Below are 72,089 nucleotides of genomic sequence, written 5' to 3'. Positions count from 1 at the left end.
TGGTCTGTGGATAGTTCTTTCTAAGGTGTGCGCCTGGATGGACACACACGAGAGAATGAAGGGCCACCCATCTAATTAGTGGGGCTGTGCAGCATGACTCCACTAATTGGGTGCCTGGACCATGGAGAACACAAATGTGTAAGGTGAAGTGGTAGCCTTGGAGGGAATAGGGGGTAGGTGGGAGGGGGCAGTGGGGTGAGAAGAGGGGGTGGGGGGAATTTGGGACGTTCAGAGCTGTGGTGGCCAGAGAAAGAGGCAGCTTTCCCCAGCTCCAGGGCTGTGGCTTCCAGGGAAAGATGGCCTTCCTTCCCTGCCCTAGCTCAGGGGCTGCCACGGTGGGGGTAGGGGGAGGAGAGAGGGCACATCCATCACATTAGAAAGGTAAGATACTGATATATTAAAATACGAGTTGAGTGCTTTTTGTGTGTAGAACAAAAATTTTTTTAAAATCACTTATCCAAAGTGCTTTACGATAGCTAATGGTGTGAACAACATTTGGAAAGATCATTAAGTGGTCTGAGACCCTCAGCAATTTTCAAGTGGTCTGCAAAAATAAAGTTTGAGAACCACTGGCCTAGATGATGGATTTAAGACTAGTGATGATGAACTAATGAGGAAGTTAGGCATTTAAGTACCTTTGTGAATTTGTCCCTCAGCGCCCATGCCTCCTAGTGACAGGCTAGAACTTTGAACACGAGAGACCTGTCCAAAATGGGACTGTAAGCCATGAGTTTTAAATATCTCAAATGATGGGGAAGATAACTATTCTGGTAATTTTGGAAGGTTAGTCCACAATTCCATCATTAGGAAGTTTGCCCTGAAATCTGATTTTAAATTTCCTTATTTTCACCCATTTCTGCTCTTTGATATGTGGCAGCTCATAGTTATATTAAAGCACGACCACTGAAAGAATTGTAAATCTGATATGATATAAACAGTGTAAATTATGAACTGCACAAAGGAACAGCTAATATAATAGAGTGCATACACAGAACATAGGGCCACTTTTTGTTCACTTTGGCTCAAATCCTCTGACCCAAGTTTGGGTTGCAGAAAGCCCTACACGCTCCAAAAAGCGTGAGATTCCACATCACAGAAAGGGGCAGAATGCAAAAAGCATGTGTGCACACAGAACTGTTTGTCAGATATGCTGCTAAGCACAGTTTTAGTAGATCCCAGCAGGAATAGGGGTGGGCCACAGGAAAGATGGGTGGATCTATGACTATGCAATCTACCAGTCATTTTCACCTGCTATGAGTGTGGGGTTTGGTGTACATGAAACAGGGGCTGCTGCAGCCCTGAGGTTTTAGTAGCAACTCCAAAGCAGTTTTTGCTGCTACTCTTTTGGCCTGGGAGAGAGGATTCCTCCTGTCAAGTTTATTCACGTAGTATGCAGCAAGAATCAATACATATTTCTGTAATTTTAACCTACTCCAATTTGTAGTATTTGACTTGTGAAATTAAAGCGTATTAAGCATCATAAGAAATGGAAAAAATGTGGAGGTTTAAATCTTTAATCCTTTTCTAATTTTTGTAATTTAGAAAATATCTAATGCTTAGAAAGTGCATGGCAAACAGTGTTCTTTGTATTTTAAAAATGAAAACCTAATTAAAATCACCTGTCTCGAATATTTGCTGGAATTTAGCTACTAATTGAAAAAATGACCAATTTATTATAAAACAAATTATATTTAAGCTTCAGGAGATGCAGCCTTTATCTAAGCATATTTTTAATCTCCATCTGACGCATTAAATAGCAATCTGCAATGCAGATAAGACTAGTTGCATGCAAAACCTGAATGTTGTCATATCCTTCCTTCTGTAATAGTTCTGATACAATCCCCTCACACAGAATCATGAACTTCAGAGAATTTTTTAGAAAACTTGAGGTGAAGTATCTTTGTATGTGATGCTCCAGAAATTCCAGGGCCTTTGATCATTTTGGTTTACACAGTGTTTTCTCACTTGAAAGAGGATAGAGGCTTGGTCACATTGAATTAATCCATCAGCAAATGCAATCTGTGCAATTTAATTTGGAGAGAAGGGGGGAGAGGAAGGATGATGTTAATAAGCTTAACTTCTAGGCAGTGCAGCTTCATTTAAGAAAATATTCTTGGGAATCTGAATTAGCTAGCTCTTAGTTTAGAAATTCAAAAACCCAAGTCTTCATAGAAAATCATTAACCTTTATGTTGGGCACTTGGGGATACTTACTGTAAGTTAACCTGATAAATAAACACTGAACATAATAAGTTAGAACTATTAACAAGCAGAATTTTTGATATTCATTATCAAAGCAGATGTCTTGCATATGTGGAATATTTCTGAACTGTGTTCCTTGTCATCAGAAAAAGGTTCTAATGAAGATTACTGACACAGACCAGCAAATATTTCATTGTTACAGCATTGAGAAATTGAGAAATATGTTCATACCTGTTATGAAACACATTAGGGCAAGATCAGTCAGGAAGTTTATTTAATTGTTGACTTGAAAATGGGTGATTCACAAACTATCCAAATTCTTGGCATACTTATTTCACAACTATGGTAATCATGTTTGGAATGTTCAGAACACACATGCTAGTTATATTTGATTCAGAACCCGGTTACTGCTCTTAAATGAAGAAAATCTGAGTTTCTCCATTATATTTTTTCTCTCCCCTCCCCCCAAAAAAATCCACAGCTATTAACCAGAAAATATCAGGATGAATATCTAATATTCAAAGACTGAGTCTAAGATGTAACTTCAAGTATTAAGTAAACATTTGTATATCCCTAATTCTTTCCTGTTTTAAATGCAAATTAATCAGTGCACGGGTATTTGAAAATGTGCTACAGCATTCAACTGCAGTAATTAAAATATTCTAAAATACTATTACTGTAGAATAATAGAATGTTTTGCTTGCCTAATACATAGTATGTATGTAGTCTGTATTTTTGAATAGCTACACATAATACGCACACATCCCCACAACACCTCTGTGGGGTAGAAAGATCATCATCACTATTATGATTTTACTGATGAGGAAGCAGACATGCATTGGAATCTTAAGTGAATTGCCCTAGGATCACCAACTTGCTATAGGCTTTACAATGAGTCTCTAGGAGATCCATGATTAGCATTTGGCTCCTAGCCTCATGCAGAACCCACTAGATCATGTTGCTCTTCTAAATATTTCTAAACAAACCTGGTAATGTAACTTGTTCTGTGAATGTTATTGGACACATGGAATTACATCCTTAATTTATATTTAGAAGGATTGACCATTAGAAAATGCCTTTTGTATTCAAACACTCCTGTTTGAGAATAGGACATAACTTTTCTAAACCCATTTAGCCCATGCCTATATCTTTCTTTTTACTGCCACCAGCTGCTGATAGGTCTCCCAGACACAGCTGACAGCAATGTACCTAGCTGTGAGCAAGATATTACACAGTGGAACTTTGGCTTCAATAGAGCCAATTTATACCAGCTGAGGTTCTGGCCATGTGTAATATTTGCCTCTTAATTTACCTCAATGGAAATGCACTATTATTTATGATACATGTGCCCCACATATAAGGGCCAGATTTTGCCAATTTGCACCAGCTGAGGATCTGGTCCATTAATTTTTCAGTGCAAAAGAAGAAAAATTGAAGGGATACAAAGGACAAAGCAGTTGTCAAAACCAAAAATGTAATTCTGTGGGAGAAATAAGTGACATATACACAAGACAGTATGCTCTTTTTAACTTTAACTGCTGCTATTGATATTAATAGCATAAGATGTGTAATCTTAAACATTAATTGTTCTAATACAATACCTGTATTTCATATATTTTAACGCTAAACTTGAAAAGCTGTGGATTATTTATCTAACCTGTTTGATTATTCATGTGGTCTAGATCTGCCTGTTACATTATTTCAACTTTAAAATAATGTTCTGCTCATTAACTTAGCCAATGTTAAGGTTTCCTAGCAACACACTCTAGATAAACTGTACTTCTGCATCCTTGGGGTCCTAAAAATGATCTGCAAAGATGTATCTATACTAAGATTTGATTTTTTTCTTAAACAAAAGCCCCAAACCAAAACACAACACCCTGATATATCTACAACTGTTAAAGTATTTAATTATAATGCATTTTAAATTAAAATATTCACATGGTGGTATGGAAATGACTTCAAATTTGGATAGCAGGTCTTTGTTATTTACTAGTTATTTTTTTATATAGTGTCAGTGTTCATGATACTTTAGAAAGCAAGAGATTAATTTGATCTACCCATTTACCCTTAAAACAGCTAGCATCTTAAGTGAGCAATGCTGCTTCTTTCTCCTGAGTATTAGAAGAAATGATATACAGTAGCTTCACTGTGTGGTAGAACTAATATGCCTACTATCATTCTCCTAAGGTTGCTATGTAAATTCCAAATGCTTTCAGTTTTAATACTCTGAGATTAGGGAAATCACACAGGGCTCAATTCTGCCTCCTTTACACATGCGCACACACACTCAGTAGTACCTTACTTTGCAATTATTCCCATTTATTTGAATAGACCCTCCCAATATGGGTTGGCACAGAGTCCCTCCAATCTGGGGAGAATATTAGGAGGGGCATTCTGTGTCAGACAATTATTTAATTTGTCAGACCATTGTGTGGTAGGAGCATCAGTAGTCTTTCCTGCCCTGATGAATGAGGTCAATCAGTCTTTCTGTCCCATCCCTATGATGGCCCTTCCTTCAGATTAGAGTCAAGGGCATGACTTTGTTTCATTTTGTCATACTAATCTCCACATGATAGTGATGGGAGAGGGACAGAGGGAAGAGAAGGGGCAGTTGGCTATTGGTGATCTAATTTTTTTTATAATAGTCCCTGAATTTTTTTGTGAGGGGAGGGGGATTGTAAGTCACTGGTCATCTTAGGCCCCTCGCTTATCTCTTACTAGAACATAAACCGTGTCACATACTCATACAGATGCTGCAGTCGGCAGTGGAAGTTGAAGCCCAGAGCTTCATCACCAAAAATACAGGCCACTGTCACTTGTGTTAAAGGAGAGTTCCTTTAGCAGTTGGAAGGGAAGAGGCTGTATAGTCATTGGGCCAGCAGAGTTGTGATTATGCTCACTAGGCTTGTGTATTACAAGAATGTGTTCTGTTGTGCCAGTGACGTTCCTACAAGCCTAGGCTACATGTTTATGGGATTAAAATTTGACACATGACATTTGTTTACACCATAGCTTTGTTTAAGCTCCCCTTTGCGTAGGGAAGTGTATTTCCATTTATTTGACTGAGGCCTTCACTCTAAATTTAGACCATTCTCATGTTAAATGTCTCCTAACTATAGGGACGTGACCTGAATTTTAATCAGCTGATATAACTCTCTCACCATTAGCTTACAGTGAAATAATGTATTTGGAACATGGAATCCCAATAAAATTACTGATAATCAGAAGTCTTATCTGTGCCATTAAAGCATGAGACCAATACTTCATGCAGTGAAGAAGTACAGGAATAGAGGCAGTAATGACAGATGGTTTTATCTGCAGACAGGACAGAGACATGTCCTCAACAGAGGCACATGTAATAAGGATCTGCAGCTACATGTAAGGGATTAGAACTAGGGCCCAGCCTCCCTGTCACAAGTCTCCCAACCAGGCAGTTTTGCCTGAAATGGACATGTGTGCTGCTTAGAAATTGATCTCTTGTTTTTCTCCCACAGATGTTACGGGGAGGAGCAGGCAATCAGGGAATCTGAGACACAGTAGTACTTGTTGAAGCAAAAGACTAGGAAGGAAAGGGGAAAATACAGAAAAAGGCTTTACATTTTGCTTAGCGTGAAGCAAACTTAAAAATGTTTCCACGTGGCAAGCTGGTGTGATGACTCAACAGAAGCTAAACAGCAGTAATCAACAAGGATTTTTTTTTAGCAGGGACAACCTATTTCAGCATAAATCAAACCATGTAACCATAAGCAAAAAAATTACAAAAAGATTTCCTGACCCCAGGTTCACCTCACACCTCGATTTGGAGCCATGCTTTACCACAAGCATTCTCCACATTCTGCCCCTCCAGAAGCCATTCCTACAGCTCTTCCTTTTGAGCTCCAGGGGAATGATGGGAGAAGTGAAGCTGAGGTTCATCTCTTGTGCCCATGTGCTCCTTTATCAGAGGTACACAAATAGCAAAATAAGTGCTTTCATTCTATCCATAGGAACATAAGATTTTCCATACTAGATCAGACTAGTGGTCCATGTAGTCCTGTATTCTTGTTATAGGGGGGGCTGGAAGCCCAGACTACTAAGGTTGCCTAACACTTCCTATTAAAAGAACCTGTTAATTTTGCTTATAACTCTCTTCCAAGCTGTAACCATTTGGGTTATTTTTTTTTCTTGTTGGATGTCAGGCTAAATCTTTCTGGGAAATTTCAGTCAAAATGGTTCAGCATTTCCAAGAACAAGGCTAGGGAAAATACTAGCCCACGCACCCTCCCTCAACACTCATAGAAACCATGCATTGCACCTCATTCCCCCTCTTGCCCCCTGCCACGCACGTGGTACATACCTAGAACTCACTCTGAATTCCCATGTACTCCCCTCCCCATGCACACAGTGGCTACTCAGAGCTATGGCACTATAGAATTATGAATATAATTTAATAAAATGAAACTTAAAAATACTGGAACTCTAGGTTGAGGAAAGGAAAGCTGCTAAACTCCTGCCTCCAGAGCCAGGGTGGTTTGCGGTTCCTTTCTTCTGAACTAACTATCAAAATGTCTCTAGGCCACCCAAAAATGTCATAGATTCCAATGGGTAGCTAGGCCTGCATTTAGGCTCACCTAAACAGATTTCAAAAGCAATCTGGATAGCTCCTCCAGTTAGAGAGACTTTTCCAGAACAGTGGGGTGCTAGAGTAGGGCACATCTGGGGCATATGAAACTGCTCTGGCAGAGTTCCTAATCTCTGCCAGATCAAAGTGAAAGAGGGGTCCTGGACTGAGTCAATGGCTGGAGGAGTAGGAGTGCTAGCAGGGCTGGGTGTGGGAAAAGGGGACCAGAAGGCAAGGGCAGAGCTGATTGAGGGATGCCATCACTATCTGCAAAGCACTGTCCTACTGCATGAGTTACAGCCTTCCTGTTGTTGGAACCCATTTTCCAGCCACTCCACTCCTGCTCCATGATCCCCCTGCTTCAGCAAAAAGCTTCACCGCGTGGGCTTGTGGGTCTTGGAGACTGTGCTAGTGGAGCTTGCAAACTTCCTGTCAAGTGTCCACTTAGGTAGCTACACACACATGAATCACACATCTGTATTTGAAGTGACATAATTTAGTTTTCACACACAAGTGTTATTTTTGTTTACCACTACCATTACAAATAACACCTCTGGTTAGTATAAATGACAGATTAGAGAGGATATTTTTGTTCGTGTATTTACTTTGTCCATTTGAGAACAATTAAATACTGAGTTTCTCTGTTTCCTCTGTTTAGTCAGTTTTCTCAACAATTTGGGTGGATCTTGCATAACAGGGATAAGAGAAAATGATTGTAAAAACCACAACATTTGTAAGGGAGACTTACAGGTAGGCATAATATCTGAAACTGCTTTTAGCTCACTTTTCTTTAATAAAAAAAAGGCTACATGTGAAGTTGATGTGCCTTGCTTTAAGGGTTTGAGCCAAATGGCCGCTGAAATCAATGAGAACTAAACAGATCTCCAAGTGAAACTTAAAGACTTGACTTAAAATATTTTGCTGTATATGCAATTTTCAAACAGTGAAATCATTGTTAAATCAAAAACAGTTGTCTTCCAATCCAGAAACTATAATAGGGATGGACCCTGGAAAAAAAAAAAGAGGAAAAGAATCCCATATCCTTAATGGAAGGAAACATAGTATGATTAGAAGGAAAACAGAATTAGAAGGTAGATACTCTAAGCAGTGGCACCCATTCAAATATTTATTTGGGTGTGGGGGGAATTCCGGTCCTTGGGTGCCAAGTTGCAATGCCACTCACTGAAATTTGGCTCAGACACCCATCTCTGTCTGGAGGGGTGGCCAGGTCAGGTTTCAGTGTTGTTGCAACCACACAGCTGGAGTATCGATTTAGTATGGAAGACTGCTCAAACGTGTTTGGGCCATGCCCCCCCAGGTTGTGTGTTTATGGAACTTTGAGTTAAATATCCATCAGACATGGTACACACTAGTTTGATGGGGGAGATGTAATTTAATTTTCCTGGTCACTCTATTTGTAAAATTCCTTTTACTCAATTTAAAGTGTGGCTTTACATTGAAAAGCAACTGTGTAAAAATGTCTCTATACTTAACAGCCATGCTCCTTGTGTGGATATGGAGTCACAGCTGATTATTTTTAGCCCCAAGGTAAGGTTGGTTGGTTTGTGTATGGTTCCCCACCCCTTCCTTTCAGCACAACAAAGCAACAAAGCCAGGAGAGTGAGCTAGATTTTATTATCGATAGCCAACAGAATGGTTTGTTTAAAGGTCAGGTTTCTGAAGTGCTCAGTACTCATAACTGGGCCAGATTTTCAAAAGTGCCAAGCACCCACCTTTTGTCATCAGTGGGAGCTGATGGGTGCAAAACACATCTGAAAATCTGACCACTTATCTACATGCCTAAAGGGAGGCTGTTGGGTGCTGAGGGTATCTGTCAGTTACACCAGTGCAACTCCATTGTTGATACTGCATTTGTGGTGTCAAGTGAGACCATAGCATGAAGACAATGGGGTTGCATAGGAGTAAATGGAGCATAATTTTGCCTGCAGAATATATATATTAATAGAGGGAGATGGGGGGGAAGAAAACCCCCAACAGTTTCTCTTTCAGAGCTCATGTTGAGTTTGCAGTCGCAGCAGTTAGAAAAACAATATTTTTATTCATGCAGTGAGCAAGTGACAAATTAGACAAATATGGATCCCACATTGAGAATTTCACTTAATCACTTTTCCAGAATGGAAACATTCTAGTCTTATAGTATTTGCCAATAGGCAGGAATTTTGACTATTTACCACTTGCTATATTGCATGTATACTAAGTTTCTCTGAACTCTAAAGTTTGAGGTTTCTTAGGTTTCTAGATTATTGGGAGCACCGTAACAGTGCTTTAGTCCACCAATAACCCCACTGGGACAAGACCTCACATGGTCTAAAACTGAGGATCTGCCCATTGGCTTCTTTGGGACTATTTATAAAATAAGGTTCTATTCTACATGAGTTAAGTGATCATAACTGGCCCATAATTAGTAGTTGTTGCTGTCAGCCAGGAGATCTGTTCTTTCCAAGTATGTCTTTATTGAATGCTTTATAAACTCTCCCATTTTTTTTAATTAGAGACCCCTTTGGTTTCTTTCTGTTAGTTCTTTTTCTGAGATCCTTTTAAACTTCAAACCATTTTCAGTCCCTGAGTTGGTTTTAAAAGCCTCATGTCCAGAAAGTGCCAAAAATATACATCTCTTTTGAATGTGGCTTTATCTAGTTCAGACTAATTGGGTTTTTGTGTTATGTTAGGTGACTCTGTTTACACTTGCTTATAAATGTAAATTTTAATGAGTAATGGGTTTCTTCTAATAACTACTTTCTACATTAAGGTCTTTTCATTGTAATGATGGCTGACTCTGTTTACTGGCTTGTATATTTCATGGTTAGCTCATCTTAATGACTGTAGAAGTGGGGTATTAATCACAAGTGAATGGACAGACCTCTGTGGAGCCCTATTGAAGTCAATGATGGTTCACAGAATCGGTGATTATGTAGAATAGATGGCCCGAGCATCACATGCAAACGGTAGGGAGAAGCAGTGCCCATTATTCTAGCCCAGTGATTCTGAAACATTATTGGTTTGCATATCATCTAAAAAATTTGCTGCGAAGTGAATGGATGGGACATCTAGCTAGTTTACCATCAATGGTGCAGTTTGGGAACCCCTGAAATGTAGCCCATATACTGTCACAGATTGGAAGCACAGATTTCCCTTCCCAAACTTGCTTCCTTAGGATTTTATGTTCAAAAAGCCAAAGTAATCAGACTTCTTGCAGGTGCAGTGAATTTCATCCTAAACAAGTAAAGAAAAGAACTGAGAACCAAGCAAAACATGCAGATTGTCATGAAGTGAAGCTGTCAAAGTAGAATGAAAATCCTTCTCCTTTTTCAGCTGTAAGGACTAATGTTTCCCACTAGCATATTAAAACTGACATTCAAGAGTGTTACCTCTTGACATCAAATCAGAATACAGTGGTTCTACAGTGAATGTCAACAAAACCAGGCTAAATTAAATTGTACAAATGAAAGTGTCCTGTCTATCAGCCTTTTAGAAGTATGTCAAGGGCTATCCTTCAGAATCAGGTTTTTAAAGCTCCACCCATCTGTTACCACAATGATGGTGTGAATGAGATCCAGCTGTATTTAGTCTATTCAAAGCAGAAGTGTAGAAAGAGCATATTTTAAATGCAGTTTCACTCTGAAAGATGATTTTGTAATAGTTTGCAGGTTTGTTTCTCAGTTTCCATATCCTATTTGTTCAGCTTACAAGTAAAAAATGTTCAAACTTTGAGCTCTGCAAACTTGATCTACAAGTCAAGATGGGTTCTACAGGACTTCTGCATCATTACCAACAATAGAGATTCCAGATGCCATATTCTACCTTAGTTGCCCCTGTGCAGGCCCACTGTTTTCAAATTGTGTGCTCCACTACATCTGTGAAACCTTATTGTTACATCAGTGCAATTCCAGTAGTGCAAAATTTGATCAGGTAACTGGAACTTAATGAAAAAATGTGGTCTCCAATTATGTGAGCGAAAACAAAATCCAGCTATGAAGTGCTAACCGGAATAAAAACCCGCTACATCCATGCCTCAGAAGCACTCCTCTTTTTGAAGTACTCTACTCAGCTTGTAGTGAAGCAATAACTCACCAGTGAGACATCTCCTGCTGGTCATCTTGGGAATTAGCTCTTGTCCAGCCCAGAACACCCTCTGCAGGCTGGTGTCTCACCTGCCTTAGGGCCTCAACATCCCTCCTGGACCCCAGTGCCTCTTTACCTCAGGATTCTGGCCCCTGCAGGACCTCCTCACTTTGGGTCTTCCTTCCCAGGGGGTACCCCCACCTTGCCTCAGAGGCTACTGCCAGTCATCATCTAGCCCCAACTCAGTGGGGAAGACTACAGTCTGTAATGTCCACTCATTATTGGCAAGGGGTTAGGACCAACTGCTTCTGGCTACTCTAGGCTGCACTTCTGTAGCCCCAGTACCTTTGTAGACCTTCACCAAGGCCTGTAGCCTGGGGTTTTACAAGGCTAGAGCTCCCCAGCACTGCTCCAGTTCAGGTACCTTCCTCTCAAGCAGCTAGTTCTTCTCCCTCCAGGGCTGGAGAGAGACTTCTACAGCTCCTGGCCCATAGCCCTCTTATCAGGGCCAGCTGGGACCTGATTGGACTGGCTCCAGCTGTGGCTGCTTTTAACCCCTGTTCCCCTTGGAGTGGGGCAGCTGCTGATTACACAGCTGGACAGGAAAACTGAATAGCTTCCCCCAGGCCTGCTCACCATGATTTTGCTTTACACTTGCTGCCCAGCCAGTAGTTTGTGGTAGAGGTATGTGTTCTTCTACTCTCTAACTTCAAAAGAGGCAAGGAGGCTAGAAGAAAGAATCCAGAAAGAATCTGGAGGAAGCAGTTAGGCAAGAGGAGATTGTAAAAGCCTGGGAGAAACCACATCGGGATTCCCATTTTGAACTAATTGAGTACTAGGAAAAGTGTCAAACTTTTATTGCACACCCAGGAAAGCTTTTGTTGTTAAAATGAAGGGGGGGGGGGAGAAACTAGACAAAGTCAAACTTACAGTTATGGTATCTTGTGGCAGTAAGGAAATTACATCATAGATATCTATTTTCAGTGATATAGCATACAGTTGTATGCATCATACTCATGGCAAAAAGATTATGAATTTTGGTCCTTTTAATACCTATGTTGAAGGCCTTCCTTGTGAATTTGGGGCTAAACTCTGTTCTCACTTCTACTGATCTATATCAAGAATAACTACAATGCAGTTACTTTGAATTTACACTGCTGTTAGTGAGAGAGGAACTTAGTCTGATATGTAGCCAACCTTACTTGTGAGGTCTGGTGACACCAATGTAGGGCCTTTTGAAGAGGAGGATAAAAAAGGAAAAGGGTAATTGCGTTGTTTCTTGTACGGGGGGGGAGTGAAAATTACTAACTTTTTGAGATTCAGTTGCTAGGACCCCAAATTAACAATTAAATGCATGTTTTTGGGGCCTGAAACTATGCTACCCATTGTATCATGACCTCTTAGTTTACTCTATATGCTCAGGTGCCTGCATTTATTATTCCACTGAGTGAGTAATAGAAAAGTATTTAAATAACATGGACTCCTTACTGTCCTTACTTAATAAACCTCTTTAGGTTACTGAACTGTCAAGTCAACTTTCAAATTTTTACAGTGGTTATTCCATTTTAATAAGAGGTGAAATTATAATGTGATAAAACTTAATGACCATGTAAAACATAAAGGTGCAGCACAGTCTAAATCATGTGCACCCATGGATGTAAAAAATCAACTGAAAAGTGTTTCAGTTTCATGAGTCTTTCAGAAGACACAGACCTAGCAGGACTGTAATTTTGCTCAATAAGTTTGATAAAGAAAGATCTTGCAAAACAAACAAAAATGTTAATGAGGGAAAATCCTAATCCAGATGCCACAAACATTACTTCTTGTCCCTATCCTTTACTGTGCACATACTAGACACTAACATTCATAAAAAATCTGGACTGTAAGCACTTCTTAAATGTCTCGGGATGTGGGGTAAAGTTTTCAAAAGTGTGAAAGTGATTTAGGAATTTGTTCCATTTTCAAAAGAGTTTAGGCACTTAAAAGTCTAAATTCCATTGACTTTCAGAGAGACTTAGGCTCCTATGTATAGTTGAGGCCTGGCCTGACACAAGTAATGAACACCTGGAGGGAAGCCTCATTTTTTGGAAGATAGAATTAGGAACATGAATGAATCATCGGGTTGAAAATGGAATGTTTGTGCTAAATAAGATAAGTAAATAGGTCAGTAGACTAAGACAGAATGTCTGAGCCAATAAAGATAAGAGGGAGAATACCCAGGGAACTATTTACTCTGACTGGATAACAAGGCATAAAAAGTTAGGAATGTAGAGATAAGGCACAGAGGAAGTTGAAGCATAGACATTGCATGCTGGACAGGGATTGGTTCCTGCAAAGTAACCAAGCCAATCCAGCACTTCTCATGAGCACTGAAATTCACCCCTCTGGCCCTCCAAAAGGAGGGGAAAAAATACTTGGTAAAACTGTACCAACACAAAGGGCAAAATTCTGCTCTGAGTTACACAGGTCTAAAACCTGAAATAACTTTTCTGAAACCAGTGAAATTATTCTGGGTGTATGCCAGTTAAATGACATTTGGCATACCATATATAAACATAATGTCACAGAGGAGAGTGTAGGCTAATCATCTTGTTTCAGCCACCATGGACCCATTAAAGTCTCTCTGAGCTAAAGATGCCAAATGCCTCTTACAATTTTTCTAATGAAATGTTTTTCCATTGGAAAAAGATGATTTGATCAAATAGAAATGCTTTGTGGAAATGTATTGAAATTTATTTATTTATTGAAATTTTCAACAGGACACTGTTTCATTTTGGCTTTTATAATATGTCAAAGTGGAAAAGAAACACTTAACCTCCCTTGAAATGAAATATTTCAGTAAATCCAAGTCAATTTTTAAAAATAATTTGTTTGTGAATTGTGTTCGGTGGAGTAACTCAGTAAGATTAAAAAGGATACTATATTTGACATCGAGAAATAAGTAATTTATCTTAAAATATGTGGAAAATAAAACTAGAAATGGTAGATCTTGTTAATTGTTTTTATTAATATCATTCCTTGCTGTTAATTGATGCAATGGAGTGTCCACTACACACAAGGCAGGGCTGGTTGTTTGGCTAATTAACCTGATAGGTTATACCTGGGGAAGAGCCAGGGATTGAAAGGCTGATTGATGGCACCCAGTGGAGAAGGAACAGTTGTTAAGCACAGGCTGTAGGAAAGCAGCATAGGAGACTTGGAGATAAGTGGTCCAGGGAAAGTGTATTGCATCTGAAGGAGCAGACCTAACTGCTAGAACTCAGAGCAGAGAATGCACCTGGGTTCCCGTACTAACCCTGAGGAAGGGGCACAGAAGCCTGATGTAAGGACAGTTGATCCTAGGGCTGAAAACTGAGCCTCCAGGACAGGCTGAGGGAAAGCCTTAGAGTTGGCAGAAGGGCTTTTGTTGTATTACATTTTGTTCTACCAGAAGGGGGTGGAAAGAAAAATGTGACCTGGCCAGAGGGTTAAGTCATGAGAAGAGGCAAATTACCTCAGGGCCAGAGTGACCATCAGCACAGGGTGACCAAGAGAAGAGGGGCTATTTCATGGTAGTGCACCCACCCAATCACCGTCTACACTTGGATACTTTTTGTGTACTTTTAAAATGTATTCTCTGGACAATTTGTGGAATTTAATGCTATCTCAGTTTTTGTTTGTTGTATAATGTTATGAAACATTATTAATGTAGGTTGCCTGCAGACTGTAAAGGTCAACATAAATGAATAGCATACTTGACAAATTTAGCACTAAGGTAAAATAAAAAGAGCTCTTGGTATCATCTACTATATTTATCATTAATTCTTTGTTTGGTGTATAATAGAAAAAATGAGTCTCAAATTACCATATCCCTAGACAATTTTGAGCTTGCTGAGCTTCTATCGAACAATTAAATGTCACTTGAAGATTTCTCATATTTAGGTTTATTTATTGCTGTAACTTGCTAAGTTTCCTGGGAAATGAATTTATCGTCTAATAAGAGAGGAGCCAGTGAGAAGCTAACTTGATGACAGTATTAATTCAGATCATTCAAAGACAAAGTGATATCCTTATGTCTTGAAGTATTAATGTGACAGCAAAGGAATAAATTAGTTATGTCCTAGGATTTAAATATTTTTCAAGTTAGATGCTGTGCAATTTGAATGGAAGAGAAGAAAGCCAAAATTAAATTAGACCTGCTTAAAAAAATGATAGAATCTCTTCCTTTTCTAAGTGTAAATCTATAATTTTGCTCACCAATTCTGATGTACCAAAAAAAATGGATTTGTTTTACTTCTATTTGTATAGTGAGCACAGTCTTACTATTTCCTCATATTGCACTAGATCTTCATTTGGCAAAAACTGTCTTGACTTCAGTGGAGCTCTGCCAGTTAAGGTCCTGACCTCATTGAAATGTTTACCTTGTTGTTCTTTAATCTCACTTTCTTTTGATATATGAATTGGTAACTATGTATTTCTTAAGACTTTGAATGGAAGACATGTAGTTATAGTTAAAACATAGGACTAAGGACATGCATAACTCTCCACCTTAGTTTGTACAACTTCAGCAATCTAAAATTTTCATTTATCCCCACTTCCCTGTATGCTACAGCCTGCCTAAAAGACCCATGATCCCTTTTAATCCTATCTTAATGTTTTAAACAAATGCAAGGCAGCCAGGCTCTGAAGTGTTTGCAATGTTTATAGACACACAAATATTTGCAAACTGCTTTGAGATCATGGGGTTAAAGGTGTTTATAGAAGTACAAAGTCCTTTATATAATGCCGAGATTGAATAAGTGGCATAAACTCCCCCTTTTTTCTTGTTTGTGTTAATAACTTTTGAGTTGCAACTCCTCAGGGTGGGTTTGTGGGTTGTTGGGTTTTTTTATTTTATTTTATTTTATTTTTTTAACATCACCCAGACAGTTTATCTTCTGAGTGGAAAAATCTGCACTCATTCAAAGCAGGTGCAACCTTGCATAACATACATATATATGGCTTTCTTTAATTATACTTTTTTTGTCTTCCCACAAACCATCTGCATGTTCCCAGCAGAGAGAATTCTCATCAAGACCACCTATAACTAGCTTTTATCTTTTTACTTCCAAAGTACTCCTTACACTCTAGCTAAATTAATGCTAAAATTAATTAGCAAGTCAAGGTTGCTAGAGGGCTTCCATTGTGAAGAGAATGGCATCGAATTTTTGCCCTGTTTTTCCCCAGTTGGGCAATGCAACAGATTCATAAATTGTTGGTCTAGTTCAGTGTTTCTCAGACTTGATCCACCACTTGTTCAGGGAAAGCCCCTGAAGGGCTGGGCCAGTTTGTTTACCTGCCGTGTCCACAGGTTTGGCCAATCGCGGCTCCCACTGGCTGCAGTTCACCGCTCCAGGCCAATGGGCGCTGTGGGAAGCAGGCCAAGGAACGTGCTGGCTGCCCTTCCCGCAGCCCCCATTGGCCTGCAGTGGCGAACTGCGGCCAGTGGGAGCCACAATCAGACGAACCTGCAGACACGGCAGGTAAACAAACTGGCCTGGCCCTCCAGGAGCTTTCCCTGAACAAGAGGCATCCGAAGTTTGGGAAACGCTGCTCTAGTTAGTACATGCAGACTATGACCCATATACTGCAGGCTAAGTCTGCTATACAGTGTTTCTTATTTTGGAGTTAATTTAATGCTCATAAAAGCAATCAATTAATCAATAAAGGCTAGAGCCAAAAATACTGCAGCATATAGTTCTGTGTTACACGGTTCTGACAAAGTCATAACTACCCATTGCTCAAAAAGGCTCCTCCCATGCTCTATTTCTAACCACAGGAAACACTTCTCCTTGCATGGTTTATGAGAAAACAGACAATTACATGTGTTAACTCAAAAAATACATTAGTTTTCTTGTATAAGATCATTAAACTGGACAAAAGAGTACATCTGATTTTTCAGCCGGGCTACTTCCATTGCATTTTGGAAATGTACAGCACATATACACAGAATTGTACATTTTTTTTCCCCACATATGAAAGTTCACTCATGCAAAAATACTTGTCTTTAGTTTGTTCAAACGCCATCAATATATTGGCATTTTCAGTAATACTTAGATGTTGAAATTTTTTTGTCAACTTTTGGATGAAAAAGATTTTTGATACGTGATGATTTTTCACAAAGATTTCTGTTTTGATCAATATTTTGCAACAATGAAAACAGTAGTTTTTTGGGTTTTGACAAAGGAAACCAGAAATATTCTGGATTCAGGTTGTCAAACAATCAGTTTTTGACTTTTCAATGGAGTGTGATTTTGATTAAAAAAAATCTAAAAAAATGTTCAAAGAAAATAAAATACATTTTTGGCCAGCTGTAGTAATATATCAATAATATATATTATTAAAGACATAAATGATCACTGGGATCCAGTGGAATGAGTTTTTTTCCTACTGGTACAGCACCTTACTCTCTAATATTGTATCTGGTTGCTGAGTAATTGCTAATACGAAAATGGCATTTTAATTATGCTAAATATAACTAAATTATTGAGTTGAAGACAGTATGTTATCTTCACTGTGAGACTGCTAGTATCTTCATTTTAATGCTAACTATTGTACTTGCTCACACAAACCCCCAGTGAAGTTCATTGGAATTTTCCCAAGTGAGGACCAAAGATAAAATCCTTCAGGCAGAGAATGCTCTAGACATAGTAGAAAATCTGAGGATAGAAAGTGGAGAGGCTATTCAGAACTCTGCAGCCCCTTGTTTCCATGCCATGTATCGATCTGCTGAATCTGTCTCCATGGGATCTTAAAGTGGTGAGGGTCAGGAGTAGGGTGGAGTCATGGTGAGTCTGAACTTTGCAGATCCACTCTATACTATAATCCTCTCTGTATGTGGGCATGTAGTGAGTTGTGCCTGTTTCCTGAGCCAGGCAATAGTAGCTGTTAAGCTGTTCAGGTGCTCCATGCAACCTGCCTCTCAGTTGCAGAGGGTGAGTCTACATTCAATCCCTGCTCTGCCCCAACATCTGTTTGTATATCCCAGGCAAAGCGTTTTTCCTCAAATTTTTCACAAGTGTCCAGAATGTCATCTGCAGTGAGGACTTCAGGACTAAGTCCTTATTTTTCATGAGATAGCACATTGTTTAATGATAAAAGGTTTTCTTTACAATTATTGATCCAGTTCATTATTTTAAAATTGGCAAATTCTCAGTCCTTAGCAGCATGTAAAATCTGCTTTGATGCTGATAAAGGCTGTATTAGAATATATGGTTGCTTCAACCTCTTCCCCTTACAGCCCCTGCGCTCCCTGTACTACCATCTTTATTCTGTAAATGAGAGACATGGACCTCAAACAGACCTGAGGGAGAAACTTTTAGTAAGCACTAGAGAAGTTTGGCCCTTTCATAAAAAGATTTTAAATGGACTAATAGTAATTCATCTTATAATAGCACATCTTATGTTTCATGACACAGAATTTTACTCTGTCTAGATTGAGTGACTATTTCCTCTCCTGAGGAAAGAAATGTTACTATGGTTTATCACCAAGATTTCAAAAGAACGTTGCAAGTGATTTGAAGGAAGAGGTGGAAAAATATGTTCATATTGTGTTGCCTTTCTGTCTTTCAAATGATGATGTAGAAAGCAAATAAAAATCCAAGCTAAACAAACATTTGTTAAACTTACTATGAAGGTTCTAGGCCATGGGCAGTTTGAGAGAAAAAATACGACTTATCTCTGAACATGCCCAATAGTGACAATGCTTCTAAGGTTTGGACCTACACATGTTTCTGTTAAGTTGAATTATCATGCGTCTTCTTTGTAAGGTATGATAAGTGACCTTCAGTAATAAGTCTCTCAGGGTCTGTTTGTAGTCCGACTGAAATCAATAGGGGAGTTTTTCCATTGGCCTCACTTGGGACAGGATTGGTATCTTGTATAACAATGCATTTATTTCTCAAGAAAAGATTAATAGAATAACATTTTTAAATGATCAGTACTCCTAAAGTCAGCTGTATTTTAAGGCAACACATAACTCAAGTATTTTGACTATTCCCATCATCTTAAAACATACACTCTCAACATATGCTGAAACACCCTCCAAAATATACTTCTCTGAATGCCAAAAAATTGAGTGGCAATGGGGATCAAATGAAGCTATGTGATGTCTTTCTGGTGTGAGGCTTGAGCAGGTCTAGGGTTCTGTATAAAGTGGGTGTATATAAATGTATGAACTAATACTCAAATTCTTTATGCCTTTATGGAAGAGTGAATTAAATTATATCAAATACTTCATAAGTAATAAGCATAGAGGTCCAGATCCTTAGAAATTCCCGTGGGTTATTTTGTATCTCTTGTTCTTAGTCACGTTTTTGGTCAACTCTAAGGCCTTGATTCAGCAATGTACTTAATGTGTTGTAACTTGAACCAATGTAACTAGTCTGGCAAGTAGTCCCGTTGACTTCAGTGCAACCTCTCAAATCTGCATGTTTAAGTACCTTACTGAATCAAGGCCTTACTAAATAGAGATTTTTTTTTTTTCAGTCAGTTGCCATGGACCTGATTCTCCTTGTCTTACACTGGAGAAATAGGTTTCAGAGTAGCAGCCGTGTTAGTCTGTATACGTAAAAAGAAAAGGAGTACTTGTGGCACCTTAGAGACTAACAAATTTATTAGAGCATAAGCTTTCGTGAGCTACAGCTCACTTCATCGATGAAGTGAGCTGTAGCTCACGAAAGCTTATGCTCTAATAAATTTGTTAGTCTCTAAGGTGCCACAAGTACTCCTTTTCTTTTTACTGGAGAAATAATTAAGCATGACTACTTAGAGGTCAATGGAGTTACATTGGTGTAAAATTCGAGTGATAGGGAAATTGGGCTTCTTGTTTCTTAAAAAGCTAAATCATCTTGGAATTAAACAGCTGCATTTCTAATTTTCAGAATCTACCAGATCCGTAGGAGTGGAGCTTCAGAGGGTGCAATACCAAGGAACTTAACTGACCTCCCATTATCACAGAGTTTTAGTTAGCTAGAATTCAAGACAGGTGGTTGCTGTGTATTAGATGTGATCATGATTGTGGTATGTGTTACGGTATCCAGTTAGTGGATGAGAGCTAGGCCAATGACAGTGTAACCTATGCCGAATGATTGGGCCCAGGGAATAAATATTAGTCTTGTACAAGCAATTTCAAATGGCATACTCACTATTTCCCATTCCAAAGGCCACAAATCAGTGAAAATGTATTTATTTTGTTTCATACAAGTGAAGTTATTTATAGCTGCAATATCAAAGCAACTTTAACTACCAAAACTTGTTTTCTAGTTTAAAAAATACTGTAAAGACATGGATCACTAAAAGTGACAAGTCAGCATTTTGTGCAATGTGAAAATAATTCAGTACTTTTACCATGGTATTTTCCAAGGCTAACATCGTAATTTAATTTTCAGTTGCCTACATTGTTGTAATTAGTTTAACATGATCCAGCAAAATTTTGATAATTCGTGTTGTTTCCTCCAAAGAGAGGGGGAAAATTTAACCGTATTCCCAATCTTTGGACAGACGGGGGTGCTATCGCTCCCTTCCTGCTTCTGTACTCTTAGGATACTAATATTGTCATACTCAAAAACATGTCAATTGTCATTGATAGCCAAAATATGTTACCACAATATTTTCAATATTCCTCAGCAAAGGGAATAACTAAGTATATTATAGGATACACTGTAAATAACTGAGCTGAAGTAGCGGCAAAGTTAAGTGGTATCCTTTTTCATCTGAGTAGTGAGCTGGGGTTCTGCAGGTTGTTTCTGGTAGGAGAAATTGATGATGAAGCCAGGTCTCTTTTGAGGTAGTCTTTTGTGTATTTACAAAGAGTGTACAAAATCCTATATCTTTGAACACAGGAGGAATGAATTAGGAAAGGAAAGAATTTCTTTGCTCACAGCTCCAAGCCTCTATCAGCCAGCACTCAGCCCACGCTCTGTGCTTTTCTCATGGCCATGATCTCAATGCTTGTTCAAAGCTGTCTGCTTCTTTCTGTGGTGTTTCTCCTGTCCCTCTCTCTCACATACAAACATCCCCCACCCCACTAAAGACTATACCCAGCCAAGTTCCTCTCGTACATAGTTCATTCCTCAGTAGTCTCATATGCCTTTGTTTTGGGAGGCAATGTGCCTGTTTCAGGTGGAGGCCATCTTATTATATAAAGGGATGAAATTTATCTTAAATGAATGGTGGTGGTCATACCCACCAGCTCCATTGATATTTCTCAAGTACAACATAGTACTTTCCTTCCTGAAGATTTGACAGGTCTAAAAGGATTCTGCAGATTATTTTTATATAACTAGTGTACATAAACACACACATTTTCACATATCTGTCCTAGGGAACAGCAGATAAAGTGGTAATCTTCCAATAAGAAAAGGAATACTTGTGGCACCTTAGAGACTAACAAATTTATTTGAGCATAAGTTTTCGTGAGCTATAGCTTATGCTTATGCTCAAATAAATTTGTTAGTCTCTAAGGTGCCACAAGTACTCCTTTTTCTTTTTGTGAATACAGACTAACAGAGCTGCTACTCTGCAACCAATCTCCCAATAGTTTCCATTCTGTGTCTCAGGCAAAAATTTACAGCAGAGCATGTTACCTCCCCTTCAAACCCCCCATCTCTCCCCCCATCTATCCACCCTTCCCCCATCTATTACCTGTTTCACAGTATGTAATTTTGCTAAAAAAGAGCCTTTTAATTGTTCTTCATTGCAAATGTCCTACGCTGGGAAGAGATTCCTATGCTCCCAGACAAGTCGGAGGGACTACTGGGCTCTGCAGGTTCTGTTATGCTGACAGAACCCAATAACAGATGTTAACAAATCTGTTTGTGGTTGGCTAGATTGTTTTTCTTTCTAGATTTCGGGTCATAGAAATCAACTGACGTGTTTTTAGAACTTATTTTTATTGTTTGCAAGATGAGTTTAACATAGCATGGTTACAAATGTAATATACGGTAGTCCTTCTTAGAATCTTACTTTGTTTTTGCTATTGCTGCTCCTGTGACTTTTGGCTCTATTTAGACATCAGTGGAAATGTTATATTAATAATGTTAAATATGGATTTAGGAACCTAACTTTAGCAAATTTAAGTTTGAAAGTTTTTTGAACTTGCTTTATTATGTTTGAGTTATTTGTTTAATTTACATCTTCACTTCTGTCTGCTTTAAGGATCCAGAGTTTGCTCCGATGCCAGAGCATCTCATGGGGTCAAATGGTGTTACCCAGCTTGTTTTCTCCCTCACCCCCAACAACTCTACCCATGATCTTCTGGAAGATCCTGGCACATTAAGGGGTAAGTTCACAAAGAACCATTGGGGAAGCCGAGGTTGGCCTTGGATTTCTCTCTGTATCCCAAGTACTAATTCTCTGTTTTGCCATGCACCAGAACCACAATGGATTCAGTGCTGTCTATGTTGCTAAGGGTAAGGAGGCCTTTGTCAGTAAGCAAGTGAACTAGTGTGCAGCTGGCACTAGGTGTTTCCCTTCTGGCTCTTCCATTCCTATTCAGGTTCACCACTTATTTTAAGTTTCCTAATTATTTTCCATTCCTGGGGGAAAATGTGGAGTTTGTACTTTTTGAAGACCTATTCTAACAGCCTGCATGTTTTGATTAACAAATTGAACAATGGATCTGAGGTTTGAGAGTATCTGCATAAAAATGTAATATTATTTAAAAAACAGGCTTTAAAAATAAACAGTCAGCTGTAGAACGATCAGATCTCTATCAGGTCTGACTAGAATATCCCAGCAGAAGGAGTGATTGCCTAGGGCAGTAAGATGTTATTCAATGAACTGTTGGTATGGGTGACACTGGTATCTAATGGCAGACATTTGCTGGTTCTCCTTTGGCAACACAGCCCCTAGAGCCAGCTCTGATATTTGTATAAGGAAACAAGTGTTGTTTCTTATCTAATTAAGTTTGTGTGAGAGACTTCAAGGATTTGTATATGCAACAACATGTGTGATTTTTCTAATTTATTATTCAAGTAAGTGGTGCAATTCCACAACAAAGCAGATAATTATATACAAAAGGCCAGTAAGTCACATCACTGTTCCTTTATTCATACAAACAAGATGGTAAGACGTTATGTGATAAATGCCTAGATAGCACTGCATGTATGCACAAGTAAACTAAGCATATAATTTCCAGTGCATATCTTTTCAATTTTGAAATGAAGATCTTTGATGTGTGTTATGCCTTCAGTGTGCTTTGATAGTAGTGTAGTGGTCTATTGCTTGCAAGCTTTGGTGTGGAATGTTTCTGCTCTGACAATAACGGTAGTGCTCTTTTTGACTGAAGTCATGTCTGCAACTCAAATTTAAAAGGTCACAGTGAGGAATGAAGATTAAGTACTTCTAGGTTGTCAAACTCTGTGGTCGTTTGTTGCTTCAGAAATACTTTATTTCTCTGCATCTATCATTTTGCTCCATAATATACTCTTGTACAGAAAATTAACTTATTAAAATACAAAAGACATTCTGAAATACGAACAGACATTGAACTCACTGCAGAGCCCAACATGATAAATATGAAATGAAAAGTAAATAATGAGACATCCTGATTGGAAAACTATGATTTTATTGCACAGATCTGATTGTAGATTCCAATGCTTTATCCGCTTTGCATGACATTCATTCTTTTTGGTTTTTATCTCTTGCTACTATGTACAAAATTCTTGCTACCCCTTCACTGGGAAGTGGGAAAAGGGATTTGACTGATGTGGTGTTATAGCTGTTGGTCCCAGTCCAGGACTGGCATCCTCTCATACATTAGGATGTGGTGCCTCTGAGCCTATCCAATGACACTCCATGCTCAGGTTGGAAACACATCCAGGATACTGCAACTTCTGTGGTCCTGTTAGCATGTGTCAGTAGGTGATGGGCTCTCCAGTGCTCCTTTAAAAATATTTTATAACTAGCACTAGAGTGAGCTGTTTCCTAGCACTCCCAAAGGCATTCTCTCTGCAGGTATCCAGCTCTGCCCAACTTCTTCAGGTCCATGCCCCTCACCTAGTGCCACAGAGAGGACAGAAGCTACAACTTCTGGTTAAATGAAGCTGTGCTTCAGCAATGCAATTAAGGTGCTGTAATAGAGATTTCAGTTCCTTCCACTGTAGCAAATCATTCAGACAGCCTTTATGGTACAGCCATTACATTATCAGACTCGGATTCTTCACTCTGTTTTCAAGCAAGTCCCTCATTGGTTTCAATGGGCGATTTGCTTTTAAATGTCAGCACTAGGTCTTTCTGAGGAAAATGTTCATTGGCACCTTCCCTTAAAAAGCAATTATAATATTTATTAAAGTGGAAGATTGGCATCATGAACACTATATAAAAGCACTGAAACCTACTTGTATGGTGCCTGCATGAATGATCCTAGTAAAGGTGGACACAAACTTTATTTTAAAAAAATCATTATTGATGAGAGATGGGCTCCAGTGCAGAGGCCAAGCAAAATGGCTTTGCATTGGGGAACTTGGTGGATGTTGGGAGGGAAGCAAGAACTAGATCCCTATCCTTGAGGGCAGGGAAAGGAGCCATTGCACAGCTTGGCTGCTTCTACACCACAGCTTCCAGCTGATCAAATTGGTTTGGATAAAAGATAAACTCAGATCTTTGTCTGGCTGAACCTGGGTTTTCTCTGAGAATAATAAAAGTTTAGGAGACTCTTGGTTTTATTATTTACATTTTTACTTATCCCTGCATTTCCATGTGTTGCCTGATGCAGGAAGTAAAACAGAAATAATGCAAGACAAAACACTCCAAATGCAGTTTTGGTGTAAGGAGTCTATTAGGAGCTGTACCTGCTATTACCAAATCTCAATTTGGCCCAAAGTGCAGATAATAGACATCCATTGGACTGAAAGGAGACAAGAATATAATCTGAAGTCTTATTGGACCTTTTTAGAGATTCCCTATGAAAAGTTAAATTTTCAAAGACTAGAAAGGTGTAAAGATATGGAGGAGATATTTTATATGCTGTAAAATATCTTGTAAATCTTCCTTTCATGTGTAGGGGAATTATTTACATGAATAATAGGTATTCACCCAAGGGATGGGACTATGTTCATTCACATACGTATTCACAACAGCTAGGTTTGCCTTGTATGTAACTGCATTATTATAAGTGACTTAGGTTTGATCCAAAGCCATAGAAATCAAGGAGAATCTTCCTATTGATTTCGAAAGCCTGGAAAACCCTCCTGGAGAGGGAAGATGAAACTGATAAGATTCTTCCAGCTAGGCAGCTGGAAAGCCAACAAATTCTGTTTTGGTTCCACCCACAAAAAAAGTCACTGTTATGTTTTTGTCCTGAATGGAGACAAAAATTTTCCAAAAATCTTCAAATTTTTCCACAAACTGGAAACTTTATTTCCTAGTCAGCTCTAGCTGAATTGGTGCCTATTAGGGCAAAGATCTACTTTTAACCAGCTGGCAGAGTCAACACAAACAAGTGGTAGGGAGCTGGATTTTATTCTAGCACTCTCAATCAAAATGGTTATCAGATCCAATCACACATCTTTATTACAGAAGATGTCATTCAAAAAGAACTTTTTTTTTTTTTTTTTTTTTAAATTTTCAGATGCCAGGATTAGTTTGCAAGGCTGTCAGTTGAATATAATTTTGCTTATAAACTAACCTGAAATTGAACCAATGACAGATAGTCAATGTCTAAATCTATAAATCTAAATCTATCAACATCCTCTACAGCAAACAGGGAAAGATTAAGAATGAGCTCTCAAAACTGGATACTCTCATAAAGAACCAACCTTCCACACAAACTTCCTCGTGGCTGGACTTTACAAAAACTAGACAAGCCATTTACAAAACACACTTTGCTTCTCTACAAAAGAAAAAGGACACTAAGCTATCTAAACTACTATATGCCACAAGGGGCCACAACAATGGATCCTGTAACCCACCCAGCAATATTGTTAATCTATCCAACTATACTCTTAGCCCAGCAGAAGAATCTGTCCTATCTCGGGGCCTCTCCTTTTGCCCCTCCACCCCCACGAACATGATACAGTTCTGTGGTGACCTAGAATCCTATTTTCGACGTCTCAGACTCAAGGAATATTTCCAACACACCTCTGACCAACATATTAACCCACAGAGACCTTCCTGCCAACACTACAAAAAGAAGGATTCTGGGTGGACTCCTCCTGAAGGTCGAAACAGCAGCCTGGATTTCTACATAGAGTGCTTCTGCCGACGTGCACGAGCTGAAATTGTGGAAAAGCAGCATCGCTTACCCCATAACCTCAGCCATGCAGAACACAGTGCCATCCACAGCCTCAGAAACAACTCTGACATCATAATCAAAAAGGCTGACAAAGGAGGTGCTGTCGTCATCATGAATAGGTCGGAGTATGAACAAGAGGCTACTAGGCAGCTCTCCAACACCACTTTCTACAAGCCATTACCCTCTCATCCCACTGAGAGTTACCAAAAGAAACTCCAGCATTTGCTCAAGAAACTCCCTGAAAAAGCACAAGAACAAATCCGCACAGACACACCCCTAGAACCCCGACCTGGGGTATTCTATCTGCTACCCAAGATCCATAAACCTGGAAATCCTGGACGCCCCATCATCTCAGGCATTGGCACCCTGACAGCAGGATTGTCTGGCTATGTAGACTCCCTCCTCAGGCCCTTCGTTACCAGCACTCCCAGCTATCTTCGAGACACCACTGACTTCCTGAGGAAACTACAATCCATTGGTGATCTTCCTAAAAACACCATCCTAGCCACTATGGATGTAGAAGCCCTCTACACCAACATTCCACACAAAGATGGACTACAAGCCGTCAGGAACAGTATCCCCGATACTGTCACGGCTAACCTGGTGGCTGAACTTTGTGACTTTGTCCTCACCCATAACTATTTCACATTTGGGGACAATGTATACCTTCAAATCAGCGGCACTGCGATGGGTATCCGCATGGCCCCACAGTATGCCAACATTTTTATGGCTGACTTAGAACAACGCTTCCTCAGCTCTCGTCCCCTAATGCCCCTACTCTACTTGCACTACATTGATGACATCTTCATCATCTGGACCCATGGAAAAGAAGCTCTTGAGGAATTCCACCATGATTTCAACAATTTCCATCCCACCATCAACCTCAGCCTGGACCAGTCCACACAAGAGATCCACTTCCTGGACACTACGGTGCTAATAAGCGATGGTCACATAAACACCACCCTATATCGGAAACCTACTGACCGCTATTCCTACCTATATGCCTCTAGCTTTCATCCAGATCATACCACTCGATCCATTGTCTACAACCAAGCGCTACGATATAACCGCATTTGCTCCAACCCCTCAGACAGAGACAAACACCTACAAGATCTCTATCATGCATTCCTACAACTACAATACCCACCTGCTGAAGTGAAGAAACAGATTGACGGAGCCAGAAGAGTACCCAGAAGTCACCTACTACAGGACAGGCCCAACAAAGAAAACAACAGAACGCCATTAGCCATCACCTTCAGTCCCCAACTAAAACCTCTCCAACGCATCATCAAGGATCTACAACCTATCCTGAAGGATGACCCATCACTCTCACAGATCTTGGGAGACAGACCAGTCCTTGCTTACAGACAGCCCCCCAATCTGAAGCAAATACTCACCAGCAACCACTCACCCAGGAACCAATCCTTGCAACAAAGCCCGTTGCCAACTCTGTCCACATATCTATTCAGGGGATACCATCATAGGGCCTAATCACATCAGCCACACTATCAGAGGCTTGTTCACCTGCGCATCTACCAATGTGATATATGCCATCATGTGCCAGCAATGCCCCTCTGCCATGTACATTGGCCAAACTGGACAGTCTCTACGTAAAAGAATGAATGGACACAAATCAGACGTCAAGAATTATAACATTCAAAAACCAGTTGGAGAACACTTCAATCTCTCTGGTCACTCGATCACAGACCTAAGAGTGGCTATACTTCAACAAAAAAGCTTCAAAAACAGACTCCAACGAGAGACTGCTGAATTGGAATTAATTTGCAAACTGGATACAATTAACTTAGGCTTGAATAGAGACTGGGAATGGATGAGTCATTACACTAACTAAAAACTATTTCCCCATGAAGAAAAGGAGTACTTGTGGCACCTTAGAGACTAACAAATTTATTAGAGCATAAGCTTTCGTGAGCTACAGCTCACTTCATCGGATGCATTTGGTACCAAATGCATCCGATGAAGTGAGCTGTAGCTCACGAAAGCTTATGCTCTAATAAATTTGTTAGTCTCTAAGGTGCCACAAGTACTCCTTTTCTTTTTGCGAATACAGACTAACACGGCTGCTACTCTGAAACCTATTTCCCCATGGTATTTCTCCCTCCCACCCCACCCCCCACTGTTCCTCTGATATTCTTGTTAACTGCTGGAATTAGCCTACCTTGCTTGTCACCATGAAAGATTTTCCTCCTTCCCCCCCCCCCCCCCCCCCCCCCCCCCCCGCTGCTGGTGATGGCTTATCTTAAGTGATCACTCTCCTTACAGTGTGTATGATAAACCCATTGTTTCATGTTCTCTCTCTCTCTCTCTCTCTGTGTGTGTGTGTGTGTGTGTGTGTGTGTGTAAATCTCCCCACTGTATTTTCCACCAAATGCATCCGATGAAGTGAGCTGTAGCTCACGAAAGCTTATGCTCTAATAAATTTGTTAGTCTTTAAGGTGCCACAAGTAGTCCTCTTCTTTTTGTAAATCTATAGTGCGAGTTTGAAAGTCACTTTTCAAAGTTTAACCATGTTTTAAACATTCTTAATGTATCTTGATTTAATTTTTCATGGCTGTCTTAAAATCTATTAGTTAATATTTTTCAGTTGAGCTGCAAACTATATTGGGTTTAATTAGCTAATGTTTTCAAAATGATCTGAAGATGGAAAACACTATGGATGCACGAAGCAATATTATTAAATGGGTATTTTGCTCTTACAAAATTGATTTTTGACCTCAAATACACTGCTTCTAAAAGAACTATTAATATCCATTCCAGCTTTGCATGTGTTTTTTTTTTTTTTTTTGAAATGCACCAACAAAGTTGTAAATTGCAACAATTCTCTATCCTTTTTTATTCTTATAATTTAGGAATAGGTAGAGGAATTCAAGGGAGTTGTTAATATTTCTAAAGCAAATGTAATAATTCAAATAGAATAAAAAGAACTAAAGTATATTCCTGTTAGTAAGTGTAGTGAGTAAATTTTCTTTTTGGTAACTAAGCCAGTCCTCTGGACGGAGGCCCTTGAATACGAAGTTATGAAATAGGGGTACACAATTGTAGGTGTAGCAACATATTTGGTATCAATAAATTAATCCAGCTAAATTTGCAACAGCTAGGTTTCCAGATATATTGATTTTTTTTGAAGTAAAGTACGTAGACATCAGGCCTTTCAAAAAGCCTTCCCACTATCATGTAATATGATGTCTAGTATACTGAGGACAAAAGAAAAGCTGCCTGAATGTTTTTGCTTAACAAGAATATTTTGTTTCCTCACTGAATGAAAGAGTATCAGTAAGCCTGAAGATTTTGATCCAGAAGTGTGTTAGAAGGATGGGAGCTTGTTAATGCTTAAAATGGTGACAGAATTGTAATGATTCGATATAGTTCAGACAGTGATGATTTATATTGCTAAAGCTTTTGAATGAAGGCTTTCTCAGTCCCTGAGAACAATGGGGAGTGTGGTGCATGGAAATGAACCCATGGGATAAAATTGCCAATTAATTGGTTGGAATCTGAGTTTTATAGTCTGCATTCTAATTGCTGAGACAGAGCATGTTTTAAGACTATGGCTAATGTGGGTTATATAAATTCTAGTACCATAAATATCCACACAAAAAAGTAGCTCTTCATCCTCAGAAACACATGACTGCTTTCATTTAACTGGACATGAATATGATTTAACATATTCTTTCAGATCTGCTTTATTGCATTTTGGGGGCATATATCTATTTTGTTGCAAGGATTAAATCATCTTGCAAGGAACTTCCAAATATAATGGATTTTAAATTATTCATTTCATATATTTTTCAGCTTATGAAGTGCTAGCTCACAAGGAAAAGGAACACACAGCTGGAAGTCCTGTTCAAATACAAAATGCATACAGAAGTTAACCTAACTGTTACATCATGTGGTTTCTCTCAAGAGTTTGGGACAGTGTCATAAGAACTAATCATGTTAGGTCACATAACTGTGTGGCAAGATATCTTAGTAGTATTACGATTTCTCCAGTTGAAAACACAATTAAAGCATGTTACTGTTATGCAAAGATTTAATAATAGTTAGGCACTGATGTTCTGGTATGGCTCACTCTGACCTTCTGAAAGGGCTAAGGAAGGTTTTAATTTAATCAGTTTAGACTCAGGCCCAGACTTGCAAATGGTTATGTAAGTGAGTCACTTTATGCAGATGAGCACAGTGGGACTGCTCATGTATGTAAAGTGAATCTCATGCAGGACTGGGCCCTTAGATTAATCTTTGAGTTTCACCAATGGATTTACATAGAGGATGTATCTGTACCAGTAGCTGTAGCCTAAGTAAAAAGAAAAGGAGTACTTGTGGCACCTTAGACTAACAAATTTATTAGAGCATAAGCTTTCGTGAGCTACAGCTCACTTCATCAGATGCATGCTGTAGCTCACGAAAGCTTATGCTCTAATAAATTTGTTAGTCTCTAAGGTGCCACAAGTACTCCTTTTCTTTTTGCGAATACAGACTAACACGGCTGCTACTCTGAAACCTGTAGCCTAAGTGTATCAAAAACCCTGCTGCTCCTTGTGCGGCTGCCTGTTCCAATCCCAGATAAAGTGGGGAGAGTTCAATGCAAGACTAATGAGCTAGCCTATTTTAAAAAAACAAAACAAGAACATAACCTCCTTGGTAGTCTGTTTCTATAACTGGTCAACGTGAACACTGCCGACCCTTCATGCTCTGTGCAGTTGTGTGGTGAAAGCCAGTCTGTGGAAGCCAAAACCCTGAAAAGTTTACTGCTGCTGCTGAGCCTGAGCTCCAGGAAAAAAATAACTTCAGAGTTGGTTACTGGAATGTGAGAACAACGTGTCAAACAACAAATATCTCTCAGTTCATGAAGGAGATGGATGACTGTAGACTCAATCCTGGACATCAATTAGAACAGATCGATAAAAGCAGATAAGAAGCACGTTGAGCAAAAGGCAAATCATCTTGGTTATATGGCCTGAAGTAAATAAGCTGAAATTTAATAAGGACAAATGCAGAGTACTCCATTTAGGAAGGAACAATCAGTTGCATACATACAAAATGGGAAATAACTGCCTAGGAAGGAGGACTGCGGAAAGCAAGCTGGGGGTCAAGCTAAATATGAATCCACAGTGTAACACTGTTGTAAAAATGTCAACATCATTCTGGGATGTATTAGCAGGAGTGCTGTAAGCAAGACACAAAAAGTAATTCTTCCGCTGTACTCTGCGCTGATTAGGCCTCAACTGGAGTATTGTGTCCAGTTCTGGGAGCCACATTTCAGGAAGGATGTGGACAAATTGGAGAAAATTCAGGGAAAAGTGACAAAAATGATTAAAGGTCTAGAAAACGTGATCTATGAGGGAAGATTGAAAAAACTGAGTTGTTTTAGACTGGAAAAGAGAAGACTGAGGGGGGACATAATAACAGTTTTCAAATACGTAAAAGGTTGTTAAAAGGAAGAGGGAGAAAAATTGTTTTTCTTAACCTCAGGATAGGACAAGAAGCAATGGGTTTAAGTTGCAGCATGGGAGGTTTAGGTTGGACATTAGGAAAAACTTCCTAACTGTCAGGGTGGGTTAAGCACTGGAATAAATTGCCTAAGGAAGTTGTGGAATCTCCATCATTGGAGATTTTTAAGAGCAGGTTAGACAAACACCTGGCATGAATGGTCTAGATAATACTTAGTCGTCTCATGAGGCAGGGGATTGGACTAGATGACCTTTCAAAATCCCTTCCAGTCCTATGATTCTATGATCTACACCAGGGGTCTCCAAACTACGGCCTGCAGGTTCGATTTGTCCAGCCCCCCCAACCAACATTGCATCGGGCGGCAGGATCCCAGCTGGGGAGGGGGAATCCCAGAGCTGCAGCAATCAGTTGTCTGTCAACAGAGACAGAGCAAAAACTGGATAAGCCAAGAGATGTGATTGTCTGATGAAGGAAAGAAAAGTACTGAAAGGAAAACTCCTGAATGCTAAGGCCAACAAAACATTGGAAATACTAAAGGAGGAGCATAAGAAAGCAGCAGAGCAGTGAAAAGCAATACAAGGAAACATAAACAGATATGTTGAAGACCTAGAAGCTGAAGCTATGATAGGAAGCCATAGAGCCATTTACTGACTGATTAAAATCTGTGTGGAAACTTCAGAACAGAACATGGGCTGATAAAAAGCAAAGACTGCAAAATGCTTTCACCTGAGGTAGAACAGTAAAACAGATGAGCAGAACATTTTAAAAGAAGTCTCTCAAAGTCAGCACCAAATATTGATGAATCATGTGGACCTGATCAACTTGACATTAACATCAGTCCAATAGAGATGTCAGAAGTACAGGCTGCAATCAAAATGCTGAAAAAATAACAAAGCAGTAGGAAATGATCAGATCACAGCAGAAATGCTAAAAGCAGATAACCCCATCCTAATAAAACTAACAGAGCTGTTCAATGAATTTTGAGGAAAAGAGACCCTCCTGGCCAGTGGAAACATGGAATCCTTGTCAGAATACTCAGTTGGTACTACTGATTTAACAACTGGAGAAGAATTAGGGTTGTCTCATCCTCTGTAGTAGAACACTGCAGAAGTCTTTCCTTACAACAGAAAGAGACAGTGGTTGCAAAGCTTAGAGAAGAAGACTGGATTCAGACCCAAGGGATCCTATGTTGACCACATGGTCACACTAAGGACCATCATAGAAGAATGTATAGAATGGCAAGGTCCCTTCTTAATCAATTTCACTGATTCTTTAAAAACGCATTTGACAGCCTGCACAAACATACATTGGGGAATACTTTTCCATTCGATGGAATGCTAACTAAAATCATCAGCATCATCGAGGCCATGTACAGAGATCTGACATGTGAACAACCAGATAGTAGACTGATGTGACACTGGTGTGAAACAGGGCTGCAACCTGACAAATAGATCAAGTGGGAATCAAAATTAGTTTATGCTGAACAAAGCATCCTTGAAACCCAGACATCAAGCAGTAACACTACAAAACTATCAATAAAGTAGAAGCAAAAATATCAAAGTAGAATAGCTCACCTATCTGAGCAGCACTGTATTAGCCAATGGAGACCTCAAGAAGGAAGTGAATCAAGGATAGGAATGGTATCCATAGCATTTACTAAGCTTAGCAATGTCTGGAAATCAAAGTTATACAGCACCAGAACAAAACTGAAAATTTCAGTTCAAATGTAATTTTGGTGCTAACATATGGCCACTAAAGCAGGTGATGTTAGACAGAAAACTAGATGCCTTCATAAATGAGTACCTACAAAAGATTCTGGGCTTCAGAGGGAAAGTCTTCATCACTGATTAAAAGACCCAAGAAATCACCAACCAGCAGCTCACTTCTGCCAGATTCAGAAGGCAGTTCTGAATGTATTTGGGGCAAGTACTCCGGTTGCCAACACAGACTCCATACGAAGGTGTGAAGTAGAAACCAACTTGTATCTGGAATAAAGGGTGTCCAAGAGAAACATTCAGAAGAACCCCTAGTAATGAGAGCAGAATAACTGATTTCAGCACACAGCACAAATGGAAATGGCAGCGAACGAGAAACTGGTTTCCACTCTGTGCACCAGCATAGGCACAGAAGGATGTAGTAAATATATCAAAAGAAGTGAAAACTTCACTCATTCACCTAAAATGTTGTCTGTATGTCTCTCCTCTTCCTTTTCCCTGGTCCATCCCTGCTCCAAAGGCCAAAGAATACAAAGGTCAGGCTGAATTCTAGGAGTTATGCTGAAGGAGTCAAACTTGAGTACTGGTTATTTGGCACTGGCCATTTAACACTGCACTTGACCCAAATAAATGCCTGGTTTCTGAGGGGGAGAATTGGTCTCCCCAATAAAGTTACATTAATAAAGTTGCAGCCCTCTACTTTAAAATCAGTCCCCCTGTCTGTCCAATTCTCATGCATGTCCTGATCAATAGGTGGCTAATGTGAAAGCTGTTTCACTGATTGGATTACCCCAAAATGTACAGCTAATAAACCTAGCCAGCATGACTGCAGATGCTTGCTTTTTGTTCTCACAATCTGTAGAAATAAGTCTGTGTCCTCAATACCAAGAAGTGGTAAAATATTTTTATTTTCATCACTGAGGTGTTTGCATGAATGAATGTTAGGGTAAAAATGTTCATATTTTTTTAAAATTATTTTGTGAAGTTTGAGAGAATGTGGGTTTGCTACAATATCTTTGATCTAGCCAGTTCATTTTAATAAGAACATTAATTTTGAATGAGTCTTTGTCACATTGATATCAGATCTTTATATAAGAACAGAATCAAGTAGAAGATACCAAAAAATGAACTTTACACATAACTTCTCAGACTCTGACTTCCATTTTCTCTGCACATCAATTATAAAAGACTATGCTGTCTTTAAAGTCTTTAACTTACTATAGCTCTGTGTAAACTCTCCTGTAACCATTAGGATGACTCTTCCTATGGCTCTTGCTGCATAAATTAGCCCCAGCAAAGAACTGAAGATTATTCTGGCCAGATCCTGCTTTGAAGCTGTTGTCTCTCACAGGGATGAGCTGGCCTTTTTAAAGAGAGAACTCCTCAATCAGCCACCTTGTGGTCACTTCCACAGTGGAGGATAGGGGAGGAGGTGACTTGATGTATTTGTTTGCAAGATGGATGATGCCTTTCCAAAGATAGATGTGCCTTCACTTTCCTTATCTTCCAGGACCCAGAGTGAGCTCCAGGCTCTCTTCCATACCCGCATGGAAATCTCAGCAGTTCTGAGTTTGTCATTTCCATAACATGAGCTGGATTTTCTAGATGTGATGCTGGTGAGGGACTTGTAGAATTCAGCAGGTCACAAGACTCTTGTTTGTAGGATCCTTGGTGGGTTCTCTCTCTTCTGAGCTCTTCAGTCAACTCCAAGATTGAGGTAGAGAATTGGCAGGGATGTGGCTCTCAGTTGACAAGTACTCACCACATCAAATCATCCCATCTTTATCGATGGCAGGCAAAGTTAGGGAGGATACAACTCCCAGAAAAATGGCCTTTTAGCTGTAGATAAAATTAATGACTGTTTTCCCTTACAAGATTACATTCCACGCCTCATGGTAGATCAGATCATCTGTCTGTGCTCTCCAGAAAGCAAATGGAATTATATTGTAAATACACGGTGTAAATCCCATATATGCTCTCTGTAGCAACTCGCATAATAAGAAAATAGAAGATACTAGGACATGTGGCTAATGAGAGCCCTCAGTCATTCCATGAAAAGAAGGGCTGGGGCAGGTTTAATCATTCTGGTTGTACTTTAATAGAGACGGGTAAAATGTCTCTGGGACTTTCCTACTCATCTTAAAACTGAATGACCAGAAAGAGAAGTATTCTGTGCCCTACTACCACTGAGGAGTGATAAATCCCTTTGTACTATTTTACTTTAAAACTTTTCCAAGATCAGAGCAAGGAACTGACAGTCAGGAATACAATGCAAGTTTCCCTGCTTTAACCACTGGTCCATGATACTACTCCTACATGGCCTCCCCTCCAAACAATATGAGCTCGTGCCTGTTTACCCTTGCCACTTCTATTCCCTTTGTCTAGCTGCAGATGTTCTGTACCCAAAACTCCTTATAGTCCCAAAACAAAATGCTACATGAAGTTGTAGTTACAGTTGAATACATATTGATACCTGTAATGCTTTAACTCTTATGTTATAATTCTCCCCAAAACAAGTCTTTCTTCCTCAGGAGATAAGGTTGCCAACTGTCTAATCGCACAAATCCAAACACCCTAAACCCACCCCTTCCCTGAGGCCCCTCTCGCTTCATTCTCCCCTCCCTCCATCCGTTGCTCTCCCCCCACTCTCATTCACTTTCACTGGGCTGGGGCAGGGGATTGGGGTGCGGGATGGGGTACAGGCTCTAGTCTTGGAGGTAGGGCCGAGGGGTTTTGAGTGTGAGAAGGGGCTCTGGGCTGAGCCTGGGGCAGGGGTGCAGGCTCTGGGAGGGAGTTTGGAGGCGGGAGGGAGCTCAGGGCTGGAGCAGGAGTTGGGGTGCAGGAGTGGGTGTAGGCTCCAGCCAGATGGCGCTTACCTCAGGCGGCTCCTGGAAGTGACCAGCATGTCCGGTTTCTAGGCTCAGAGGCAGCCAGGTACCGCCCCTGCATCTCCCATTGTTTCACAGCTCCCAGTCAATGGGAGCCGCGGAATCAGTGCTCGGGCGGGGGCAGCACGCAGAGACCCCCTGGCCATTCCTATGCCTAGTTGCTAGAAGGACATACCAGTTGCTTCTGGGAGCTGCATGGAGCCAGGGAAGATAAGGATCCTACCTTAGCCCTGCTGTGCCACCACCCGGACTTTTAGCGGCCTATTAAAATCTTCCAGATTGCTTTCAATAGCCTCTGGGAGGTTGATTCTGAGAGACTCCTGGCCATTCCGGGAGGGTTGGCAACCCATCAGGACACGAAGAGTATAGATAAATCTTAAAACAAATAAAAAAAAAAATCTCCAAAAATCTTAAGTATGGAAACACACTGTTCATTGTCAGTAGAATAGCAAATGCAAATTGTAAATGATTTTCACAATTCTATGAACAGCTAGAAAAATAATTCTACTTTTCCACACAGACCAGCTTGTTGCATTGGAGCTCAGTGCAATTGAATGTACAAGGGTTAAATTACATTTAATGACAAATCCTGTTTCCAGTATGCAGCATGAGCAAGCGGCTATGCTGTTTCACACCTAAAGCAGCTGGACTGGTTTTAGGACTGTTCAAGTATTTGTATACACTCCCCTTCCCCTGCCCCCACATTCCACCCTACCCGACCTCCAGCCATGGGAAAATGATCTTATAGCTGCTGAGTCACTTCCCCCTCCCAGTAGACTCTCTAAATCTCCCCTATGTACGGGATGTAGAAAGTCCCAAAGAACATAGTTCTATAGTATGCATAGAGTGAGGACACCTGTGCAGACTCCCAGAATCCTACTCTCCTCACAGTTCTATAGTGCCCAGGTCTCAATGCACCTGTGGAAGGATGAACAGGCTTTGGATCTTACTGAGAAATTGGATATGCAAAAATACTGCATTTAAATTGTTGATGGGGAGAACTCTGCAATTTATGTTGCTTGTTCTTTGTTCCGCATTTTCCTATCTCAGATGTACTGTAAGTCTCAGAGGACTGGAAATGTGAAATGTATTCCCAATACTACACAAATACTACAATTTTAGCAATTTTAACCTGTGCAATACAATGTTTCTAATGAGATTTTAAATTGTAGGTGTCAGGTTTGCTAAAAAATGATGTGCTGATGCCCAATTAAGAAAAATATAGAACTATAATTATGCCTAAAATACTTCTCACAACTCTTCCGAAAACCTACACTCGGCCACATTTCTGAATCACAGAATGATTAATTACCTAAACAAAGCTAAATTGAAGTGGGCCCAGTAGTTGCACTGTATTTCTGAGATACGAAAGAAGTATACACACAAACTCTAGTGCTTTCTTTTTTTCAGACAGTGCAAGCTTCCCTGTTAATAATTTGTGTGGTTCACTGAGCTGAATATTTAATGACCAGAGGCTTTTTTCAGCTCAGATAAATAAGAACTTGCTTCAGCACCTTCACTTTACTCTGTCAATAGCATATATTCTTTAGCACTGAATCTTTATTTTTAAGAGCATGATTTTATAGATGGCAGTATGGTATCAGCCACCACACCACAGTGCTTCAGGGATTAAGTTGATGAGTAGTAGTGTTCCATCTAAAAAGAAAAGGAGTACTTGTGGCACCTTAGAGACTAACATATTTATTTGAGCATAAGTTTTCATGAGCTACGGCTCACTTCATCGGATGCATTCGGTGGAAAATACAGTGGGGAGATTGATATACACACACAGAGAACATGAAACAATGGATTTTATCATACGCACTGTAAGGAGAGTGAGCACTTAATATGAGCTATTACCAGCAGGAAGAGGGGGGGGGAGGAGGAAAACCTTTTGTAGTGATAATCAAGGTGTGCCATTTCCAGCAGTTAACAAGAACTCTGAGGAACAGTGGGGGGTGGGGTGGGGTGGGGGGAGAAGTAACATGGGGAAATAGTTTCCGTCTGTATTTGGGCCTAATCCAGTTCCTACTGAGTTCAATATGATTTGGATCAGGCCTTTAGTTACTACATTTAGGGCCCAACCCTCCGTTTTACTCAATGACTACTTATATGGATTTGAAGGCTTAGGTGGCTCATAGGCCTTGAACTGACTCTCTGTATATGGGTGAATTTTGAACTATATAAATAATCAACAGAGTAAAATCTTTCCTAGCAGTGCATTATTTGACCACCATGCAACCTTAAAACACTGTTTCATAAAGGTTGATATAGAAGAAAGGTTTCCAGTAGCACAATCAGATGCATGTTGTTCCACATAAAGAAATGAGGCTATTTTGTTGCCATTTCAGGATGAGTTTAAGATAGTTACCAATTTTCTGCAGACTCCATGCAATCACAGCAACAGAACGTTAAATGTCAAGAATATCCTGAGAAGACTGAATTTTGAAAGAGTCACTAACTGGACATTCAAACAGAATCTATAGAGAAATGGCCATTAGTAAGATCTGGAACAAATGATCTTTGGAGTAGCCTGCGGTGCAAATGAAGGAGATGATGAGCTTTTGGATATGACTGACATGGTAGAAAATGAGAGGGCCTATATTGAATAGGATTGAAAAGTTAACTTGAGATATTAAAACCACTCAAAGTACAATATCTATTCCTAGAAATCATACCTTTTCAAGAAAAAAAACTGAGAAGTCTACAAGTTTTGGCTTGCATTAAAAACTCGTCCTAAGAAATGGGAATGCAGGGAGAAATTGGCAGGTCCTGTTCAGTCTCCTCTGAAAAATCTGTGGAAAACCTATACTGTGCATTCATGGAATCACAAAATCATAGAAATGCAGGGTTGAAAGGGGTCTGAAAGTCATCAAGTCCAACTCCCTGAACTGAGGCATAACCAAGTAAACTTAGAGCAACCCTGACAGGCAGGCCCGCCGACATGGTGGGGCAAAAGGGGCAATTGCCCAGGGGCCTGGGTGATTTAAAAGGGCCTGGGGCCCCTGGCTGCCACCGGCAGCACAGCAGGGCTAAGGCAGGCTTCCCACCCACCCTCGCTCCACACTGCTCCCGGAAGTGGCAAGCATGTTCCTGTGGCCCCTCGGGAGGGGATCTCCACGTGCTGTCCCTGCCCCCAGTGCTGACTCTGCAGCTTCTATTGGAGCCAATGGGAGCTGTGGGGGGCAGTGCGGAGGGGCATGCGGAGACCCCCAAGCCCCCCCATCTAGGAGCCGCTGACAGAGGGATGTGTCGGTCGCTTTTGGGAGCCGCCTGAGGTGAGCGCTGCATTTTTGGCTCCCTCGTGCACTCCTGCCCCAGCCTAGAGCCTGCACTCAAATTCCCTCCCAGAGCCTATACCCCCTCCCATACCCACACTCCCTCCCAGAGCCCCTTCTGCCCCCCAACCCCCTACCCCAGCCTGATGAAAGTGAGTAAGGGTGGGGGAGAGCGAGGGAGGGAGGGGTGATGGGGTGAGCAGGGGGCAGGGCCTTGGAGAAGGGGTGGGACAGGGCCATGGTTGGGTTGGGTTTGGGTTGGACTAGATGACCTTCTGGGGTCCCTTCCAACCCTGATATTCTATGATTCTATGGTTGCGGGGCAGGGGGGCGGGGCAAGGGTCTTTGGGTTTGTGCAATTAGACAGTTGGCAACCCTACGGGGTGGGCACGTGGAAGCCCGGAAGAGTGTGTGCAGCTGGCAGCTTGCTGGGCACCAGCCAGCACAGACGCAGCACAGCCCATGTCAGGTGGGCCACGTCTGCATGGGCGTAGCTTGTGTGTGCATGGGGGCCCATTGACTGTTCTGCCCTGGGGCTCAGAATTACTGTCAGTGGGCCTCCTGACAGGTGTCCGTCCAACCTGCTCTTAAAACCTTCCAACGATGGGAATGCCACACCTTCCCTGGAAGCCTATTTCAGTGCTTAATTGTCCTTATAGTTAGTTTTCAGAGTAGCATCCATGTTAGTCAGTGCAGAACCTTACACAGTTGCACTTCAAGGTGAGCAGTTCTTGTTTTTGGCCCCAGGGCAGTCCATTCCAGAGATAAGGTTCTGCAAGCCTAGTGCCTGGGGTGCCCTTTCCAGTCCACTTTCTAATCAAGCAAATAGGAACTTATGGGTTTCCAGAGCAGATTTAGTTAGTTTCTCTCACTGGTGTCCATCTACACCAACTATCTCCCCAGCTCCTTCTGTTCTCCCACACAGACCTGCTCCCAGCTGGCAGTCACAACCTGTTCCACATGTAGCTCCGTACACAGTTCCTAGGGATTTCTCTCTGCATCTGACTTCTCTAAAGCTCATGGCTCACCAGGCAACGGCTGCTTTTCAAATCAAGCTTGGCATAGGCACTGCCTCCGTGGGTGCTCTGGGGCTGGAGCACCCATGGGGAAAAATTTGTGGGTGCTCAGCACCCACCGGCAGCCAAGCACCCTACCCTGCCTCACCACCACCTCCTCCTCCATCTCCTTCCCTGAGCACGCTGCGTCCCTGCTCCTCTGCCTACTTCCCAGCGCTTGCCACTGCCAAACAGCTGTAGGAAGCTCTGGGAGGGAGAAGCGGGAATGTGGTGCGCTCAGGGGAAGAGGTAGGGCAGGGTGGGGATTTGGGGAAGGGGGTTAGAAAAGGGGTGGGAGGGGGTGGAGTTGAGGCGGGACTTTGGGGCGGGGTTGGAATAGGGGCAGGGAGGGGGTGGAGTTGGGGCAAGGACTTTGGGGAAGGGGTTGGAATGGGGGCAGGAGGGGGCTACTGCACTGTCAACAAGGTTCAAAAGAGTTACCGTTGGTCATTTGAGATCTTTAGCTACTGTTCTACAAAATTAACTAATATATGCTTTGCTGTTATCTGTAGATGGAAATATGATGGACAAATGGCTGGGAATAGCCTCAGCAAAAAGAACCTTACTGATCCCAAATATTCTTAAAAATATCTACATGCAGATTATTTAAATCCTATGCTAGTCATTCAGCGAAGTACTTCATCTTCCAAGGTGGCTGAAACAGAGCTTTCTTGTAGATTTGCCATGTGAGCTGATCCATAGGATTACATTAACTTCATTTTGCATTATCTCATCTTGGCTGAATACCATGAAATGACAGAGTTCAGATTTAAGTGGTCTAATGCCCAAAGATGAAAGTATTTAAGTTATTGCTCATTTCCTGTTCAAGGGGCACCTGAGAGCAACCTTCACATTGGCCAGGTCAATAACAAAATTAAGAAGGGACATTTTCTAACTCAAAGTGTTGCAGCCAACAGGAAGGATTTCTTTATTAGACCTTGTTTTAACTGATAAAGATGAACTGATTGCAGAACTAAAAATTAATGGTTGCTTAGGTACAAGTAATCATGACTTCATCTAATTTATCATGTGCAAGCAGAATAAAGTCCAGATCAGTATTATATATGGTTGGTGCTTTGATAGAGCTAATTTCACAAAACAATTGAAAACAATTATGAGCCAAATCAGGTGGGAGGGGGAAAAATCTGAAAAATGTAAATGATGATAGGCAATTGTTTAAGAACACTTTACTAGATGCCCCAAAAGCCACAATCAAAGAAGAAGGCCATGTTGATTAAAAAAAAATGTGGTTTGATGAGAAAGTAAAGGTAATTTGAAAAAAACAACAAATGGAACAACTGGAAGTTGATGATTAATATTAATCAGAAATTAGAAAATGTAGAAAATTGATAAGGGAAGCAAAAGGGCATAAGGATAAATCTATGGCTAGCAAAGGACAATAAGGAGTTTTAAAAATATATTAAGAGAAAAAAGAATCCCAACAATGGAATTGGTTCATTACTAGATGGAAATGGTAGAATTAACAGTAATAACTTGTCAACTGCTGGAAATGGCCCACCTTACTCTTAGGACAGATTCTTCTGCTGGGCTATCTCAGGCCTCTCCTTCTGCCCCTCCACCCCCATGAACATGATACAGTTCTGTGGTGACCTAGAATCCTATTTTTGACGTCTCCGACTCAAGGAATATTTCCAACAAACCTCTGAACAACATACTAACCCACACAGAGCTTCCTACCAAGACTACAAAAAGAAGGATTCTGGGTGGACTCCTCCTGAAGGTTGAAACAACAGACTGGACTTTAATTGTGGAAAAGCAGCATCACTTGCGCCATAACCTCAGCCGTGCAGAACATAATGCCATCCACAGCCTCAGAAACAACTCTGACATCATAATCAAAAAGACTGACAAAGGAGGTGCTGTTGTCATCATGAATAGATCGGAATATGAACAAGAGGTTGCTAGGCAGCTCTCCCACACCATTTTCTACAAGCCATTACCCTCTGATCCCACTGAGGGTTACCAAAAGAAACTCCAGCATTTGCTCATGAAACTCCCTGAAAAAGCACAAGAACAAATCCGCACAGACACACCCCTAGAATCCTGACCTGGGGTATTCTATCTGCTACCCAAGATCCATAAACCTGGAAATCCTGGACACCCCATCATCTCAGGCATTGGCACCCTGACAGCAGGATTGTCTGGCAATATAGACTCCCTCTTCAGGTCCTATGCTACCAGCACTCCCAGCTATCTTCGAGACACCACAGACTTCCTGAGGGAACAACAATCTATCGGTGATCTTCCTGAAAACACCATCCTGGCCACTATGGATGTAGAAGCCTCTACACCAACATTCTACACAAAGATGGGCTACAAGCCGTCAGGAACAGTATCCCCGATAATGTCACGGCAAACCTGGTGGCTGAACTTTGACTTCGTCCTCACCCATAACTATTTCACATTTGGGGACAATGTATACCTTCAAATCAGCGGCACTGCGATGGGTACCAGCATGGCCCCACAGTATGCCAAAATTTTTATGGCTGACTTAGAACAACGCTTCCTCAGCTCTCGTCCCCTAATGCGCCTACTCTACTTGCACTACACTGATGACATCTTCATCATCTGGACCCATGGAAAAGAAGCTCTTGAGGAATTCCACCATGATTTCAACAATTTCCATCCTACCATCAACCTCAGCCTGGACCAGTCCACACAAGAGATCCGCTTCTTGGACACTATGGTGCTAATAAGTGATGGTCACATAAACACCACCCTATACCGGAAACCTACTGACCGCTATTCCTACCTACATGCCTCTAGCTTTCATCCAAACCACACCACACGATCCATTGTCTACAGCCAAGCGCTACGATATAACCGCATTTGCTCCAACCCCTCAGACAGAGACAAACACCTACAAGATCTCTATCAAGCATTCTTACAACTACAATACCCACCTGCTGAAGTGAAGAAACAGATTGATAGAGCTAGAAGAGCACCCAGAAGTCACCTACTACAAAAGCCCAACAAAGAAAATAACAGAACGCCACTAGCCATCCCCTTCAGCCCCCAACTAAAACCTCTCCAACACATCATCAAGGATCTACAACCTATCCTGAAGGTCGACCCATCACTCTTACAGATCTTGGGAGACAGGCCAGTCCTTGCTTACAGACAGCTCCCCAACCTGAAGCAAATACTCACCAGCAACCATATACCACACAACAGAACCATTAACCCATGAACCTATCCTTGTAACAAAGCCCGTTGCCAACTCTGTCCACATATCTATTCAGGGGATACCATCATAGGGCCTAATCACATCAGCCACACTATCAGAGGTTTGTTCACCTGCGCATCTATCAATGTGATATGTGCCAGAAATGCCCCTCTGCCATGTACATTGGTCAAACTGGACAGTCTCTACATAAAAGAATAAATGGACGCAAATCAGACGTCAAGAATTATAACATTCAAAAGCCAGTCGGAAAACACTTCAATCTCTTTGGTCACTCGATTACATGAAGTGAGCTGTAGCTCACAAAAGCTTATGCTCAAATAAATGTGTTAGTCTCTAAGGTGCCATAAGTACTCCTTTTCTTTTTTGCGAATACAGACTAACACGGCTGCTACTCTGAGACCTAAAAGTTGCAATTCTTCACCAAAAACCTTCAAAAATAGACTCCAACGAGAGACTGCTGAATTGGAATTAATTTGCAAACTGGATACAATTAACTTAGGCTTGAATAGAGATTGGGAGTGAATGGGTCATTACACAAAGTAAAACTATTTCCCCATGTTTATTCCACCCCCCCCCACTGTTCCTCAGACGTTCTTGTCAACTGCTGGAAGTGGCCCACCTTGATTATCACTACAAAAGGTACTCCCCCCCCCGCTGGTAATATCTTACCTTAAGTAATCATTCTTCTTACAGTGTGTATGGTAACACCCATTGTTTCATGTTCTCTATGTATATAAATCTCCCCACTGTATTTTCCACTGAATGCATCTGATGAAGTGAGCTATAGCTCACGAAAGCTTATGCTCAAATAAATTTGTTAGTCTCCAACGTGCCACAAGTCCTCCTTTTCTTTTTGCGAATACAGACTAACACGGCTGCTACTCTGAAACTAGTAATAATACAGACGGTAGAACTGTTCAGTAAATACTTCTGCTAAATTTTGGGAAAAAACAGATGCAGTCTTATTATATTACCCTTTCCATTCCACTACTGTTTGAGAATGTTTAAAATGTCTAACTTTAGTAGCTTCTGTTTAAATCAGCAAGTCCAGATAACTTTCATCCAAGAGGTTTTAAAAAACTGGTACATTAATGTTGATTTTCAATTTGTCTCGGAGCACTGGGGAAGTTCGAAGAGACTGAAAGGAAGCTAAAGTTGTGCCAATTTTTTAAGAAAGGTATACAGGATGACCTGGGTAATTACAGGCATCTTGGCCTGACATTGATCCTGGGCAATACAGTGGCTTATATGGGACTCGATTAATAAAGGAGGGTAATGTATTTAGTGCAAACAGATCTGTCAAACTTGATATCTTTTTTTTGATAAGACTACAAGTTTGGTTGATAAAAGTAAATGTTGATATAATATACTTAGACTTCTGTTAGGTGTTTTAGTTGGTACCACACAACATTTTTAATTTTAAAAAAATTAGATACAGAATTACCATAGAACTCTACTACCCCCATGAAGCACACTATAATCCAAATGGTACTTCGGTTACCCTTGCTTGATGCAACTGATCTGTTTAACTACCACTAGGTATCTAACTTAACTGAGGCATTTGCAAGGGACTTCCCACAACACGTGGGTTATGCCAATAGTCTCAGTCAGGTCAGCCAACAGGACACAGTTCTCACTGATGGATGATCTCCTCCTAGGCATGGCCAAGGGGGACACATCTTTGTACCTAGGTTTCTGGCCTCCCTTCAGGTTTCGATAGGATGACTATGGAATCCTATTGTCATACTTCTGAGTCATAGCAAAGATTATACTAAGATGGCTTCAGTCATTCACGCAGTGTTGGTTAATTATATAAAAGTCATCTGAATTGAAGACATACCATGTGACTTTGTTAACCTATGCAGATTTAATTGTGAGGATTCATAACGAACTGCTTGTGAGCAATCTCTAGATTAAGACTGGAGAAATTCACTTATAATTCAGGGTAATGAATCCAAAATTTTCAAAATCTGTTCATAAACAATTTACAAAAATATATAAAGAGAAAATTGGTCAAATGAAATATTCATTGTGAATTATCTCCTCAGTTCTAGTGATTAGGTCCCAGTGTATGCAACTATATATTTTTTTTTCTTCTTAATTAAAACTAACTTTAAAGTATTAGTTTTTTAATCCACAGGCATTCAAACATTGACATTTTATTTAAGGATATATTTACTTAAATAAGCCTTCCTACAAATCCTGATAATTTGAACGATAACTTTCATGTAATATTATTTGCCTTATTAAAACACAGCTACAGTACCAGTAGTGCTGAAGGGTCTAAAGCAATGTAAGATTTATCATTTTCATGTCTGAGCGTTATGAGGACATTTTTTTTTGCCTTTTACTGGGTACTATGTAGTTTATTATCTCATCTGTCTCTTCTACTCTACGATATAGACAACTGTGACAACCTTTTGAACTTCAATAAATGTATAATGCTCAGGGTTATATAGCAATAGGAAATTATCATTTTTGCACTAGTAATATTTGTACTTTTAAGCTCTAGTCCTTTAGCAATTCCTTATAATTGAATCATTATACTAAAAATTCCTTACCTCTAAATCTTTGAAGTGTAGAAGAGATTTTATTGCTTTTGGTATGTCATTAATACTTTCACAGTACATGTGATTTGAAGGTTGCTGTCCTATGTATTATAAATGCCTGGAGATTCCATTTTAAAATGTTACATATAGTTAGCAAATCAATGAAATGAATTCCTTTATTATTATTACAATTATTTAACTAAGGTTAATAGAGCAATATTGTTAATAAGGAAGCATTGTGGTGAAGGTATTGGACTTGGGCTGAAGAGATCTGGGTTCAATTCCTGGCTTTGCCATAGACTTTCTGTGTAACATTGGGTGGGAAAGTGACTTTTACATCTCTGTGCCTCAGTTTTCATATGGGGATGACTATTCCTTTCTCTCACCCTTTTGTCTTTTTTTGCTATTTTGATTATATGTGGGGACTGTCTCTGTGTCTGGGGACCATGAAAAGTTAAATCAGTACAGCTATGTGTCTCAGGGCCATGAAAAATCTGCACCTCTTAGAGATGTAGATAAACCAATTGAATTCCCAGTGTAGACAGTGCTAGGTCCATGGAAGAATTCTTCCGTCAACAGAGCTGCCGCCTCTCGGGAAGTGGATTAACTTCCTGTCATTGTAGTAAGTGTCTACACTGAAGTGGCACAGCTACAGTGCTGCAGCTGGGCTACTGTAGCTTTTCAAGTGTAGACGCAGCCACATTGTACAATGCCATGCTAGAATCTTTTCTGCAGGCAGGGTTCCTATAGACAAGAGCTTATTAACAATACTGGTTTATCCCTGAATAAGAGAGGGTCTTGTGGGAAAAGTAGTACGTAATCATGAAATTTAAGACTGTATCACAATGCCTATTCAAGGGATTGAATTGTTTGCACAAGCAAGCTTAATACTGGCATTTTCTAACTTTTGAGGTCTTGATCGTGCAACCAAACATCCTTTTAATGCAGTTTTTATACAGTATACAACTAATGAAAAGACTCTTGTAGCAGCTCTACATTAAATGTGGTCCTCTTTTCTAGTCTCATCTCTTAATTGAATATTCACTTTTATGACATTACTGGCACCATCCTGTCCCATTCATGGTACTGAGCCCTGGTCTACACTGGGGTAGTGGGGGTCGACCTAAGATTCACAACTTCAGCTACTGATGAAGTGAGCTGTAGCTCACGAAAGCTTATGCTCAAATAAATTTGTTAGTCTCTAAGGTGCCACAAGTACTCCTTTTCTTTTTGCGAATACAGACTAACACAGCTGCTACTCTGAAACTTCAGCTATGCGGCTAGTGGGCATTTACCCTGCATTGTGGAAAAATCTGTGTTCTAATGGGTACTTCAGTATCATCCTTTCCATTTCATCTGCTCAACAGAAAATTATAGGAAATGTATGGAAGAATTGTTCCTATTTTCAAAATTAATAAAAATATCAATTTTTATTTTTACCATTACTCTTTTGTCACTATGAATGAAGCCTATAATTAAATATTAACATGAATTTAAAGAAAGTCCATAGATGTATTAGAGGACACTTTAATCAAACCAATTCAACATATTCCTTTTCCATAGCTTTAAAGAGTCTGCATATTTTATAACTGTGTAACTGGCTTCTCTAAAAGTGATATATATAACCTTACAAAGGAATGAGTTTTATCTTTGTCACTTCTACCACTCTTAGCTGATGTCCTAGTCGCTTTCTTTAAGGGTTATATATATCTCTGCAAAGTATTTCTTAGTTTCTTAGTGAAATGTTTATCCTTCTACCAGCTTCCCAATGCTCCCTCCCAGACCCCAAAAATGCCTACTTTAAAACAGGTACTCAAATTGCTAGTGAGATATGACATTATGCCTAAAATAGCAGCACACACAAAAAAAGAGAGCAGCAAGTGTAACAGCGTTTGTAATGGATGCTGCATCTTCTGCCCTTTCTCCTTGAATCAGCAATTAGTCTTCCTGTTTCTCTAAACAACTGAGTCATCGTTAGGATTGGGTGAACCATTTGGGGCAAAACAAGAGCTGTTCTAAACATTGTTCCCTGATCTGATTCCAAACTTGTCTATAGGTTTATGTTTGTCTCAATATGCCTATATGAAAGGGCCCTTGACCCTGACCCACCCACTCCCTATCCAGGGAGCTGTTACTTTATAGGATGCTATGGCAGGACAAGTAATCTCCTTTCTTGGCCACCCTACTCTTCCTTTCAAATTTATTTCCCCTTGAGCTGCACCCCTTGATCCAAAAATACCTTTTCCTCCTTATACAATTAATGGGTTTTGTGGGGAGGGACAGTTCTCATGCTGTGGAGCACAATTCGAGGGGGGAAGCCCTAAAGACCTGTCATTTAAAATGCCTATGCAGTTTTGAAAATCCCACTAGGCACTTATCTGCATCTTTAGACACCTAAATACCTTTAAAAGTCTGGCCCTGTGTACTTAAACAAACTGCACTGCCACACAGGAGGCCAAATTCTGCTCTCACTTCTATCCTATAATAATAATAATAATAATGTCAATAGTCATTCCCAATTTACATCCATGCAAGTGATACCAGATTTTGCTCCTGTGTCAGGAATGTTTTCATACAAAATAAAATGGGGGTTCATTTTCTTTTATTCCACATGAAGGGGTCTTTTGCACTAAGTCCACATTAACTTGCATTTTGGAAACTGTGCTAAGTGAGTCTGATAGTTGTGAGGGTTGGTTTTTGTTTTTTGGGGTTCTTTTTACGCCAAATGCACAAGTGTATCATGTTTGGAAGTGTACAAGCGTCTGTCCTGACTTCTGTCAGCTGGCTTCAACATTTTTCTGGGAGGATCTTCAGTACAGGGGATATCTTTTATGGCCATTTAGGCACTATGTTGGCTCTAGAATAGCGTATATGGTGTTTAGGGTACACACTAGGCATTATAATAGTTGTTCCATTTGTGTATTACATGCGATCATACTTTGCTGGTCTAATAAAAGTCCCATGCCCTGGTGAGGGAGCAGAGTCTAAAAGTTAAAATGGAAGATTGGTAATCAAGGGTTCGATATTTTTATATTTGGCTCCACCACTGACTCTTGCGTGAGCTAGGGTAGTAAGTCACTTAAATTTTCAGTGCTTTGGTTTGCCAATATGCCAAATAATAGTACTCATCTCTCAGAATGCTGTAATGCATAATCTCTGTAGTTCTTGGATTCAGCCTTGCTGTGCCTTACTGCAGGACCTAAAGGGATTGGGAAAAAAATGGCTTTGCCAACTTTTATAGTTCCCCGATTATGAGGCCAGCCCAATGCTGGCGTGGCCAGTACGGTAAATTAGAGCAATCTCAAGGCTGCTGTAATCTATGCCTTGCTGCCTATAGCTGCAAGGCATCATTCCAGCAGCCAGGAACAGCTAGAATACTGGGTGCTCTGACTATACCCCTCTTTCCATAGCCACTCCTACATTCAGACTGTGATATGGTTAGCATGAAATCATTATGCCGGCTCTATGCCACCCAGCATTTTTCCCTTCGCTGTTCAGGTAGCTGGTGTTAAGACAGGTAGATTCACGCCTTGTTGTGTCACTGAAGTGGTGCAAAGGAGATATTTTGTAACAGAAAATACTCCCTAATGTTCATAATGATCTTTGATCTGTGATCTATTACAACTTCAAATAAATGGTTGTAATATCTAAAATGTCTTTTAAACATCGTGACTAAATAACTTGCTGTAGCAGCAAGCTTTTTGGAAAGCATATTGGAAAGGTGAAAAGATGCCTTTACATTCACCCCCCCCCTTTTTTTTTTACACCTCAGGTTATGTGTACGCTACAAAATTAAATTGAATTTATAGAAGTCGGTTTTTTAGAAATTGTTTTTATATAGTCAATTGTGTGTGTCCCCACACAAAATGCTCTAAGTACATTGTGCATTAACTCAGCGGAGTGCTTCCACAGTACCGAGGCTAGCGTCAACTTCCAGAGTGTTGCACTGTGGGCAGCTATCCCACAGTTCCCGCAGTCTCTGCCGCCCATTGGAATTCTGGGTTGAGATCCCAATGCCTGATGGGGCAAAAAATATTGTCACGGGTGGTTCTGGGTACATGTCGTCAGGCCCTCCCTCTCTCCGTGAAAGCAACAGCAGACAATCATTTTGCGCCTTTTTTCCTGAGTTACCTGTGCAGATGCCATACCATGGCAAGCATGGAGCCCGCTCAGCTAACTGTCATTGTACGTCTCCTGGGTGCTGGCAGACGCGGTACTGCATTGCTACACAGCAGCAACCCATTGCCTTTTGGCAGCAGATGGTGCAATAGGCCTGATAACCATTGTCATCATGTCCGAGGTGCTCCTGGCCACCTCGGTAAGGTCAGTCAGGAGCGCCTGGGCAGACATGGGTGCAGGAACTAAATTAGGAGTGACTCAACCAGGTCATTCTCTTTAGTCCTGCCGGCAGTCCAATTGTACCATCTTATGGCGAGCAGGGCAGGAGATGAGGATGGCTAGTAGTCCTATTGCGCCATCTTCTACTGAGCAGCCAGGAGATGTGGATAGCTAGCAGTCCTACTGCACTGTCTACTGCCAGCCAAAGATATATAAGATAGATGGAGTGGATCAAAATAAGAAATAGACCAGATTTGTTTTGTATTAATTTCCTCCCACCTCTCCCTTCGTGAAATCAATGGCCGATAATCGTTTCAGTGAGGTCTGTCAGAGGCACCTTGAAAAATTTAATGGAGATTCTGTCCTGTCTGAAATACTGGGGGGAGGGATAGCTCAGTGGGTTGAGCATTGGCCTGCTAAACCCAGGATTTTGAGTTCAATCCTTGAGGGGGTCATTCCATGTGACAGTGGTTTTTGTTTCTCCTTGATGAAATGCCACTCCCTTTGTTGATTTTAATTCCCCATAAGCCAACCCTGTAAGCTATGTCGTCAATCACCCCTCCCTTCATCAGAGCAACAGCAGACAATCGTTCCGCACCTTTTTTCTGTGCAGATGCCATACCACGGCAAGCATGGAGCCCGCTCAGATCACTGTGGCAATTAGGAGCACATTAAACACCACGTGTGTTATCCAGCAGTATATGCAGCATCAGAACCTGGCAAAGTGAAACTGGGTGAGTAGGCGACGTCAGCGCCATGATGAGAGTGATGAGGACATGGACACAGACTTCTCTCAAAGCACGGGCCCTGCCAATGTGGGCATCATGGTGCTAATGGGGCAGGTTCACGCGGTGGAATGCAGATTCTGGGCCCAGGAAACAAGCACAGAGTGGTGGGACTGCATAGTGTTGCAGGTTTGGGACAATTCCCAGTGGCTGTGAAACTTTCGCATGTGTAAGGGCACTTTCATGGAACTTTGTGACTTGCTTTCCCCTGCCCTGAGGCGCAAGAATACCAAGATGAGAGCAGCCATCACAGTTGAGGAGTGGCAATAGCCCTGTGGAAGCTTGCAATGCCAGACTGCTACCGGTCAGTCAGGAATCAATTTGGAGTGGGCAAATCTACTCGTGGGGGCTGCTGTAATGCAAGTAATCAATGCAATTAAAGATCTGCTGATATCAAGGGTAGTGACCCTGGGAAATGTGCAGGTCATAATGGATGGCTTTGCTGCAATGGGATTCCCTAACTGTGGGGGGCCCATAGATGGAACTGATATCCCTATCTTGGCACTGGAGCACCAAGCCAGTGAGTACATAAACCGCAAGGGGTCCTTTTCAATAGTGCTGCAAGCACTGGTGGATCACAAGGGACATTTCACCAACATCAACATGGGATGGCCGGGAAAGGTACGTGACTGTCGCATCTTCAGGAACTCTGGTCTGTTTGAAAAGCTGCAGGAAGGGACTTTATTCCCAGACCAGAAAATAACTGTTGGGGATGTTGAAATGCCTATAGTTATCCTTGGGGACCCAGCCTACCCCTTAATGCCATGGCTCACGAAGCCATACACGGGCAGCCTGGACAGTAGTCAGGAACTGTTCAACTACAGGCTGAGCAAGTGCAGAATGGTAGAATGTGCATTTGGACATTTAAAAGCACGCTGGTGCAGTTTACTGACTTGGTTAGACCTCAGCGAAACCAATATTCCCACTGTTATTACTGCTCGCTGTACACTCCACAATATCTGTGAGAGTAAGGAGGAGATGTTTATGGCAGGGTGGGAGGTTAAGACAAATCGCCTGGCTGCTGGTTATGTGCAGCCAGACACCAGGGCTGTTAGAAGAGCACAGGAGGGTGCAGTGCGCATCAGAGAAGCTTTGAAAACCAGTTTCATGACTGGCCAGGCTACAGTGTGAAAGTTCTGTTTGTTTCTTCTTGATGAACTCCCCCCCCCACTTCACTCTACTTCCCTATAAGCTAACCACCCTCCCCTCCCCCCCTTCGATCACCACTTGCAGAGGCAATAAAGTCACTTTTGCTTCAAATTCATGCATTCTTTATTAATTCATCACACAAATAGGGGGATAACTGCCAAGGTAGCCCAGGAAGGGTGGTGGAGGAGGGAAGCACTGGGAGGGGTGGTGGAGGAGGAAAGGACAAGGCTACACAGCACTTTAAAAATTTAAAACTTATTGAATGCCAGCCTTCTGTTGCTTGGGCAATCCTCTGGGATGGAGAGGCTGGGTGGCCAGAGGCCCCCTACTGCATTCTTGGGCGTCTGGGTGAGGAGGCAATGGAACCTGGGGAGGAGGGCGGTTGGTTACACAGGGGCTGTAGTGGTGGTCTGTGCTCCTGCTGCCTTTCCTTCAGCTCAGTCATATGCTGGAGCATATTAGTTTGATCCTCCACAGCCTCAGCATTGAATCCTGCCTCCTCTCATCATGCTGTCGCCACCTTTCATCTTCAGCCCTCTCTTCAGCCTGCCACCTCTCCTCCCGGTCATTTTGTGCTTTCCTGCACTCTGACATTGTCTGCCTCCACGCCTTTGTCTGTGCTCTGTCAGTGTGGGAGGACAGCATGACCTCAGAGAACATTTAATTGCGAGTGCATTTTTTTCGCCTTCTAATCTTCACTAGCCTCTGGGAAGGAGAAGATCCTGTGATCCTTGAAACACATGCAGTTGGTGGAGGAAAAGAAAAAGGGACAGTGGTATTTAAAGAGACACATTTTATAGAACAATGGGTACACTCTTTCATGGTAAACCTTGCTGTTAACATTACATACATAGCACATGTACTTTCGTTACAAGGTCGCATTTTGCCTCTCCCCACGCATGGCTAGCCCCTCACTCATCCCCCCTCCCCATGGCTAACAGCGGAGAACATTTCTGTTCAGCCACAGGCAAACAGTCCAGCAGGAATGGGCACCTCTAAATGTCCCCTTAAGAAAAGCACCCTCTTTCAACCAGGTGACCATGAGTATCACTCTCCTGAGGATGGCACAGAGAGATAAAGAACAGATGTTGTTTGAACGCCAGCAAACATACACTGCAATGCTTTGTTCTACAATGATTTCCGACTATGTGCTACTGGTCTGACGTGGTAAAGTGTCCTACCATGGTGGACAGAATAAGGCTGCCCTCCCCAGAAACCTTTTGCAAAGGCTTTTGGAGTACATCCAGGAGAGCCACAAATGCCAGGGCAAATTAATCATAAAACACGCTTGCTTTTAAACCATGTATACTATTTAAAAAGGTACACTCATCAGACGTTCCTTCTCTGCCTGGCAGGTCTGGGAGGCAGCCTTGGGTGGGTTTGGGGGTACTGGCTCTAGGTCCAGGGTGAGAAACCATTCCTGGCTGTCGGGAAAACCGGTTTCTCTGCTTGCTTGCTGTAAGCTATCTACAACCTCATCATCATCATCTTCCTCATCCCCAAAACCTGCTTCTGTGTTGCCTCCATCTCTATTGACGGAGTCAAACAATATGGTTGGGGTAGTGGTGGCTGAACCCTTTAAAATGGCATGCAGCTCATCATAGAAGTGGCATGTTTGGGGCTCTGACCTGGAGCGGCCGTTTGCCTCTCTGGTTTTCTGGTAGGCTTGCTTCAGCTCCTTAAGTTTCATGTGGCACTGCTTCAGGTCCCTGTTATGGTCTCTGTCCTTCATGCCCTGGGAGATTTTGACAAATGTTTTGGCATTTCGAAAACTGGAACGGAGTTCTGATAGCATGGATTCCTCTCCCTGTACAGCAATCAGATCCCGTACCTCCTGTTCGGTCCATGCTGGAGCTCTTTTGCGATTCTGGGACTCCATCATGGTTACCTCTGATGATGAGCTCTGCACTCACCTGCAGCTTGCCATGCTGGCCAAACAGGAAATGAAATTCAGAAGTTCGCGGGCCTTTTCCTGTCTACCTGGCCAGTGCATCTGAGTTGAGAGTAAAAAGAAAAGGAGTACTTGTGGCACCTTAGAGACTAACAAATTTATTAGAGCATAAGCTTTCGTGAGCTACAGCTCACTTCATCGGATTCATTTGGTGGAAAAAACAGAGGAGAGATTTATATACACACACAGAGAACATGAAACAATGGGTACTCCTTTTCTTTTTGCGAATACAGACTAACACGGCTGCTACTCTGAAACCTGAGTTGAGAGTGCGGTCCAGAGCGGTTACAATGGCGCACTCTGGGATAGCTCCCAGAGGCCAATACCATCTAATTGCGTCCACACTACCCCAAATTCGACCTGGCAAGGCTGATTTCAGTGCTAATCCCCTTGTCGGGGGTGGAGTAAAGAAATCGATTTTAAGAGCCCTTTAAGTTGAAAAAAGGGATTTGTTGTGTGGACGGGTGCTGGGCTAAATCGATTTAATGCTGCTAAATTTGACCTCAACTCCTAGTGTAGACCAGGGCTCAGATTCTTTGCTACAGTTAAAGCATGGATAAATTACATTGGGGCAAAGATAGAACTGTGTGTGAGATGTGTTTTAATTCTAGTTGTAGAAGTTCTTTGTAAAAATGTATTTTAATTAGTGATCACAGCTAGTGCATCTCTTTGAGTTTAAAACTGGGCATATTATGTCTCTTGGAATATTAATGGAGAAGCTAGGATTTTTCCATTTAAGTGAAGCTCAGATTCCATGACAAAGAAACAGCAGGATGCATTTATGATTAAACTACTCCTTACTAAAAATTTAAGATTTTATCTTTTTAAGGTGGGAAAGCAACTAAATTATGTACTCTTTCTAAAAACACTTATTCTTCAGTAATTAGGCTACTCTAAATGCAAAAATTTTGAATTAAAGGTACCATGAATATTTAATGCTGCTCATCATCCTGCTGATTTGTCCTTTATTTTTTCATGAATAGTTCAATGAAACATTACTGACTACTATTTTCAAGAACAGTGGGGGTGTTTTTAATTCCTGTCAAGACATTTGTTAACAGATGAATTAATAAACACCAAAATTAGGGTTAATTAGCACCTAGAACTGTGAGTGCACAAAGGATGGGGAAATTGGTTCGGAGCAGTCATGCAGTTATGGGTTTATGGACTGTCTCCGCCTCTAAAACAAGAATGTAGAGAGAACTCTATCAGTGGAAATTAGAGCTAGTGAGACTTTTTTTGAATTTCGATTTTTTTCAAAAGTTTTCATCAGCTAAATATTTGATGAAAAATGGGATATATTCTTCACGTTTCTCAACCAACTAGAGAGAGGTTTGAAATTTTTTTAAATTTTAATTACAACATAATAGTAGGAATTTCTAGTAGGGGAAGGGATAGCTCAGTGGTTTGAGCATTGGCCTGCTAAACCCAGGGTTGTGAGAGGGCCTTTTAGGTATCCTTGAGGGAGCCATTTAGGGATCTAGGGCAAAAATTGGGGATTGGTCCTGCTTTTGAGCAGGGGGTTGGACTAGATGACCTCCTGAGGTCCCTTCCAACCCTGATATTCTATGATTCTTGTGAGGAGGGGAAAAAATCTCATTTTTTGACCAACTCTGTTTGAAACTCTATTTCATCTCCCCTCTGCTGGCTGTTCCTGTAGATGAACACAATAGGGCCCAATGTTTCCTTCATTCAATTCATTACTTTTTATTTGTGTAATTTAGGTTGCTTTGAGCAACTTCCACAGAACCCATTAAGTGCAATGGTTGAATTTATTTCTAATTAGTATTTCTAAAAGAAAAAGATTAATGTTAATTGTATTTTACATTTCAGGGCTATTTTGGCTACCTAAAAGATTTTAGATTTGAGCATTTACACAAATGGGTCACAGTTGAGTGTTTAGTCTTTCTGGGCCTTTCAACATTACTCTGGGTGATGTGTAAACAATATGTCCTATAAACTGCTTAAGAAGAAAAATGGCCTTGTTTTACCTAAAATGTGTGTGTATCTGGAGGGAAAGGGGAGTGTTTCTGTTTTTACAAAAGCATGGAAAATGAATATCAAATGTATATTATTGAATGGAAATTAAACCTGTACACACCACATGCAAAATAAACTCTTAAAGACATACTTCCCAATGTAAATGATCACAGACAGATCTCAGGTGGGTGGGAAACTCTTTGACTTGAAGATTTCCTACTGCATCATCCCCCCCAGGTAGCCAGGATTTGGCAATTCACTGAGGATGAAATACATGCCTGTGCAAAGGATGAGCTCAAAGCCTCTGCACCAGATAAGTCCCACACAGGCCCTCACTCAAGGATTTAAGTGGGACTTCAGTCATGCACATGCCTCATGCTGCCCCTCTACACCAGGTGAATTTCACCCTGAGGAAGCAGAGCATGGCCTGTCAACCCTGAAGGTGTCCTAAGGCATCAGTTTTAGCTTTTCCAGGGTGACAAAATAAATACTATGTTGCATGTAAGTGAAAGCCATTGAGCCCAAGTCCTGACCAGAAACTCTGTAGTATTTCTCTGGTCTCCTATGTCCATTGTAAAAATGTCACACCTGGCTACCAGCTGCCATTGCTTCAATCCCTGTACCATTGCTAGAACAAACCTTTCTCAGAGGGCAGGTGCATAGTAGGACTCTGTAGGATTTAATGTTGATATCAGGGTGTGGGGGGCATGATGCCACTTTGACGCACCACTCTTTTCTTAAATGGACTTCTTGTCAACTGGGAAATTTTTCTGCTTATTTCGTGTCTTTTTCTGGCAAAAAATGGAAAGGTTGATCTGACCCACCATTTCCAGCTTGCAACTGTAATTTCATGAAAGCTTTTAGCTAACTTGACAGTAGCTGATAGCATTGTGCACAGTATATATAGGACCCTTATGGTCAGATGACATGAGAGTGCACATTTCTTTTCATCTAAGTTACTAGAAAATTTTTTGAAAGACCAACTCCACTAAATTTAGGTTTAATCATTTTCAGTACATGCCTTCAGAGCTGCAATAAAAAATATTATTTCTAATAAATGGTTGTACTGTCTAACATTTTGAAAATGCCATGACTAAATTATTGTATGCACCCCACCAGTTATTAAAGTGGCAGGTGTTGCGTGGGAAGTTGGTTTATGGAAGGAGCAGCAGTAACTGTAACAGCATGATAAGAAGTTAAATTAAAAATAAGCCATTTTTATTACTGCAAATAGATGACTAACTTTTTGTTATAAATATATCTACCTATTCAATGTATTATCATTTAATCAGAGAACAAGAGTGGATCTTCTAGATCTGCTTTTAAAATTAATTAACAATAGAAGTTAAAAGAAAATTATATTTGGTAAATATTTTCTGCAATTTATACAGAGGTTGTTGTACAAACTGGTTTATTTTTCACCTTGGAGTTGTGCTGTGTGGGGTCTATTTTAATTGACATATTAAAAGCAATCAGTTCTGTTTGGTGCTACAGAAGCAGCACAAAATAGATAGGACCCAGATTCATATAAATGAAGCCTTTTCAATTAAACTTCTTCCACAGAGTTTTCCATCTCTGAGCAAGGGATTCCACAACTAAATAGAACAAATATAGAACAAATCTTTGTTTTTAGTTTATGATATTATATATTGCATATATAGAAACAAAATAAGTGATATGCAACATGGTGTGGGTGTGCTTCAAAGAGCATCTCTGGCCAAGGACTTTCAAAAGTCACCAGTGACTTTTGGGTACTGAACTTGAGACACTGTAAAGGGGCTTAATTTTCAGAAAGCATTGAGCTCTCATCCTCTAAAAATCAGGCCCATTTAAGATCTCTTAAGTTGGTCTCTGAAACATTGAGGCATAGTCACTTTGGAAAGCTTGGCCTATGTAAAAATAGCATTGTGAGGCTCCATGCTTGTTGAATGTAAATTATTACTTAACTTTTTTTTGCTTACTTACAAAGAGAGCTTTTTTTCTTCTAATTGATAGCATGCTAACTCAGCCAAGGATCTGAGAGTCAAGCTGAGTTCTTTGAACTCATGTGTACCAATTTAAAAAAAAATCTGTGGGCCTAATTCTACTCTGAGTTACCGCTGTGCAATCCAATTTTCTTCAAATTATGCCTTTAGTTACCCTTGGGCAACCACATAAGTCTTCAGTGGGTTGACCAGGTATAACTGCAGGCATTATTGGGCCTGCAGAATCTTTATTGATGATTACGATGGTATGTAAACTACAAGTAAATGAGATGACATGCTGGAGCTCCATATGGTCATGGAACTCAGAAACTCCATTCTGAGTTTCCTGGCTGTTGTGCTCCTTCTCTGAGTTTCTTGGTGGCAGGTGACTGCTTTGCCTGTCATAGTTCATGATAAATGCAAATAACTCTTAAAACACAAGTTTTAAAATGTGATGTAATTTGGGTATCCTCATAAGATAGGTCACCTAGAAAAATGTATACCAACTTGAGATCAGGCAAATGTAACTTAGGCATTCACCAAAAACAGGTGCACAGCTTGTACTTGACTAAAATATGCATGGATGTCAAAGAGATCATATGCACAGCTGTTCATCTGAAATTCTGGTGAAGAACAAAGGAAACTCTTATGCTGTAGTTTATCATCTCATTATGTATTATTTTCATAACACTCCTGAAATATCTATGGTATAATTCAAAAGCATAACGATAACAAGAATAGAGGTTGAATATCACAAGTTGTAATTTTGACCACTGGGTAAGAAGAGAGGATGGTCGAGACTCATGCTCCCTAGTTGGGGTTCAGTCATCACCTCCTATATTAAACACATAGGAAGGAAAAATGTAGTAGGGGAACTCCCTTCACATTTATCACCCTCTAAGAAGGGAATAATTTGTGGGTTGGCATTAGGTCCTTAAATGCATGTAGCTTTAGGAACCAGAGGAAATTCTGTCTGCCCCTTAGTATTGCTCAGGGGGAACTGTACAATCACCTTCCTTTCTACTTTTCCCTGGTCCACCTTTTCCCCTCAGCACTATGGTTCATTCAGGAGCTATATTGTCATTGACTCCCTGCCTGAACCTTCCTCTCATCATCAAAGTGGTGCAGAAAGGACAGAGCAGAAGTTAATTATTCAAAAATCTTGCTAGAAATTCCACAAGTGAATTCAGTAGCAACAAGGCCATGTATAGTGGTTGTTCATTGGCTCTGCCTACCTATGGCTATGTGGTCCTTCAAAAAATACCCTACAGAACCCAAAACTTGCAACACTTGTTCAGAGGGTCTACTACAGAATCAGAAAGTATGAGATCATTGGTTCCTCTCTCCTAGAGTTTGGGGACCATGCAATCAATTTCTGCCCCATAAAGGAGAGAGAATAATATGGCCCTCAGATGCTAGAACACTAAAAGGATGAGCATATCTCTTTGCCCCATATTTCATTTTACTGTAATCTCACATAGCCTGGGGGTTTTCAAAGGAAACTAATAGTTCGACACGCAAACCCTTCAAATCAGCGGCACTGCGATGGGTACCGCATGGCCCCACAGTATGCCAACATTTTTATGGCTGACTTAGAACAACGCTTCCTCAGCTCTCGTCCCCTAATGCCCCTACTCTATTTGCGCTACATTGATGACATCTTCATCATCTGGACCCATGGAAAAGAAGCTCTTGAGGAATTCCACCATGATTTCAACAATTTCCATTCCACCATCAACCTCAGCCTGGACCAGTCCACACAAGAGATCCACTTCCTGGACACTACACTACGGTGCTAATAAGCGATGGTCACATAAACACCACCCTATATCGGAAACCTACTGACCGCTATTCCTACCTACATGCCTCTAGCTTTCATCCAGATCATACCACTCGATCCATTGTCTACAGCCAAGCGCTACGATATAACCGCATTTGCTCCAACCCCTCAGACAGAGACAAACACCTACAAGATCTCTATCATGCATTCCTACAACTACAATACCCACCTGCTGAAGTGAAGAAACAGATTGACAGAGCCAGAAGAGTACCCAGAAGTCACCTACTACAGGACAGGCCCAACAAAGAAAACAACAGAACACCACTAGACATCACCTTCAGCCCCCAACTAAAACCTCTCCAACGCATCATCAAGGATCTACAACCTATCCTGAAGGACGACCCATCACTCTCACAGATCTTGGGAGACAGACCAGTCCTTGCTTACAGACAGCCCCCCAATCTGAAGCAAATACTCACCAGCAACCACACACCACACAACAGAACCACTAACCCAGGAACCTATCCTTGCAACAAAGCCCGTTGCCAACTCTGTCCACATATCTATTCAGAGGATACCATCATAGGGCCTAATCACATCAGCCACACTATCAGAGGCTCGTTCACCTGCGCATCTACCAATGTGATATATGCCATCATGTGCCAGCAATGCCCCTCTGCCATGTACATTGGCCAAACTGGACAGTCTCTACGTAAAAGAATGAATGGACACAAATCAGACGTCAAGAATTATAACATTCAAAAACCAGTTGGAGAACACTTCAATCTCTCTGGTCACTCGATCACAGACCTAAGAGTGGCTATACTTCAACAAAAAAGCTTCAAAAACAGACTCCAACGAGAGACTGCTGAATTGGAATTAATTTGCAAACTGGATACAATTAACTTAGGCTTGAATAGAGACTGGGAATGGATGAGTCATTACACAAAGTAAAACTATTTCCCCATGAAGAAAAGGAGTACTTGTGGCACCTTAGAGACTAACAAATAAATTTAATAAATCTAATAAATTTGTTAGTCTCTAAGGTGCCACAAGTACTCCTTTTCTTTTTGCGAATACAGACTAACACGGCTGCTACTCTGAAACCTATTTCCCCATGGTATTTCTCCCTCCCACCCCACCCCCCACTGTTCCTCTGATATTCTTGTTAACTGCTGGAATTAGCCTACCTTGCTTGTCACCATGAAAGGTTTTCCTCCTTCCCCCCCCCCGCTGCTGGTGATGGCTTATCTTAAGTGATCACTCTCCTTACAGTGTGTATGATAAACCCATTGTTTCATGTTCTCTGTGTGTGTGTATATAAATCTCTCCTCTGTTTTTTCCACCAAATGCATCCGATGAAGTGAGCTGTAGCTCACGAAAGCTTATGCTCTAATAAATTTGTTAGTCTCTAAGGTGCCACAAGTACTCCTTTTCTTTTTGCGAATACAGACTAACATGGCTGCTACTCTGAAAGCAATTCCTATTGTATCTCAGTGGGCATTGGACATCTAATCTCTTGTAGGTTTCTTTGGAAATGCCAGTTTTAAGCAATAATGGAATAAGGAGAAAGTTATAATATTCCTAGCAAGTTACAGCATATATTTAAGCGTGTGCCACTTTGAAAGTTCAGAAAAGGGAGTGCAGTGGTTAGGAACTAGCCTAACGCAAGACCCAGGTTCGGTTCCCTCGTGTGCCTGTGTGAACTTCCTGGCAAATCCTGGCTTATTGTGTGAACAGGCTTCCTGTCTGAACTTCAGGCAAATCACTTGGTCCCCTCTATAAAATGGGATAAAATAAAATCATACTTCCCTACCTCACAGGAGTATTGTGAGACTAAATACATTAAGGATTATGAGATGCTCATATGTCATGGTGATGGGGCCATAAAATACCATAGGTAGCTTCAGAGAGCTGCTGAGTGCTTTGTTTTTGACTTGGCCTATGCTTCAGTCCTGCTTTTGCTCAGTGATCTGAATAAAGGAGGGGGGTTACTAATTCTAATAGTAAAACAAAACTAGAATAACATTTTTATTGTCTCTTCCATTTAAGGTTTAATATCTTTCAATGTCTCAATTCACTGGCATTCTTTTTTTGGCTCTACTAAATAAAGGCTGTCTAGAAATGCTGCCGCAATACCACCTTTTCCTAAAGCAAAAAACAATTATGGTGAGGTAAGCCAAGCAACAACAACAAAAATGTCAGCTATACAGAGAAAGGAGAAAGCAAATAGAGATGCAAATATTAATTTTTGGCAAGAAAGACAGGAAATTGTTGGGAAGATATTCCATTGTAAACCCATTCAAACCCACTGTAAACCAATTCAAAATATTAGCATTCAGAGTTCCTGCTTGAAAAATTAGCACTCGGAATTTCTAGACAGGACAGAAGGCTCATTTGGAAAACAAACAAACTAATCAAGAATCTAAGCACGTGCCAGAGAGTCTGAACCTACAGTATTAAGTTTGAAGTGTCTTCCTCAATTTAAGATTTTATTGCAAAATAAAGAACTGATATCAATAATGTGTGGAACAGATGGTGATCAAAGAATATTTACCTGATAGTTAACTGGATAGCTGAATCAGAGAGTTGTTTTTCCTACTGAAATCCCAGATGATAGATCTCTGGAAGAACATGCCTCCTATAAAATGTAGATTGATAGATTCATAGGTTTTTAAGTCCAGAAGAGAAGCCATTATGATTACAACTAGGCAAAATGTTTCATCTGAAACTTTGTTTTACTGAAAAATGCAGATTTAGGGTGACTAAAACACTTTTTGCAAATTTGTGTCAAATTTGCTGAATTGTTTTGGATGAAAACCAAAACATTAATAAAATGAAATGAAATCTTTCAATTTTAAATGCCTCTGTTTTGAAATTTACTTCACTTATATTTAAAAAAAAAAAGGCTTTGGAGCAAATGACACAGATCTTTGTCCCAAAACAAGATTTTTTTTGGCGGGATGGGGTATGGCAAGTGAACTTAAATCAGTTAGTAATGCTGCTCTAATTATGATCAATCTGACCATTTACATAATACTGGCCTAAAATTTCTCCCAGTAATTCCTGCATCAAGACCATAAATTTTGGTTAAGCTTTTTAGAAAGACTTCTAGTCTTGATTTAAAGACATCTACTGATGGAGAATCCAGCACATCCCATGGTAAGTTGTTCCAATAGTTATTTACCTGCACTGTTAAAAATGTGCAACTTTACTTCTAGCCTGAATTTGTCTAGCTTCAGCTTCCAGCTGTTGGGTCTCATTATGGTTTAGCTGCTAGACTGACAAGTCCTCTACCATCAGAAAACTTTTCCCCATGCAGGTATTTATAGACCATGGTCAAATTCTCAACTTTCTCTTGGATAAACTGAATATATTGAGCTTCTTAAATTTCTCACTGCAAGGCAGGTTTCCTAGACCTTGAATCATTCTCATAGCTAGTTTCTGAACCCTTTCCAATTTTTCTACAATCTTTTTTAAGTTATGTTTTATCAGACTGGGTCTTGCAAGATATTGACAGATAGGAGAAGTCCTGGCTCTTCCTGTCTATATCCTACTCCCTTAACCCACTCAATAGTCAGTGTTAGAAAAGTTTATTTCTCCTTCCATTGATGAATAAAATAGCTCTTGCTTCACTCTATGGCTAACTGGAGATATGCATGTACTGCCATAAGGTTTCTAATGCATGTTGGCAACTTACATTTTTATTATCCAGACGTGTCTATATTATGTCTTGTGTTTTTAATTATTTTAATTTGTAATATATATTTATAAAATTGGCATACATTTAATTAAAAACCCCAATTCCATGTATCAGATCTCTGGTTTACTAGAGCCAGATACGTGGGCCAGATTCATCCCCGCCACTAACTTCATTGAAGTCAATAGAGTTTTTGCACGGATGAATTTGGCCCAGTAGGTCTGGTCTCAAAGGCAGCTATAACTCAGCAGGACAATAATAATGTAGTGAGTAACTGTTACTCTAGTGCACCATCATCCATCTAATAACATGATTAAATTTACATCACTCATTTGGTATAACAGTAATTTCATTGTCACAATTTACATAAACGTGTCTGCATTTATATAGCAACAGGAGATCATTATCCTGTGCCAATGTTTTATACTACAAACAACCCCCTCAGTTATATTTGATGACTGATGTTAGTACCAGCCCAGATCACACTTATTCACAAGAATTCCTGCCAGAAGAACTAAGGTCCTTCAGAGGAAGAAATTCTATAGTGTTCCCCTTATGGTGTTTCCTCCAGCTTCTTTCCTTCTAGGGCTGGGTTCCTGCCTCCACTGTGCACATGGAAGAATCATGTCTGGTCCCCAGGATTCAGATCCCTCAAGATCTTCTTGTGTCTTGAATGAAAACCTAAGATCCATGATCATCCACATCTTTATGCTGCTAAGCAAACCTATTCAGCTGGCAGCCAATGGGAATCCCATGAAGGTGGATTGCACAGAATACAAAGGTTCCCTTTTGACTGTGGCCCATTTGTGCATGTTCTGCATGGTGTTTTGAGGCAAGAATTATTCCTTCCCACCCAGGAACTTTCACTTCCCATGTGCAGATTCCTGAATCTAGGGAAAGCCCTCTCCTATGATATAACAAGTTGAAAAATTGGTCCAAGTCTAGCCAGACTCTAGTCAACCTGGAATTTGGTTTCAGCTATGGAACTGAACAGGATCCCAAATGAACAAATGTTTTGGATGCTACGAAAAAGACAAATTTCCAGCTTTATAAACTATGTGAAATATACTGTTTAGAATGTTAAATACTAAGCCTGACATCTTGAACAGAGTTTGTCTATAGGGAGTCAACAGAATAAATGTGCACGCATTCAGAAAAATAATGAGGACGCATTTGGCTATTCAGAAGTGGCACAGGTTGTCTTCTTTGGCACCACAATTTGACATCCAATTTTTATGATATATTTTGTTGGTTCATTGTAACTGAAGTTCCTTGTTTTACCTAGATAATGTAATTTCCACTTGCTATTTCTAGCTTGTCAACAGGAAAAATCTATCATGTGATCTTTATTCTGTATCATGGGAAATAACTAGAACTGTCAAGTGATTAAAAATTAATCGTGATTAATCACACTGTTAAACAATAATAGAATATCATTTAAATATTTTTAGATGTTTTCTACATTTTCAAATATATTTATTTCAATTTCAACACAGAATACAAAGTGTACAGTACTCACTTTATATTTATTTTTGATTACAAATATTTGCACTGTAAAAAACCAAAAGAAATAGTATTTTTCAATTCACCTAAGACAAGTACTATAATACAATCTCTTTATCATGAAAGCTGAACTTACAAATGTAGAATTATGTACAAAAAACCCTGCATTCAAAAATAAAACCATGTACAATTTTACAAGTCCACTCAGTCCTACTGGGCCAATTGCTCAGACAAACAAGTTTGTTTACATTTGCAGGAGATAATGCTGCCTGCTTTGTGTTGACAATGTCACCTGAAAGTAAGAACAGGCATTTGCCTGGCACTGTTGTAGCCAGCATCACAAGATATTTTACATGCCAGATGTGCTAAAGATTCATATGTCCCTTCATGCTTCAACCACCATTCCAGGCAACATGCGTCCATGCTGACGATAGGTTCTGCTCAATAACCATCCAAAGCAGTGCAGATCGATGCATGTTCATTTTCATTATCTGAGTCAGATGCCACCAGTAGAAGGTTGATTTTCTTTTTTGGTGGTTTGGGTTCTGTAGTTTCCGCATTGGAGTGCTGCTTTTTTAAGACTTCTGGAAGCATGCACTGCACCTCATCCCTCTCAGATTTTGGAAGGCACTTCACATTCTTAAATCTTGGGTCAAGTGCTGTAGCTATCTTTAGAAATCTCACATTGGTACCTTTATTGCATTTTGTCAAATCTGCAGTGAAAGTGTTCTTAAAATGAACAACATGTGTTTTCTCATCATCCAAGACTGCTCTAACATGAAATATATGGCAGATGTGGGTAAAACACAGAGCAGGAGACATACAATTTTCCCCCAAGGAGTTCAGTCACAAATTTAATTAATGCATTATTTTTTAACAAGCGTTATCGTGCATCCGATAAAGTGAGCTGTAGCTCACGAAAGCTTATGCTCAAATAAATTTGTTAGTCTCTAAGGTGCCACAAGTACTCCTTTTATTTTTGCAAATACAGACTAACATGGCTGCTACTCTGAAACCTGTTATCAGCATGGAAGCATGCCCTCTGTAATGGTGGTCGAAGCATGAAGAGGCATATGAATGTTTAGCATATCTGGCATGTAAATACATTGCAATGCCAGCTACAAAAGTGCCAGACAAATGCCTGTTCTCACTTTCTGGTGACATTGTAAATAAGAGGGCAGCATTATCTCCTGTTAATGTAAACAAACTTTTTGTCTTAGTGATTGGCTGAACAAGAAATAGGACTGAATGAATTTTGTAGTTATGAAAAAAAAATCTACATTTGTAAGTTGCACATTCATGACAAAGAGATCTACACCAGTACTTGTATAAGGTGAATTGAAAAATATTCTTTCTTTTGGCATAAGCTTTCGTGGGTAAAAAAAAACACTTTTTTCCTGCACAGACTTCCTGTGTGACCTTGGGTAAATTACTTCATTCTCTGTGCCTCAGTTTCCGATCTGTAAAATAGGGATAACAATACTTCCCTACAAAAAGAAAAGGAGTACCCGTGGCACCTTAGAGACTAACAAATTTATTAGAGCATAAGCTTTCGTGAGCTACAGCTCACTTCATCGGATGCATTTGGTGGAAAAAGCAGAGGGGAGAGATTTATATACACACACACACACACACACACACACACACACACACACACACACACACACACACACAGAGAGAGAGAACATGAAACAATGGGTTTATCATACACACTGTAAGGAGAGTGATCACTTAAGATAAGCCATCACCAGCAGCAGGGGGGGGGAAAGGAGGAAAACCTTTCATGGTGACAAGCAAGGTAGGCTAATTCCAGCAATTAACAACAATATCAGAGGAACAGTGGGGGGTGGGGTGGGAGGGAGAAATACCATGGGGAAATAGTTTTACTTTGTGTAATGACTCATCCATTCCCAGTCTCTATTCAAGCCTAAGTTAATTGTATCCAGTTTGCAAATTAATTCCAATTCAGCAGTCTCTCGTTGGAGTCTGTTTTTGAAGCTTTTTTGTTGAAGTATAGCCACTCTTAGGTCTGTGATCGAGTGACCAGAGAGATTGAAGTGTTCTCCAACTGGTTTTTGAATGTTATAATTCTTGACGTCTGATTTGTGTCCATTCATTCTTTTACGTAGAGACTGTCCAGTTTGGCCAATGTACATGGCAGAGGGGCATTGCTGGCACATGATGGCATATATCACATTGGTAGATGCGCAGGTGAACGAGCCTCTGATAGTGTGGCTGATGTGATTAGGCCCTATGATGGTATCCCCTGAATAGATATGTGGACAGAGTTGGCAACGGGCTTTGTTGCAAGGATAGGTTCCTGGGTTAGTGGTTCTGTTGTGTGGTGTGTGGTTGCTGGTGAGTATTTGCTTCAGATTGGGGGGCTGTCTGTAAGCAAGGACTGGTCTGTCTCCCAAGATCTGTGAGAGTGATGGGTCGTCCTTCAGGATAGGTTGTAGATCCTTGATGATGCGTTGGAGAGGTTTTAGTTGGGGGCTGAAGGTGATGTCTAGTGGCGTTCTGTTGTTTTCTTTGTTGGGCCTGTCCTGTAGTAGGTGACTTCTGGGTACTCTTCTGGCTCTGTCAATCTGTTTCTTCACTTCAGCAGGTGGGTATTGTAGTTGTAGGAATGCATGATAGAGATCTTGTAGGTGTTTGTCTCTGTCTGAGGGGTTGGAGCAAATGCGGTTATATCGTAGCGCTTGGCTGTAGACAATGGATCGAGTGGTATGATCTGGATGAAAGCTAGAGGCATGTAGGTAGGAATAGCGGTCAGTAGGTTTCCGATATAGGGTGGTGTTTATGTGACCATCGCTTATTAGCACCGTAGTGTCCAGGAAGTGGATCTCTTGTGTGGACTGGTCCAGGCTGAGTTTGATGGTGGGATGGAAATTGTTGAAATCATGGTGGAATTCCTCAAGAGCTTCTTTTCCATGGGTCCAGATGATGAAGATGTCATCAATGTAGCGCAAATAGAGTAGGGGCATTAGGGGACGAGAGCTGAGGAAGTGTTGTTCTAAGTCAGCCATAAAAATGTTGGCATACTGTGGGGCCATGCGGGTACCCATGCCATGTACATTGGCCAAACTGGACAGTCTCTACGTAAAAGAATGAATGGACACAAATCAGACGTCAAGAATTATAACATTCAAAAACCAGTTGGAGAACACTTCAATCTCTCTGTTCACTCGATCACAGACCTAAGAGTGGCTATACTTCAACAAAAAAGCTTCAAAAACAGACTCCAACGAGAGACTGCTGAATTGGAATTAATTTGCAAACTGGATACAATTAACTTAGGCTTGAATAGAGACTGGGAATGGATGAGTCATTACACAAAGTAAAACTATTTCCCCATGTTTCAGAGTAGCAGCCGTGTTAGTCTGTATTCGCAAAAAGAAAAGGAGTACTTGTGGCACCTTAGAGACTAACAAATTTATTAGAGCATAAGCTTTCGTGAGCTACAGCTCACTTCATCATTTCCCCATGGTATTTCTCCCTCCCACCCCACCCCCCACTGTTCCTCTGATATTCTTGTTAACTGCTGGAATTAGCCTACCTTGCTTGTCACCATGAAAGGTTTTCCTCCTTTCCCCCCCCCCTGCTGCTGGTGATGGCTTATCTTAAGTGATCACTCTCCTTACAGTGTGTATGATAAACCCATTGTTTCATGTTCTCTGTGTGTGTGTGTGTGTGTGTGTGTATATAAATCTCTCCTCTGCTTTTTCCACCAAATGCATCCGATGAAGTGAGCTGTAGCTCACGAAAGCTTATGCTCTAATAAATTTGTTAGTCTCTAAGGTGCCACGGGTACTCCTTTTCTTTTTGCGAATACAGACTAACACGGCTGCTACTCTGAAACCTGTCAATACTTCCCTACCTCATAGTAGTGTTGTGAGGATAAAACATTAAAGACTGTGGATCTACTTATAAGTGTAAGAGAGAGAGGTGGTGGTGGTGCTGGTGATGATTATATTATTACACTGGATCTGGAAAGTGTAATTATTACACTGGATCTGGAAAGTGTAATTTTCAGGTCTAATACACATACCTGCACTAGCTCTGATTGAATCAGCATGCTTAAAAATAGAAGTGTAGCTTTGCAGCATGAGTGGTGGATGGAGCTATCCACCCTAAATACAATCCTGTTTGGTACACAAGGTATGTACTCGGGCAGCTAGCCACTCCTACTGCTTGCGCTGCCACAGCTACATTTCTCTTTTTAGAATGCTATCTCCATTAGAGCTATCATGAGTATGTCTACTTAAATTGAAAATTACATCATCTTTGAGTACATGTCCTGTGGGGTTCCACTGTAGGATGTGTGCATGTCCGTGTGCTCTCGACCAGAGATTTGAATTAGCAGTGACCACGGGTTGATGCCTGTACATTACACTTCAGAATGAGGGCAAATAAGAAGGAGTGGACCTGCAGCTTGAGACAGAGCAACTGTGTGTCTGCTGCTTCCCAGGAGCTATTACCAGTCATTCCTTTTACTACTTTCTTGCTTTATTATTTAATTTCTTTAGTATTTAGTTTAAATGTTTTCCCTTTGTTTCCACAAATCTGTGCAATTTAGGGGGAGGGTTCTATATACCTATAACAACAAGGGTCTCAGGTAACAGCTTCTAAGGGACCAAGAGAGGTCATCCATCCATGGTCCTAGGGAAAACCTAAGACCTTAGAAGTACTTTTTATGTAGTGAAACACCAGTAGTGGCACAGAGACAATGGTCGTAGCCCCTAGAGCATATGAGGCTTGCCCACCATGTTCAGTGTGCTAAGTCTGAGTAAGATCCTACATTACAAGACTGGATATGTACCATGTAATGCAAAATGGGTAAATTATTGTGATAAATATACTTTTTATAGTTATTCATAACACATACAGCTTACTTCAATTAGCCACATTTTCTGGAAACTAATGAAACATTCAGATGTCTTAGCATAACATTTAATTATACTAATCCACAAAAGGCTGGATAAGTGTGAAATACACTGTATGTGTTATTTACAGTATCCAATTTATAGTGTCTTCTGAGTGCTTGGCAGCTCTGAAAAATCAAGCCTCTTGTCAATTTCCCATTAAAGTCCTCAGTGAATGATCCAATTACAGGTTTGCTCTTGTAAAGCACTTTTAGTTTGTAAAGCACTTTAACTAATCCCCAAAATACTATTAAAATGGAAAATGATTACCGTTATATTCCCTTTTAACAAAAACTGAGGCACAGCAAGATTATGCTTAACATCTTCAAATTCTGAGGCTCAAGTTTAGCTCTTAAGGCAATATCGAGACATCTATAAAAATAGACTAGTTTCAGAGGTGCTGAGCACCCACAACTAATATTGACATTAAAGCCACTGATTATGGGCCTGACCCTGCATCACTGAAGCCAAGGGGAGTTTTGCCATCTCTGTTAGTAGGTTCAGGATTGAGCTTTAAATTATTAAATATGAATTTAAGTGCCAATGTTAGGCACGCAACTATGAAAATCTTGATCAAAGTTCCTTGCCTGATGCTGTAGGGGATTCTGGCTTTGACACTATTAGAACTCTGGATTTCTGGGCCCCAGTCTATGCTCAGACTATTAAACTGCAGTAGTGCTTCAGCACACATTTGTCACATAAATTGTGAAAGAAATGAAATTTTCCTGGATTATTATTTTGTCTGTGTTTGTACAGGGCCTGGTCCTAGGGCTCTCAGGCGCTCTGGTAATACAAATAATTAATATATAGACTGTTCAGAATCTAAAAAAGCATGAAAGGTTTGAATGTCATAATAAAGCTGGAGCTGGTAAGACATTGTCTCATTAAAAGTAATAAGCATTTATGAGAAATTATTGGGTGTTCACACTGGCTTTTTACTGCTCCTTGAGTAACCATATTTTTTTGTTTTAATAGTGTTTGTTACTCTGAACTATCTTTTCCTTCTCTTAGGTCCTCCTCCCATTGGCTGTGGCTGAGTCACTGGGGTATGAAAAGGGAGTAGGAAAGAGATACTTACAGTATCCTTGCCCATGCTATGTGGATAATTGTTCTAGATACTGATTAAAGGCCCAAATAATGAGTTCTTTACCCAGGTCTCCATTTCCCCCTGTGCAAGAATAACCCATGGAGAGGATAGGAAACTCCATGAGTCTTAATTTGTGGAGCTCTTTCCCCATTGGGGTGGTGGTGGGGGGTGTAGTTCTACTCCCTCAGGGTGGTTGGTTGGAAGAAAGAGACTTTGATACAGAAGCCTCCTTCTTCCATGTAGCAGCCCACGGGCAGTGGCTGCCTTACCTCCTTGTTGCCCCAGGGGGGAGGGGGAGGGAAGGAAGAACATTTTAAATCAAAGGTGAATCCCTGTGTAATTTCCCTGCACAACTCAGAGGGATTCTAAGATTTTGTGTTATCTCTACTTGGCAGAAGTGCTGGATATGTAGATTTCCCCCTTTAAATTGGTAGAAATTTAAGGACTGAACAAACAATGACATCATCTAGGCCAGGGGTGGGCAGACTTTTTGGCCCGAGGGACACATCAGGGTGTGAAACTGTATGGAGGGCAGGATAGGAAGGCTGTGCCCCCCAAACATCCTGACCCTGACCCTTATCCACCCCCTCCCACTTCCTGCCCCCTGACTGCCCCCCTCAGAATC

General features: G+C 40.7%; 1 long non-coding RNA gene across 2 annotated transcripts; it reads left to right on the top strand.

Annotated features, from left to right (window-relative positions):
• The first annotated feature begins 11,472 nt into the window (after positions 1-11,472).
• LOC119863716 lies at positions 11,473-65,324 on the top strand. 2 transcript variants are annotated; one of them, XR_005295715.2, is made up of 3 exons: positions 11,473-11,571; positions 22,063-22,186; positions 64,536-65,324. It is a non-coding gene; the product is annotated as an uncharacterized LOC119863716 (long non-coding RNA). The 2 variants fall into 2 exon arrangements; XR_005295714.2 differs by having other exon boundaries at positions 64,521-65,324.
• Positions 65,325-72,089: the final 6,765 nt, after the last annotated feature.

Source organism: Dermochelys coriacea, chromosome 11 (assembly GCF_009764565.3).
Source record: "Dermochelys coriacea isolate rDerCor1 chromosome 11, rDerCor1.pri.v4, whole genome shotgun sequence".
NCBI lineage: Eukaryota > Metazoa > Chordata > Testudines > Dermochelyidae > Dermochelys > Dermochelys coriacea.
The sequence above is the reverse complement of the archived record's forward strand: the minus strand, read 5'-3'. Positions and strand labels throughout refer to the sequence as shown.